The sequence below is a fragment of the Siphateles boraxobius genome, unplaced genomic scaffold, assembly GCF_051911475.1.
Source record: "Siphateles boraxobius isolate OS27281-9 unplaced genomic scaffold, OSU_SipBor_1 46, whole genome shotgun sequence".
Lineage (NCBI taxonomy): Eukaryota > Metazoa > Chordata > Actinopteri > Cypriniformes > Leuciscidae > Siphateles > Siphateles boraxobius.
This window is the reverse complement of record NW_027509097.1, coordinates 4,901,207-4,970,000: the sequence shown is the minus strand read 5'-3', so window position 1 is coordinate 4,970,000 and position 68,794 is coordinate 4,901,207. Positions and strand designations below refer to the sequence as shown.

General features: G+C 36.9%; 1 protein-coding gene across 1 annotated transcript; it reads left to right on the top strand.

Moving 5' to 3' along the window:
- Positions 1 to 22,445: 22,445 nt before the first annotated feature.
- cox10 (cytochrome c oxidase assembly factor heme A:farnesyltransferase COX10) lies at positions 22,446 to 68,500 on the top strand. The gene is made up of 7 exons (XM_077200343.1): positions 22,446 to 22,610; positions 23,371 to 23,513; positions 24,859 to 25,147; positions 27,076 to 27,200; positions 58,042 to 58,112; positions 64,221 to 64,453; positions 67,130 to 68,500. The coding sequence occupies exons 1-7, from the start codon at positions 22,556 to 22,558 to the stop codon at positions 67,552 to 67,554; spliced, it is 1,341 nt and encodes a 446-aa protein (XP_077056458.1). The 5' UTR covers positions 22,446 to 22,555; the 3' UTR covers positions 67,555 to 68,500.
- The last annotated feature ends 294 nt before the right edge of the window (positions 68,501 to 68,794 follow it).

Below are 68,794 nucleotides of genomic sequence, written 5' to 3'. Positions count from 1 at the left end.
TCATCTACTCTGATGTTGTGCTCCTCACATGCAGCGAATGAAGATTAATGTGTTTGCTTTAATTAATATGCGCTATCTGATTAGGAACAGGGAGGTACAGTCTTGTTCTTCAGCTGGGGGTTTGCGGGAAGGCGAGCGTGTGTGTGTGTGTGTGTGCGTGCGTGCGTGTGCGTGTGTGTGTGTTAGAGGCAGACAGGTGGTGTTGATGGGGTTGCCTGATTCAGTGTGCACCTTATTTGCATACACTTGCAGACAACCATCTGTGCTAATAGCCTCTGAGATGTCTCTATTAGGCTCTGAGCCACGTGTCAGTGCCAGGAGAACCGCACCCATGTTGTGCCAATGTTGAACCGGAGTCGCTGTAGGTACCATCTGATGCCATCTAGTGATTGGTGGAGCTATGAGTAAAAGAATCATGTAATGTTTCAATTAGAAAGGGTAGTGGAACTTTAAATCGATTCTCAAATCTATATCTGTACAGTTCTGTTTAACTTACAAAAAAACATTCGAAATATACAATTTGTTACAAACTGTTTTCTAATTTAATATATATATACATATGCAGACAAGGGACGTGCCGTAGGGGAGTCATTTCCATATCGTAAATTAGATGGTTATTATGCAAATTGGGATTCAGTCTATTTCTTTTGGTCTATTTAGAAATACTTTTTGTAGTTAAATTGGACTGGACAGGAAGGCTCTTCCAGACCTCAAATAGGGCCTTCTATCCTTTGCTTCTGGGCAAACATGGGAAAATACCAGTTTCGCCACAAAGTTCTTTGTTTCATTTCATCAAACAGTAATTAAATAACGTTCATCTCTAGAGCTCATAGTATGCATGTCCGTTTTGGTCACACACATTTCACAACAACGCAGTCAGGCCAAGTGAAAAATCTCCAAGCCACACCAATCTCAAGCAAATTATTCTTATATTTTACACAAATTCCTGAAGTTTCACAAGCAATTTCTCTGTCATAAACAGTGACATGCTGACAGCTTATGTGAAACCGTTCAAAGGTTGATTCTGAGTGTTTGCGTTCCCAGCTGTGCACTGGCAGGCGTCCTTCACCTTAGCAAAATCATAGAAATTGTCCAATTAGGTCCAATTATAAACCTGTAAAAATAAAGTAAGCCATGCATAAACATCCAAATAAATAATGAATCCTGCTCAGGAAATGAAGGTTATTAGCTGTAATGATGATCTGAACGCACCAGGAGTCCATCCTTGAATGACGGTGAGAAGTGTTGTTTGAAATAAGCCAGTATTAGTCAGATGTTGTTGGATGGAGATTAAACTCTTGAAGGACGTTCAAAGACATTTGCGCTTTATAAAAACTTTTTGGACATACAACAGCCTCTTAAAGGGATAGTTCATTCAAATCTTTCCGTCATCATTTTGATCCAAACCTGACTTTTTCTTCTATGGAATGCGAAAGTAGATATTTTACACAGATTGTCTATTTACTCCAAGTGCAAAAAGCCTGCCTTGTTGGAAGATGCTATTTAACTCCACCTACCAATAGTATGATTGTGCCTGACAAAATTAAAAAAGAAATCCCATTGATAACAGGATCAGTGGCATGGAGTGTAATGCATGGTAGCCTTTTTCAAACTCATCCCTCTCCCTTTTCCTATTGCATATCAGCTCAGAGAGGATTTAATTTAAAATAAAAATTATGGAAATATTTGAAAAGTGAAAATAAAGTGCATAACGGGTATAGAATAGTGGGAATTCCGGGTAAGGTTAGGAGTATGTAGGGGTGGATTTAGGGACAGAGACAAGTAAGGTCCCAATGAGACTGTATCCATTTATGATTTTAATAAATATAATCATACACACTGAATATGTTGTTATTATTGCACTATTTTATAATATACTGCAATACACTGGTGGAAATAGTATCTGCATAACAACTCTTTGCACTTAGTTCAAATAAAAACATTGCTATTTTTTCTAGCGTAAATAGCATCTATTTCATATATTTTCTAATTATGCCTTAATGTTCTATTGTTAATTTTGTTTTGGACTCCATTGATTTGTATTGTATGAACAGAAAAATTCTGCAAAATATCTTCCTTTGTGTACCACAGATGAAAAAAGTTATACTGGTTTTGTAATGACAGTTTTGCCAATTCTTACAAAACCTCTACAATATCTCTGTATTCTAACTGTATGCTAACTTTTATTTGTTTGTGTTTTTGTTTCTACTATAGAATTTCACGAGAAACATCTTTGAGCCAAAATGTATACATTAAAGAAACATAAATTTAGTCTCCTGTGCGATGTAAGAGCAACCTCTGAGAAATTGTATTTTTCAGCAAAGATATTTCAGATTCTTTATTGCTTCTTGCAACACCAGTACTTCTCATTTCATCTTAGAGACAAATGATGTACAACCTTCAGGCATCTCTCAGTGACTCTAGCTTTGTCAAAACTACACTCACATTGTTTGACATTTCTCATTCACAGTAACTTTCATGCTTTTATTCCACAAGATTACATCAGGCTTCCTGCATTTGGACTCTACTACGCCCATATCAGAGTAGAAACATAACTGAACAGTGCACAATGAATGATTCATAGGGCGGTGGACAGAAATGGGTGAAGCAATTATATAAAGAGAGGGCAAAATAGAGATGGGTAGAGAAATGTACTGTACTTGGGAAGTCTGCCAATATCAGCTAAATGGAGTCTTTGCACTTACTCTCAAACTTACACCAGCTTTGTGAAAATCTATTTTTCAGCTGGAGCAACTTTAGAGTTTCAATACGCCAGTCCATATCCTTCTGAGATCACTGATACGAGGTGATATCAGTGATATCTGTGACCATTTCCACCAATCTGATGGGTTTTGTTGGAGAACATTTTGCACATTTTTAAAGGACGAGAAAGTGTTGCAGGATGACTGACTCATTGTTTTGATTGGGTTTCTGGGGAGAATCCCGCTAATTAAGGGATCCAAAAAGAATTTGACTTTGAACTTTGTCTGTCCTGTGATTCGTGAGAGTCTATGTCCAAAGAGAATATCAGAGTCAGTATTTGTTATGCTGAATGTGAATCTTATCAGATCATAATATGAAATTCGTTGTACAAATATTTCTCTTCTGGATCATTTTCATTTCTCACACAGATTGACTATAACATTGAGGAAACTGGGGATTTATTTGTGTTTGTGTTATGAGTGATTCATACCTGCCTCATCCATGCGGACCACCAAACAATAATCACGAGAGCTGTGTTATTTTAGTATGATTTACATACTATTATAGTTTTTATTAATATTTTACATTGGCTATTTTAATATTATATTTTAATAGTTTCATTTTTTAGTAATCTTGTTTTTTTCTTTTGTAAAATATATAAAAAAATAAACAGGTTTAGTTCAGTTTGTTTTTATTTATTTCCAGTTAGTAATTTCAATGCAATCACAAGGCAAAATTACTAATTTTCATTTAATTTGTTTTTCATCTAATATCTCTGTTTTATTTCAGCTTTATTTCAATATCAATATTTATTTCAATGTTTAGTTTTAGTTAACTATAATAACTACACCTTTTATTTACTACTAAATATAATTAATAACTACTACAAAAATTTATTTTGATGATCCACTTTAGACATTCTGATACAAGTCAATTTGCAACTACATGTCAACTAATTTAGTGGACTGTTATTAGACTGTTAGGTTTGGGTTTGGTGTTAAGTTAGTAGACATGTTGACATGTCGTTGCAAATATACTTATATTGCAAATTCCGAGTATGGGACACCATACTTGGCTACACATCATTTCACATAGACTCAGTAGTAAATTTGTTGGGGGAGAATCAAAATAAAATGTCAGCAGATATTAAAGGATTAGTTCACTTCAGAATTAAAATTTCCTGATAAACTCACCACCATATCATCCAAGATGTTTCTGTCTTTATTTCTTGGGTCGAAAATAAATTAAGTTTTTTGAGGAAAACATTCCAGGTTTTTCTCCATATAGTGGACTTCAACGGGACACAATGGGTTAAAGGTCCAAACTGCAGTTTCAATGTAGCTTCAAATGGCTCTACACGATCCCAGCCGAGGAATGAGGGTCTTATCTAGCAAAACAATTGGCCGTTTTCTAAAAAAAAAGTTTAAGCACTAGCTCTGCGATGCACCACGCATTACGTAATCATGTCGAAAAGGTCACACAGAAGTTCCGAGGCAGTGTTTACAAAGCAAGCGTTCAAAGATGTCAAACGCCCTTTACAAAAAAAGGTAAAACAATGACGTCGGATGATTTTGACGTTTAATAGAGTAAAACAAACATCAGTCAGTGATAATTAAGATGCAAAACTAAATCTCAATAAGAGGGTTGTTTACATTAAAGGTCTTTAGCAGAAACCTTTCTTAATGATTTCTCTCCTGCTACCTCCACTGGAGCTCATATCTATCATTCATTCCATAATTTTCTGAAGTATTTCCCGTTTTTTCTGCTCTCTTTGTCTTCCACTTTCATTTGCGGAGGGGACAGAATGAAAAATGATGGTCAGACACAGAGAGGACACAGGACAGACAGTCAGCTAAAAGCAATTTCCTGTCAAAATCTGTCTGTCAGTTACAGTCAGCTGAAGGGCAAGTCGACAATAAATCATTAACATTAAACAGACAAGTGGCACTCTGATTAATCCTTTCATCCTCTTCACAGGCAGAACGAAAAGCCCAGACAAAGCCGTGGAGTTTCAGTCTTCTTCAAAATGCAAAGAGGGTTTTTCAAGGTTTAGCAATATACTGAAAATGAAGGTATGTTGTATAACAGCCAGACAACTTGTATTATGAGCAATGAAAGTGAAAGAGAATGTTGAATTCACATTATCATATTTCTGTACATAATGTTGCACAACATGCTGGGATTTATAGAATAAAGGCACAAATCCTATGTTCCTAAGATATGTTAGACATTTACTGAACATAAAATTAACCTAGAATGAAAAGTACCTAGGTTTTAAACTCAAGTAATGTTGTTGTCGCCCTTAAAGTGGGGATTTTAGCTTGTCCCACATTAGAGGTCTTGGCTTTCTCAACTGTATAACAGTTACAAAGATACAGCAATATAATTTTGACAAGAGAAAAAAAATGTTATATAATAATATAATAATATAATATGTTTAATTATTATATTATTTACATTATCAAAAACCAACACAATCCAATCTGGACCAGCAAATTTTTAATTTTTAAACTCAACATCAAAAGGCATTTGCAATGCATTTTCATTCTGAAATATTTCTGGGTAAAAAAAGCATATTAAATAGGGAAAAAAATAAATATGCAGGATGAAAATTGATTGACTTGTGTAAAAATGGCCATTTCACAAAACCAAAAAAAAAAAAAAAACGTATTTAAAAACTCTGTTCTGTTGACGAAACAATACAGAATAACAATTCATCTCTAAAAACCAACACTCTTACTATAAAATGCAACATGTTCAGGTTTCTACTTTAGAAGAACATCTCTTGTATTGTTGAGAGATTTGAGGCTCGTTATTCTTCTTTGTTTGTGTTAATAATTGTTGCTGGATGGTCAGAGTTTAGGTTGGATTGAAAGATGTGACTAATGTGCAGATATCGTTCTGCGTGGGTGGGCTTGAACCTCAAGGTAATCTCTGCCTCACATCTGCTATAAACAACAACAGGGAATAAAATGAAATGTGGTTAAACTTTCGTTAAACGTCACCATGGAGGACTACTCATACAGCACAGGTGTCATGTTTAATACCTGTCATATATCAAGAAGTGAATGGGCAAATAAAATAGGAGCACCATATGGGTGGGCGTGGAGAGGGGGATTTCAGTTTTTAAAAGCCTCTGTTTCTCCTCTATGGGTTTTGACGCCATAAAATGGATACGATTACTATGGTGCCATACGGTTCTTTGGACACATCAGAAGGTCAGTCAACATTTTTTTTATTTTTTTTTATTACAATCTGACCTTTGACCAGAGAAAAAAGCCAGCACATGGGTAAAGGAATGGAGAAGGAATTTTCTTTTTTAACCGATTTCTCTCATCTCGCTCGCTGTAATTATTCAGTCATGCTTAATTGTTTTCAGGATTAGGTGAGGGATTTTTTTTAGGCCAAATTGCATATTCTTCTCTGGTAAACAGAGCGAGCTATAGAGATACAAGATGTCCTCTTGGAGGACATCGGAAAAACACAATGTCTAATTAATCTCAACTCTTGGTAAGCCTGTTCTCCTTGGGTTTGCATGCAAACAATCACAATACACACATATATATGCATGCACACACACAGGCTAACATAATGATTCACAAAAACAATAAAGAGATGGCCATCATAAAAGACGCTTTCTGAAACAAATGACGATTGAATAGTGCAGGAAATGTGGTGTAGTTCATTAAAAGATGATTGATGATTAGCGGACTGCGTGACATATGCTAAATTGGTGGATGATTATAAGCTGAAAAATTAAACACCTCTTGTCCTTGAAACCGTTAAGCTCTCCTCCTGTGCTTGTCTGCTTAAATCCTCCCTGGCGATGAAGCCGTGTTTATTCTCTCTCATTATAGACCTCAGAGGCTGGGGAACAGACAAAGGGATTCAAGTGCCTATGAAGTTTCTCATTTAAGCACACACACACACACACACACACACACATTAAATAAAACAATAGCTACAGATACAGCTAAAAGTTACATTTGGGGCTGAGCTTGTTGACTAAAACTCTTTCTAGTGAAGCTGATTTCACCATGATAGTGATTTTGGTAAAGATCTTGTGTTTAACAAAAATGTGTTCGATCAACAATACAACAAAAAAAAACAGTAAGGCTACATAATAGCGTAATAGCGTTTTCAAATTCATCCACTTGGAAACGCGTTTTCAAAAAGCTCAGTTTTCGCAAGACAAAAATGCCATCTGAGGATACGTTTACACATATAGCCGGGTATTTAGAGAAACGAATACCCCCCCCCCCCCCCCCTCCATTTTCAATAATAACATTGTGCACACAACCCGCATAAATACGCCGCGAGCGCCATCATAACTAAGCCAAAGCAATGCAAGGCAATCAGAATCCTCAGAATCGACAAGCGAGAACCTAAAACCCCGTTTCTCCCAGTTGACACGACAACACATAACCAGCGTTTTCAGAAATCTCCACTTTGGCCGGAGTTTTTAGAAATAATCGTTTTCTGTGATAAAAACTGGGTTTTCGTGTAAATGAGAGGCCAAACCGCAGGGAAATATCTGCGTTTTACCTTCGTGTAAACGGGTCCTCAGTGTGGGTAAAAGTCCAAAACGGGGAGAAAAAGAGGCGTTTTCATAAAACATATTAGTTTCAGAAAATGTATTAGTGTGGACAACGCAATATTGTGAAATATTATTATAATTTAAAATAGCTGTTGTCTATTTTAATATATTTTAAAATGTTATTACTGTTTTGGGATAGCGTTGTCATCAGTGTCACATGATCCTTCAGGAATCATTCTAATATGATGATTTGGTGCTCAAGAAACACTGCTTACCCCAATTATACTCTACAAAGTACAGTATGTTAGTCTTCAAAAAGGTTACATCACATGTAGCAGAGATGGTAATGATTCTGAAAGTTCTTGAGGCGCTCTCTTTGAACAGGAGACTGATGTAAGAAGCAGTGAATGTCCTGTGGAGAACCTGACACAGGTCCTCCCTGAGGCCTCTCTTGGATTTCCATGGGAACTCTTGCTGTCAGAACCCTAAATATGAAGTGTCTCGGAGCCACAGATGAGATTCTCACATGGTGCTGTCAACAGAAATCCACCCTTACTTTTCACAATATCTCCCCCATAGTCCTACCGAACTAGGGCTTCCTCTGATATCGGCTGAATACCTTGAAAATAAAATCCACTCGTGTCACACAGGTAAGGAACGACACAGAACTCTCATGCACTCTTTTTTGAACACCCAAAGCTCTCTGCCAGATGCTTGTGGTCTCCTGTTTCATTGCAGAGAGTTTGAACATGAGGAGGGAATCACCTCTCTATCCACCTTCAGCCATGGCAATACGACTGGGAATGAAAGCTCTTCAACAATGAGTTTGATAATACTCAAAGAAAGCTATTGTTTTCTAGACTTCAGACAAGGCATTCTGTTACATGATGCATTGTGTCAGGATGCGTTGAAATAGGGCACACCGCTTTAGGGTTTGCTTAGGCACCGTGCCACGTTCTCAGTCTGATTCTTAAAAAGCAGTGCACGCTATCAATGTTATTCATTCATTCTCCCATCCTCTTGAAAAGCTTTTAAGAAGGAAGCCAGTTTGGAAGACAGCCTGCCCACACAATACTTGGAAGATTCCAGCTCATCTTTGGAGGAAGGGTTCAGGGGCCAGAGTGGAGGGCTTCCGCTTTTCAACCACAGAAATGTAAGGTTCCCTGTTTCCTTTTCACTAACACCATGTTAACCTTTTAATTAGCTCTATGATTGGACTGTAGTAAACTTGCTTGGATCAATGCATTGAAGTCAGCAGGATTTCTTAAGGGGGCCTATTGTGGTTACATAGGCTAAAAAGGTTTTGGTAATTAGAAGAGTAGTCGAATAAGGTATTTGTCAATACTTGGACAAGTACAAGAGAATTTAATCATTATGATTTCTAACTGCATACAGTGTCAAAAATACATACAGTACACTCTTTAAAATAAAGGTTCTTTTTTGGCATTAATGGTTCCGTGAAAAACTAACAGCCATGGAACCTTACACAAAAGTTTCTTTATTGTTAAAAAACCTTCTTTAGATTACTATAATATTCGTCACAATAATACAATTGTTCTTTTAAGAACGGTTCACTGAAAGGTTCTTTGGGGAACCAAAAAAGTTCTCCAATGGCACCACTGTGAAAACCTTCCTTTTGGAGCCTTTATTTTTTAGAGTTAATGTTTAGGTTTCGATCAGCAGTTAGAGGAACTGGAAAATGCAACCCCTGTGAAGAGGGGCTTTTCCAGGCACTGTAAACTGGTGAGTACGTCTTTGGGATTGATTGATACCATCACTCAGGGCAAAAGTAAAAAAATACAAACTTTAGTAGAATGAGAACAGCATTCCTGGAGCTGGATAAATCACACAGAGACATGCAGCTGACAGACAGACCTTGTCCAGCAGGCAGAAGCTGAATCAGAGCATGAAAAATGCATAACACTCTTCTGACTCCATCTTGTGTGGAGCTCTGTCCCCTGGGACAAGAGAGACAGAGTAGACACGGCCCTTGGAGAGTGATTTCCCATACACACCAGTGATGTGTGTCCATGTGGACCACACGGACAGCTAAAAGGCTTTGTCGATGAAACAGGGCCTGTTTAATTGTAGATCACTCACTTCTTAGCATAGATGTAGATTTGGGGGGGTAGGTTCACAGGAAATATCAGTATTAATGCTTTTAACATTTTGAGTTTTTACACACAAAATCCAGCATTAACATGTTCTAGCAACATGTTCAGATACCCTTGCACATCATCCGCATGCAGAATGAGTGGACTTTGCAAATGTAAATTAAACTTAAAATAAGCATTAAAACAAACAGTATTGCATATGATAAATAGCATATACTGTTCCACGATTCTTGAAAATGTTATGGCAAAAACTTGAAAACTGTCATTTATTCCTGTGATGGCAAAGCTGAATTTTCAGCAGCCATTGCTCCAGTCTTCAGTGTCACATAATCAGAAATCAGTCTTTTCCCCCCAGGATTCTTTGATGAATAAAGTTAAAAAGAACAGAATTTATTTGAAATAGAAATCTTGTTAACACTTTAGTTTATGGTTCAATTATACAGCCTCAGCCTCACTAGATGCTTAGAATACACATTACTATTGGTTGTTTATTTGTTTATAAAGCACATATTAATGTCTTGTTCTGCATGACCATATTCTACATCCCATACATCCTATCAAATACCTAAACTTAACAACTACCTTACTAACTATTAATAAGCAGTAATTAGGAGTTAATTGAGGCAGAAGTCATAGTTAAAAGTGAGAATAGGAGCCTAATCTAAAGTGTGACCAAAATCTTTTGTAACATTATAAATGTCCCTTTTGATCAATTTCATGCATCCTCGCTATAAATATTCATTTCTTTAAAAGTTTTTTGTACACTGGGGTGAAACGAAGTGAAACCTCCTCTACTGCTTTAGAGCATATGTCACAATTTACCCTTACAGAGAATGATTGCATTACAATATTCAGACAATTAAAATATAATGTAGGACATATAAGCATCAGATGCTCACAGGTGTTTAACAGGCCTGGCTTGCAGCCGTTTGTAATTTAAAGGGTCACAGCATGTTTCCATTTCTGTATAAATCAAATTAACCTAACATCTATTTATAGCCGCCTCCCTTTATGAACATGCTGGTGGGTCCAAGAACCTCGTTGGTAGAAAGAGAAAAGGTCAAAAGAACATGAAATCTCCTCAACATCGCAATTATAATTCCAGCAATGAAATTAAATTTGATGATGATTTTTTTGGCATGTCTCGTTTATTTCTAGTTGCACCTCTCCTTAGGAATTTTAAGTGAAGCATCAGAAATTAAGTCGATGCTGAAATTAAACATAATTGGGAACTCCATTTATGTCTCCTGAGCAATGAAAGACCAGCCTTTGAGGATAAAATGTTAAGAGGGAAAATGAGAAGTATGATTGTAGATGGCATGCAGATTAAGACAGAAACAAAGAAAGAATGAAAGATGCTAATGTTGACCTCAATCCTCAAAACTACTACTGATGCCAGAATGTGCTTTATCACTTCAAAGACTTGTGCAGAAGTGCTTTCTCCAGCAATTATCCCTCTCGCTCAACGTCTATCTTTTGGTGTCATCATTCTTATTCAAGCGCAGTCTTGAAATGCAATGGTTTTTGTGGATGAACAATTTTACTACTGATCAAAGTCTGCCAGAAACATCTGGGCCAACATAGCAAAGCTGCTTTAATGGAAAACTGCTTTTGAGGACATGAAACAATATTTTGACTTTTCACATCATACCGTTTTATTTGACTCTAAACTACTCTTTAGTTTGAACATTTTAAAATGGCATCAAATTGTTCGTCCTTCTTCCTTAACAGGAGATAATGGTTATTCCAACCAGTACAAGCTAGTAAGTATTAAGTAAGGGCACCTATTCATTCAAATATCGAAGCTCTTACACCTTCTGTGTTCACATATTATACTTAGGCTTGTTTAAAATTCTTAAGTTGTAGATAAACACTTGGCATAAGGAAGCTTTTCACTTTGCTTGAGAAAGTAGCACCTAATTCCGAACAAACAGACAGGCATGTGCTCCCAGGTTGTTCCAAATGCTGACCTTTGACCTCTCACTCTCTCTAACGCACAAGCAGACTGAGCCGTGTTGCCACACATGGGCTGTTCGAACTCCTCTGAAAGGCTAGTTTTCTTACAGCTCGTGTTTATTTTAACAAGTTCTGGAATTCAGTCTAATGAAGGTTTTTATTATCTATAATAAGGTGAACTGGAGCCAAAGCGAAATGAGTGGAGCGTTTAAGAGAAGGGACAACCAGCAGAAGATTGACAAGAGCTGCTGGCACCTCTGACTGTTGTTCTAACGTCTCAAAGTGATGGTAAGATGACAGTGTTCTCTCACAGTTTACTTTTTGCTTATCATAGAGTGCGATTGTGAATAGATTTTTGACAATTAACTTGATTCATCAACTGTTAGTCAAGTCAAATCACCTTTATTTATATAGCGCTTTTACAATACAGATTGTTTCAAAGCAGCTTAACAGTGATAACAGGAAAATAATGCAACAAAGTTTGGAAATTAGTGTCATAGTTCAGTGATGGTTCATTTTTGTTGTAAAAAAAGTAATTATACTGTATATATAGCCACTCTGTAGAAAACAGGGATGTCATCATCCAGCTCAGTTCAGTTCTTTATAATGGTGTCAATGCAGGAAGATCAATACTATTGTAGGATATTAACTGTTAACTGTCCATAATGTTTGCATGACACATTGTTTGGAAGTTCATATCCCCAATGGTGCTTTAAACATTAAGTCACAGAAATCAAATGCCAAATACCAAATACAGAGACATGTTTACAGTGTTACTTTTTTCTATAGAAAAGTCTGAAAATCTGGCTTTCGAAGTCTAAGGGAAAATAAACAGTTTTAGGATTTTGACAATTTTATAATAAAGGGTAAGACAAAATCTACTAGAAATATTTGAAATTCTATACACGTATGTTCACATATATCCAGGGTATATAGTATTAATGTAAAGTATATGTTTAGGTTTAGATTTTTTATATGCATAGTTAGATTAAGTATACGTATAGTTAGTATTTTTATATGTAAAGTTGGATTATATATATTATGTGTATAGTTAGATTACTTCTTTCAGTATGTTAGCTTTGTGTAGGTTTATACTTGTTTATATGTTTACTATGTTTACACTTTTACTTTTTATGTTTCTATTTATTTTATATTTAAATAAGTAGCACTGTTATACTGCGAGGCACGACATTTCGTCCCACTGTATATATACTGTATATATATATATATATATATATATATATATATATATATATATATATATATATATATTTATATATTTATATAATTTTAAAATTGAAAATAAAGTTAATATTTTTTTTTTACATCAGAGATGTTTAACTTTTCACTCAAATTAAGATTTTAACGAAATTTAATTGGAATGATAGTATACATTTGGATGGAAGGAAACAAATTTATTAGATTAAATAATTTTTTTTAGACAACCTTTAACAATCCCTACGTAATTTAATGTGACTTTGATTGATTCACATAATTTCCTATGTGTGTTTAAAAGGTCTGTTTATTTAGTGATCCGAATCTCGAAACAACATGTCCACCGTGTCATGCCAACATATGGGCGACAGGCGTACATCACATTAGAGCTTATAATGGGTAGCTGTCGCCAAGTCTGTATAGAAGCATTGACTCAAGGGTCTATTCTAGATGGATGAAATCTGGCCCACAGCATTTTTCATTCTTCAAAGAGACTGCAGCAACACCAGCTTTAGTCCTGTAGTCATGATCACCGGGGAGATGCTGCCACACTGATATCCATTATAGTTAAAGAGAGAGACGGTTAGCACATGGGAGAAACGGAAAGGGAGAGTGAGCCATAAAGTCTGATTTCAGCCACCTGTGCTCCTGTGCTCAGCTCATTCTTTGTGTGACACGCTGTGTGCTGATAATTTTGCTTATGCAAATGTTTTTTTGTTAAAAGGAAATTATTTTGCATGCTTCAGAGAAATGAGCTGAAGAATATAGAAAAAATTTAAATTAGAAAAAGGTGGATGAATTATGAAAGACTCTTGTCATATCCACCTTTCCCCCATTATGCCAAACCAGTGGCCTGGTAATTAAAGTCATGCACTGATGGGATTGGTGCGTTCTGTGCCACCATGCTCCTTTGTCATTTTTGGCACATTTGAGACAGGAAGGGGTTGTGGAAGGAGACTGAAAAAATGAGCATAGGTCTATTGAAATAGAGGGCAGTAAATAATGTAGACCAACGCTGGTGAGTTTCTTGATACATGGGGATTGATCTACTCTTGGTTCAGGTAGAACTTTGTCTGTGATTTTGGATCTTTGGAATATTTGGATATTATAGAGGTATATTTGTTTTCTGGTTTGTTTTGTGTGTATTACATAGTGTCCGAACAAGGCCATACAACATGAACCAGTTATGAATGTTAAAATGTTTTCCATGTTTTTTGTCCAAACTGGCCCGACTGCAGTTACTAGGCTGCTTGTTTTCTATTTCTGCAGCGTTATTCTTGGCAGTCCCAGCCCTACTGAAATTCCATTGGTCTAAAATCTCTCTCCATTCTACATAAAACATAAAATATGTTCTGATATGTGATTTTTTTTGGCATGATGCAGAACTTTCGCTTTCTGTGTTAAAAGACAAGTATTGAATCTTGTCACATCACGCCTGACATGATTTGCTCCTGGATTAACATCCTTTGTTGTTCCTATAGTCTTAATAATAACCTAAGCTTAAAATCTGAAATATATATATATATATATATATATTTTTTTTTTTTTTTTTTTTAACACCTTCAACCCTAATTGATTATTGATAACTGACTTTTATTCTATAGGTTGAACATGTACTGCAAAGTTAAATCATGTTATTTCAAGCTAGTGTCATCATAAAAGTTACAGTTAAGTTACAGTTAAACATGTTGGTCATAACAAGAGATGTTAGCTTGAAAGGTCTATTTAATATGCCTGCAAACTATCAGTGTAAGACACTACCTCTTTAATGTATCACAGCTGCTGGGAATCACTCCTCACACACGACAGACAGTGACCTTGGTGTCTCATTAGTACGTTCGTTCAGTGTTCTTGTTCAGTGTGTGTGATGATTAACAGTCCTGCTGGGGCCCTCCTATCCATTGTGTCCAGCAGCCAAACTGCATGAAGGATCTCAAAAACACCAGGGACAGTGAGATAAACCATCCCAATGTGACACTAACACACGGTCCATTCAATAAGTAATTTACCCAAAATAAAAATTCTGCAATTATTTACTACTATTTGGACTATATAGAGCACAAGTCCTTTGAGCAACTTTCATAATACTTTTATGGTGCTTTTTTTTTTTTTGGAACTTGGCAACCTTAGTCCTTTTTCACTTTCATCATATTGAAAAGAGTGGCAAGGATGTTATCTAAACATCTCTCCTTTTGTGTTCCACAGAATAAATGTCATGCAGGTTTGGAACGACATGAGGGTGAGTAAATGTTAACAGAATTTTCATTTTTGGTGAACTGTATCTTTAATTAATCACCCAAACCCGTGTCCACGGGGCAAATTGGCTTGTGAAGACCTTAGGCTACGTTCACACTGCGCGCCTTAGTGCTCAATTCTGATTTATTGCTCAGATTCTGTTTTTTTGTATAGGTGTTCACATTGTTGTTTTAATGTGGCCAATATCAGATTCCATTGTGAACAGATCATGGTCCTGAACTGACCCGCATGCACAAAAGAAAGATTAAAAGACGTCATGCAGCACCCTGTCATATGGAAGTAAACACGGATGACATTAAAGTAAGGGGTTACAGTAAGCGGTTTTTATAGTGTGATCTGCTGTTGAAGCCAGGAAATTTATGCGTAGGCAATATAAAAAACAAAACAAAGATGAGGATGCGAAAGAAGAGAGCAGAGATTTTATGATACTAGCCCTTATTTTTTGCTTGTATGTGCTGTCACTGTAATGCTTCTGAGCTCTTGACACATCACTGTCCTTCACTGACTACCTTTCTTGATAACTTTGGATAAGTAAAATCTTTGAAGTGACTCCCATGAGCGCAGAATTGTGACGAATGTTGCTGTAGAGTGACGTAAAAGTCGTATGAATTCCGATAGACTGTTCAGACTGAGGTCGCATTGCAAAACATCTGACCTGTATCGAATTTAGGACCACATACGGAAGTGGCCCAAGTCAGAAATGAAAAGATCTGGTAATGGGAAAGATTCTGGTAATGGGAAATTTGTCTTAGAATAGAGTTAATTTGTTTTAAAAAAAAATATTTTAATATAGTTGGATAAAGTAGAATGCATAATTTTACTTTTGGCCCACAGTTCTCAATAAAGTGTGATTTTTGGCCCTTAGTAAAAAAAATGGGCACCTCTGCTCTATAGCATTGGTGGGATGTTTTATTTTTAATTTTTTTCATAGATGTCAAGTTAGTGGCTTTGGAAAGACGATATTATTTACCACATGACTTGTCCTGTTTAATCTGGCACACAGACTTGAAACATCTGCTTGTTTTTTGATATGGAAATTCTTAAGCAAAAAAAGGCTGCACAACGTCTACACAATCGAGTTGAGTTTTAATCCCGAATCAATGCCTGTCCGTGGAATATATACAGTTACGGAGATGAAAACAAATGTCGCCGTCAGCCAGACTAAGATAAGAATTTGTTTCTTGTCTGTTTTTATTGATAGGAAATTTGAAAATCGCCTTACATTTTTAAAACAGCAATAAATGTCATAGAGGTTTGGAGTTGTGTTTGATTGTTTTTCAATGTGCTTTCATGACTAGCAGCATACTTTTTTCTGCCTATATATCTGTATTGTACTTTTTCGGTTTTCATTCATTTATTACTATGTCTGTCATTCTGTGCGTGCGTCCTAGGCTCAACAACAGGTCATTTCCCAGGACGAGGCACAGAAGGAAGCCACTTTGCTATAACATAAACAGGATTATTTTAAATCAAATTTCACAGCATTCTGTAGCAGAGCTGCAAGAAAGCGTGCTCAGTGCTTTGAAAGGGAGGGAGAGCGAAAGAGATATTGAAAGAATAAGAGGGAGAAATGTACTTTTATCTCTGCACAGGAATAAAGATGCGGTCCACTTTGCAAATTGACTTCGAAGGCCAGAGTTCTGCAGTATTTCTGCACCCCTCACTTTGAGGAATATACAGCTGAAGTCTGATTCTGCAAGGATGCTTTATGATTTATGACGTGGAGGGATGTGTTCCCATCTGGGACTCCAGCCACTGCCGGACAGGAGATTTACTGGTGCAATGACACCACTGATTACTTTCGGACACTGAGGAGAAATGGACACAGTTTGTTTTTCACCCCTTTCCAACTTTAAGACCTGGGCTGAGCATGGTTGAGTCCCTGGGCCTAGATTTGGGTCTTTGTCCCGTAGCAGAGGCAGGGTTCGCTAATGGACTAACACAGGCTAACTTGGACGAGCTCAAGTCGATAAATAACATACGCAGACTGATGGGAAACCCATACTGTATCTCCGTCAACGAGAAATGCAGAGACATTGTCATGACCCCAGAAACCACACTTGCGCTAGGAGCCGCTTGACTCCATCCCTCTCGTTTTGACAAATTTGTGAGTCTTCCTGTGCGTTCCGAGGAGGCCAAACCGTGGACATCGAAAGTTCAGCCAAACCCAATACAGTCTGAAAGCAAATGCTAGGGTTCAACTGACCTCACACTGGACTAAATGGCTTGATAGCTTTGTATTATATGACTTCTGACAAATGAAATGCCTTCTTTTTCATTTACCAACAACAATAACCTCAAATCCATTAAGCAAGAAAAATGCAAAATGAAAGACAATGCTGCCTAACACTCTAACTCAGTCAATAAATCAGGCAGAAACAATAAGCGGAAACCATAAATACAGACTGGATTGAAGTCATTTTTCTTCACATGGAAATTCTCAAGACATTTTCAATTTCATGCACAGCACAGAAACCATACTAAAGACATTTGTATAATATAAGCAGGGAGAAACTCTTTTGATGATTGCGACAGGTCTGCGTTCCACCCAGCCGTACGCAAACAATGTGCCTGCCTGTCTGTCTGCCTGCCATGCATCCTCAAAGGGACATGAAGTGTCTCATATACATTTGACACAAAGAACGGGTTATGTGACATAAACCAGATGGACTCTTCAGTAGGACCCGACATTGTGGTTTCTCAAAGACCACAGGCGTACTTGATCGCTCCACCCAGGGCCTGCTCCCTGGCAACTGGCAGGCGACTCACTTTCATTCGTCTTCTCACAACTTTGGGTGAAAAGCTTTTGGGAAGGTTTGTAAGATTGATGATCCATGGCCAATTACTGCCTTAGACCCTCAGTCTCACAAAGAAAGCATGAGCTCGGACATAAACGCATAGGACAAAGACGCAGGGGCTGGGAATACCTGTGTCTCGACAATATGTAAGCGTTCTTATTAAACAGATCTGTCTGGACTGGAGAATCATCACTCTGACATAAAATCTAAACATTCTTCAAAACACACATACAAGGCTACTTCATATATGGTGATAGAAACCAGTTTGTGATGCCATATTCGCTGTAGCCTGTGCATGCGTGCGTTGATTAGTATTTTGATTTGATTTGAGAGTGAATAAGGGCTTACATTTCTGTCTTTACCAGTCAAGTCATATGGATTATTTTCATGCAACCTTTACAGTACTTTTAAAACGTTTGGGGTCAATAAGATTTTTTTCTCAAGAAATTAATAATTTTATTCAGAAAGGATGCATTAAATTGATCAGTAGTGACAGTAAAGCCATTTATAATGTTGCAAAAGATTTTGAATTTGTATTCATCAAAGACTCTTGAAATATTTGCATGGTTTCAACAAAAAATATTAAGCAGCACAACTTTTGAACTGTTGAATGATTTCTGAAAGATCATGCGACTCTCAATACTGGAGTATTGCTCCATTTATAATCACATCTTAAAAATGTTGGGCCTCGTTTTTGGGTGAATTATCCCTTTAACACTCCTTCATTTTATCTATAGATGAGACTTCAAGAGTATCTCTTAAAATAATCGTATTCCACAGCCTAATCCAGGGATTTCTGGATGGTGCCATCCTGAGTGAAGAAATAAGAGGGGCCAGTGCATCTGACGCCCCGTGGTTGACGAGCACCAGGGCGCCAGGCAAAAGCTTGTTAGACAAACTCTGACAACACGACGCTGCCCTTGAAAATCAATTATAAACACAGGAGCTTCCCTGCATCTGTTTCTGCTCGCAGTTTTGTGGGGCTGTCTGTCTTGGATTTTGGTTGTATCCTCCCTCTCTTTGGGCAGCTTCCACTGTGGTTCAAACGACCATCCCTGAAGGATTACTGCGAGTTTTTAAACCCACAGGGACAGGGGGTGTAAATCATGAACGGGTGAGCTAGAGTGATGACAGGTCATGGCATCCACTGCTTATTGGGATGAGCAGTTTATGGGAGCAGTTGGGGTGTTTTTCACTGCATCTGCTTTGCCTGGCCTCCTGTTCCCAACAAGTAAACAATCATAAAAAATGACTTTGGCTGGTTAAAAGGGGGTGCAGACAAGTTTGCGCAGAGGACTTATGGGTTCCCACTCTTTAAGGTCCTCTAATGGCCCTTTAGGGCTCGGCTTACACAACCTGGGGCCCGTGGTTACTCTCAATTGTTTCAGCATGTCAACATTCCATTGCTCTAACCTATCAAGTTCTGTGCTGATATTTACAAAAAAGAGTGAGTTTGATTCAAAGCTTCACAATTTAAATTTTAAAGCAACTCAGAGATTTAATCCTGCATCAGTCTACCTAATATATTTCTACAGTAATTGTTCAGAAATTGATTAAAAAAGAATCTGCCATCTGTCTTCCAAACTATTTTTAGGTCTAACAAAACAAACAAAATAATATAAGTTGTGTTAATTCAGATATGGCACTTTAAGATGTAACATGGACAATCTGAAGTCAATGACATCAAATGTTTTCTTGTGCCTTGTCATGGAGGTCAAATCTGGTGTGACCAATCTTGACGTACTAGCCTATATTTGTGTCTATATGTGATAACTTTTGTATGTTTTATGATGGCTTTATTGTTATTAACTAAATCTTAAACTTATTAAAAACGTTTTTGTTAATCGAAATAAAGCTGAAATAAGATAAAGATATGAAATAAAAAAAATATAAATGTAGAAAACTGTGAAATAAAACAATACTGATTTATATATTAAAAAAATATATAAATTACAAAAGCACATAACAAAATGACTAAAATTTAAATTTAAATTTAAACGAAAACCAAAAACATACAATAAAGGTTAATTAAAAATATAAACTAAAATATAATGAAATATATATGAGATATATATGAAATTACAAAAGCACATAACAAAATGACTAAAATTTAAATTAAAATATAAATGAAAACTAAAAATATGAAGAAATACATGCTAATTCAAAATATTAATAAGTATGTAACTATAATATATAAAATACTGCAATACTAAAATAACACTGCATTATGATGGATTCATGTCCACATGTATTTCAATTGTATGGGAAGAACTGAACAAAATGTCTCAACAAAATGTCTCACAAAAGCATGTGTTGAGTTTGAAACAAAATAATTAAAAAGTTAAAAATTATATAAAATAGTTTTTTTTTGTACAGGGACAATACAACTATTTGTCTACAAACCTTATGTTGTACATACAGAATAATCTCAGGTTCCTATAAAGCTTTTTTTTTAATGTTTTTTTAGTAATTGTTACTGCTTTTAATTTCCAAGTTATGTTGTGAAATAGATAGAAATAGCCATATTCATCAGTTCCAAAATGAACACGTCATTTTTTAGCAGTGTTTTACATCATATTGTATATCTATTCCATCAATGCATGAACCCGACTGAAACCTGTCCATACATTTCAGTCACAGTCCCTTTGTTCATCTCATCTGTCTTCTTTTCTTTATCTTTGCCTTAAAAGAAAACATTCTACCTCAAGATGCTACATTCTGCCATGATAAAAGACCACCACGGTGGATGAGATCTCTGTTTGTGTGTCCTGAAAAGCGCCGTTTGTTAAGCAGATCCATCCAATCAGGCTGCATTGTTCTGAAGCCCTTCAGGCCATCTGCTCTCAGGTTGGTCAATGCTGAAAACCTTGTGGTGAGCAGGATGTGCAGGCATGTCTAGCTTTATGACCTCTCCATATCTTAGTCTTTACCCCGTGGAGCATCTAATCTAATTATCACACACCTCTATATGACAATAGTCATTGTATAGGTGTCTATTCTGAAGGCTGAAGGAAGCACTTAGAAGAAGTCTAAAAGAACAAAGGGTGAAAGCATACTTGATTAGCATCCTTGGTTACAAATGGCACTTGAGGACACAGTGAGAATCATTACCACATGTTTACCATACTTGTGCTGTGTCCTTGTGAAGCCAATTCACAGTCAGCTATGGTTTAACGCATAAGCGAATAACACATTGACATAAATTCCAGTCTCTTTTTATAAATGATGAATATTTCTTGCTGATAATATGCAAGTGTCCAATCAGATTTGTCACTATGGACATCTATTATAATAAACAAACAATTTCCTGATCTTATTTTCTCATCCTCATTTTTCCATTCAATGCATTGTCAACAAGCACACAAATTATGTTATTCTTGGGGAATCAGATTACATGAATTGCTGCAAATCGTGGAGGTTAATAATAATGAACACTGCAGAATTACTTTTTTGTATTATATATATATATATATATATATATATATATATATATATATATATATATATATATATATATATATATATATATATATATATATTGAGGCTGTTAAAACAAAACTTTACATTAAAAAATAAAAATACAGTCGATAACTAATTATAAAATATCAACGTTTTTCTGATTGGCTGTGAAACTTTCTTTCATGACACTGGTTTGATTATTAGTTCAAGATATGCATGTACACACATATACAAGATCTAAATCACATATAAAATAGGCTGTACTATTGAATGCTCCAAGTTTTTACAGTCTTTTCATATACACAAAGCCTACCAACACAAAGCATGCATCTCAAATCAAACCAGTCTCAAAAAGTTCACAGGGTCAAAGCTGCAATCCCGTCTTTTGTTGCACAACTCCTGTCTGTGGGAGCTGAGCTCATGATCTGTGGCTGCTAGAAAATACCGCTAGGCATTGCTGACATTCATCAGAGCTGCATCTGGATAGGGGGTGAGATTAGATCATGTAATCTGGAGAGGATGGGAGGGCTGGCCAGGAAGCGGCCATAATGAATGAGATGAATCAAGGAAATGGCTTTGGATGCAGTGTTTCAACCATCAGGCCTTTAATACAGGAGGAAGATATCCAAGATAATCAAGGGACGTCTGAGTGTATTTACTAATAAAATGGAAATTGATCTTCTTAGTCGATCTTTAACAGACATTATGAACAGTATCGCTGTTGCTTCTAGTTAGGATGCTGAAACAACTCAGATATTGTATTGGTATTGGGAAATTATGAATCAAACATGAGACATACAATAAGATAGAAGCCCATTGCAGTTCTGGCACGAGTGTAATCACAAACATAAATAATCGAGCAGGCGGAGAGGCTATACGGAGGACAGAAAGGAAGAAAGACACCGGCCCTGACTTAGAGGATCATTTATACTAGAGGTAAACAATCCCCATTCGTGCCACAGATTTATTGATGAATTTGATTTAAATGATATACATTTTATTCATATCAGGTGGCAGAGATTTCATATTTGGGCCCTGCAGTGTGCAATAAAAACGAGACCTGATCTCATAACAAGAATATTTTCCAGCCTAAATTTATTTTTTAAAGTTATTTTAAAGGAATATTGTTCAGGCTATATATACTGCAGTTTTTATCTTTCCCTCGTTATTGCACAAAAAATAATAATAGGATAAGTACATTTATAATAATACAGGGCAGAATAATTCCCACACTGTTGTGATTTACGCAGCTAAAACTAAATTTATGCATTCATTTATGTGTTTAACTTCATTGGGTTTATTTTCATTATTAATAACCGTTCAGATAGTTTTGTAGGATCGTCAAAAGGCTGTAACAGTAGCCACAATGTACACTGCTCCGTGTGCGTGCGCGTGCTTTTCTCCAGCAGGACAGGACACACGTCAGAGGAAATGCTTTGCTTCCGTAACGAAGTCAAGATGGCGCGCTGCATCATGTGAAGGGGACTCAGTGGTAGCCGGTCGTTCGCCTGAAGAACATGTACAAAACACCATGTAGTAGACTGACGGGAGTCTGGAAATGCCTTCCATGTGGTATTAATAACTATGCTATATATTAAGGAATCATATGTGATCTTTCGTTTATTCCGGGGGACTTTTTATAAGAATGATAGCCGGATAGCCTAGCAACTGAAGCGCTACGGCAGCAGCATGACCTTAAACTATCAACACAGTTTACATGATATGAAACCGTTTTTTAAGGAATTCCGTTAATTACATGGACTGACATTGATGTGGAAGTGCTTTTCTTCTCTTTGTAGTATATTATGATTGCGGCAAATCATAATTTGACTTACATTGCCCATTATGTGAGATATTTTAATGTTCATACATACACACTAGTGTGTGTCTGTATGTATATATATATACATATATATACATATATATATATATATATATATATATATATATATATATATATATATATATATATATATAGTTATATTTGTGGGTGTTTGTGTGTGTGTTAGTATTTATATGTATATTGTCCATTAATTGTTTATATGAAGACCTGCTGTATTGGGTCCCGAGCGCTGCAGATTTGATGTGATGATGCCATTTGTTGTTTGTCATGACGTCACTGGAAGGCTGTCAGATACATGACCACTGGATTGATCAAGAAAAAGCATATCTTATTTTTAATATTTTAGTTTTAAAAATCTCTTAACTTTATTATGTTTTATTTGTATAAAGGTAAAAATGTATTTAGAGCTTACAACATTATTCATATACATTAGTATAGGCATTAATTCAAATAACGATTAATGTTAAATTGTATCTTCTCTTGTTGAAGGTTTGGTAGGTGTCAATGTGCAGAAGAAGCTCATTTCAAATGCATCTAGGAGTCACATGAGTGCCAGGAGTTTGATTCAGCTCTGCAGGAAGAATCAAGCAGAATGGTTCACATTCCAGCATCTCTGCTTTCTGAAGAGACAGGTAGGCTATGAAGTGCTGCCTTTATGTACGCATAATCATAAATACCCTGATGAAGACAATTCTGATCAAATATTATATATTTATTCATGGTCGACCAATATTGTTTTTTTGATGGCCGATGCCGATATCTTAGAGAGCAGGGTGGCCGATGGCCGATATATATATATATATATATATATATATATATATATATATATATATATATATATATATATATATATTTTTTGTATTTTAATCAATATGAAATAAATTAGAAAACAAATCTGTAAGATAAACATGCTTATACTTTAGATGGCAACTTCTTCAATCTGCAATCCTATAACACTATTTTTCAAAAATAAAGTAGTTGTTTAAAAATATATGAATATGTGAATGAAAAGCAAGTAAACACTGTAACAGGTCACTCAGTAATCTGGTAATTTCTGAGCACTGGTAATCATATTTTTTCAAATAAAGACAAGGTAATAACGCTAATTTTACATACAGGACACATTGAAGACGATATGAATATGACACAGTGGGCAACTGGATATAGCACAGCATATTTTAAAATGAGAGATTTTAAGTTTTTCGATTGCATCTCCTGTGAAGCTGATCTTCTGTTCGCATTCACTCACTGCGCACAGATCGACCGTCACTCGCAGTAACACGTTTATGCTTCAAATGCACACTTCACAAGATATCACAGCTGGATTCGATTAAATCTGCAAGGTTTGTGAAATTAAATGTTTATTAGATATTCAGATATGTTTGAATGATGTAGATGCGTATTTGCTGAATGTTGACGGTAAATGAGAAAGTATTTTAGCCCGATTGTTTGCCTTTTCTGTTACAAATAATATAAAAGCAAACACTTTACTTTTTCGCCTACCATTTACTTTCTTCGTTTACCAGTTCTGTCTAACAAAGTATTAGATATGTCTGACAGAGATCGTAAATGAATGAAGACGGAGAATGTGAGTGAGCACTGTGTGATCAGGCGCTGGTGTTCTCAGCGCCTCCTGTCAAAATAAAAGTCCGGAGCGCTGTCAAAATAAAGTCCCACTTCCAACACATCGGCCAATCAGAAAAACTTATCGGCTAATGCCGATATTTAAAAAATGCCAAGTATCGGCCAATATATCGGCCTTGGCGATATATCGGTCGACCACTAATATTTATAGACATTTAATAATATTATCTCATTCTTTTTTGAGTCTGCTTTTCCATTATATCATTGCAGGACAACTATCATTTCTTTGTAATATTGTTTACTTTCCTTTTAAAATAATGCAAATCAAATTAGAGATATGCAAATGTTTTTATATAATTTGTGTATTTGTATATTTCTTCCCTCTTCCCACAGTATGTGAAGAGCATCGGTGGTGTCTGCCAGAGAGCGAGACCCAAGCAGGAGCCTGTCGCCTCTGCACTGGAGGATCGAGATGATTCGTTGGTCAGACAGGTTCAGCAGATCCCAGACTTAAAGCCTGAGACGGGTACTGTGGTGCCGCCATCTGATTCAAAGAACATCCAGGATGAACCAGAGGCGACCAGAGCAGCCCGCTTGGAGGCTCGGCAGTGGAAGGAGTCGAGGGTTGAATACAGTGATTTACCAGGGATTTACGCACGCCTCTCCAAACTTAAATTAACAGGTATAATATGTTTTTATCTTTTGTATTTATGATATGTGACCCTGGATGACAAAACCAGTCTTAAGGGTCAATTTTTTTTTAAATTGAGATTTATACATCATATGAAAGCTGCTATAAATAAGCTTTCCATTGATGTATGGTTTGTTAGGATAGGATAATATTTGGCTGAGATGCAAATATTTGAAAATCTGGTATCTGAGGGTGCAAAAAAATCGAAACATTGAGAAAATCGCCTTTAAATTTGACCATTTATGTTCGCGATTGTGCTACATTCACTCACAAAAATAAATGTTTTATACATTTACGGTAGGAAATTTACAAAATATCTTCATGGAACATGATCTTTACTTAATATCCTAATGATTTTTGGCATAAAAGAAAAATTGATAATTTTGACCCATACAGTGTATTGTTGGCTATTCCCACAAATATACCCGTGCTACTTAAGACTGGTTTTGTGATCCAGGGTCACATATATTGCATGCCATATTGCAATCTAAGATGCATGCTGTTAGTTGAACATATGACTTTTGCAGTAATCAAAGCTAAAATGCTGATCTTTAATTTCATGGAAAGGTCAACATGTGATAACTAATCTTAAAAAAGAAGTCAGCGCTGACTTGCCTAATGATTATTTTTATTAAGTTTAATTGCTTTCCTATGGTTAATCATATAATCAGTTAAAAAATAGTCTAAGCCCATGAATTACTTTGACAGTTTTCATCCTTTTAAAAGTTCACATTTTTTTAGATGATAATATAATATAAGTGAAGTGATGAGAATTCCACTTTTATGCTCTGAATATATATATACAGGGCTTGACATTAACTTTTTGAGGCACTTGTCCTTCGGACAAGTAAATTTATGTTTCACTTGTCCATGCACAAAAGTCACTTGTCCGGGTAAAGATTTATAATTTTATCTAGGGCTGCACGATTTGGGGACAATGTCATATTCCTATTATTGAGATCAATATTGCGGTTGTGATATGCGATTGCGATATAATAAACAAATGGTTTCATGAGTCAACTTGTTTGGTTCTAAACCAAATGCACACACAGATTAGTGATAATTCTGAAATTAGCAATAACAACTAAATGATTGATAACACCTATAATGATCAATAAGCCATTGATGTTTGGATAAAAATGAACTGTCTAACAGGTAGGACATATTCAGAAATTGAATAAAGTTATCAAACAGTCTGCGCAGCATAAATTATAAATTATATATAGACTACTCCTTATTAAAGCTACACAAGTTCTTTAGTCAAGAGCAGTGAGTAATTTTCTCTGTTCCCTTTGTTCTTTCATTAACTTTACTGACAGAACACTTTATTGGTAGCTGGCCCTTTAAGAGCAGCCGCTGTGGACAGAGACGCGGATCTCACACGCGCCTCATTCTCTCACGAGTCACAACTCTTTATGTCCATCATAAGACTGCTCTTGTGTTATGAAGATACTCGACAAATGACATTTTGGCTTAATTGTGTGTGTTGATGTTCGTTCAAGCGCGAAAGAGAACTGTATTCTGGCGCGCGGTCTGTGCATGCGCATCATACTGGTGCGCGTCTTTCTGCGAGTCACATTCAGGACATTCACAGGCCATTCACATTCAGGACATGTCTTCGTTTCAAATCTGTAAAATTAAATCTGTAAAATAGACGTAACGAGTGGCACATAACGTGAAGTAACATGGCATTTTATTTTGTTTGAAATTTAACTTGTCCGGTCGGACAACTAATTTTCTCTTCTACTTGTCCTACAAAAAATCCACTTGTCCCGGACAAGCGGACAAGCCTTAATGTCGAGCCCTGTATATATATAATGTATAATGTATATATATGTATTTTTTATTATTATTATTATTTTAGAAATTCAAGTAACCATTTCAACCATTCCCCCCCCCCCCCCCCCCCCCCCCCGTAGCTCTTGTGGTTACTACGGCAGCTGCTGGCTTTGCTATGGCTCCAGTACCCTTTGACCCTGTTACTTTTTTGATGGCTTCGGTCGGAACAGGTCTCTCTTCCTGTACAGCCAATTCCATCAATCAGGTCAGTCACCCCATGCAATTTCATGAAATAACTGCACACTCAGCAGATTGTGAATAGACCGAACACAACATAAAGCCAAGCAACCTGACATCCAGCTGGAATATGCTAACAAGTGAAAGACCATTTCATTGTGTGTGTGCATGTTCAGTACGTGTGTATTATAAGGCTTTGAATGTCTGATCTTGTGTACTTTTATATCTGAAATTCATGGTACGTGTGGATACTATGATTAATGAATCAATCCAGAATGATTAATCACCATGTACTTGGAGATTTTTGGATTACTGACACCTGCTAAGGCACATTAACATAGGCCTGAATGTTACCAGGGTCAAACTCACAAAGGGGTTTGATCAGGTTTAGGTCACTCCTAAAATCTGTAGGGCATAAAATAATTATGCTTTGCCTAAATAAAGTATTATCTTCTATTAAGACCCTTTTTTGTGTCATAAAATTAATTTGAGAACAATTAACATATTTTACCAATTTGCATTATTGTAACAGTATTCTCATTATTTTAAAGTAACACTATGTAGTTTTTCAACCTTCATAATATATTTCCAAGACCCTTGTGATGGTACATCGACTTACAATAGGTTAAATGACACGTCTGCCATAGCCTGACGTGGTCTGTATCGCTTTTACTGGCACTATGTAACTTCGGGTTTCGGGTAGTAACCAGAGCACAAAAAGAACTACAAAATTCGACTGCTTTACGGCATACATAGTTTTTCTTTGTTTGTGATGTCTTTCATAAAATCATGCATCATACTCTACCTTGTCTGTGGCCATTGTTGATTGCAAAGCTGGTGCTGGATAAACAGCGAGAGTGCACGCACGACAGTAGGCTGCGGTAGGCTAAATTATTCACGACAGCGGTAATGGACAATTCCGCTTCCAACATGTAGAGCGACCGCAGAGGAAAAGTTCCTTGGTGTTGCTTTAATATATAAGTAATAATTAAAATATATAAAAATTAATTATACATCATACATTATACATCCTGGTAGTGATTGTTGAACTTACGTTTTATTAGTATTATTTAAAATATTAAAATACATTTTACTGTAATAGATTAAAAAATAATGCTACAATGAATCATCAATAAAAATATTGAGAGACACTGTAACATACACATTATAGTAATGAGAATGTGTAGGTAAAATCTGCTTAGCTTTGCTGAAAATAATCTTACAGTGCATTCTTTTGCATTTATAGGTCCTAATAGTTGAATACATACAAAATGTGTTTATTATTATTAATTATTGCTGTTCAGTTTTCATGAGATTCACTCAGTTGCAAAGTGTATTGGCAGCATTGTAAGTAGATCTGTGTTTCTGAAATCAACCTACTGACTTGAATTGGACTGCGTACTGTGAAGAATTGTTTAGATGCAATGCTAGTAGTGGCCTTTACATCCACAGTAACATAAATGTACACGCATTGTGGCTTTTATATTGGTTTATTATCCATGATTGTAAAAGTAGATGTGACATCTAAAAATGTGATGGCCAGAGTTTGGCTAGATGTGATAATTCAGGCCCACGGCAGACCACATAAATCCTGTTGTAGATGGTTAGAAATGTATTACCCGCTAGTTTTGGTACTTAACCTCAACTCTGCACAAGCATTCCAGCCAGAGTAATTGCCTACTTGGCGGTCTGTTGATTTTGCTATTGTTTTGCTTGTGTACAGCTAGATGGATGAAGTCTCATTGCAGCGTTGGCTTGACTTCAGGGAGTCCCGCAATGCCCAGCAGAGTTTCATTGTGTGTTACACAAACACAGGACACAAACAGTCGATATGGGCTCTCACAGTGCACTTTGTCGTTCGTTTAGAGAGAGAGAAAAGAAATCAGTGCTTAAGTGAGCCAATTGTAGAGTCTTTTGCATTCCACTCCTGCTGTGTATCTAAAAAAAATACATTAGGCAATATTAGCTGTGTTGCTCTGATGTTTTTCAGATGAAAGCTTTGCAGAGCTAGAATGAAAAGAAACAGAGAGCGAGAGACGCACGTTGTATGCTCTCTGGTTTGTTCCATTTGTAATCAGCTTTCTGCTCAAAGCAGTGCACGTTCTGTGCAGTAAGGCTCCTCATGACTCAAGAGTAGGGCTGTGTATCGCCAAGAATCTGGCGATATTACATGTATCACGATACAGAGGTTGCAATATGATATATTGTGATTATTACAGTAAGAAAGGTGATATTTTGCAATATTTCTTGTTTTTTTTTTAGGAAGAGGATCTAATTTTAGATGAACTGTCATAAAGAACACACCACCAAATGCATAAAACTGAGCAAAAACTCGATTTAATTAATATCTGGATTTGCATATCAATCACTATTTTGTGATATCTAAGTAAAGGGAAAATAGTTACTTGAATCCTGTTTTAAAGGTTCACAGAATAGCAATTTTTTATTTCTCAAGCATTTAATAACATAAAATGCATAGTTTTATACATTTATTACTGAAAACCTGCTAGCTATAAAGCATATATTGTATAAAGGCAAACATAGTATTGCGATATTCAAGTGTATAGATATTTTCTTACACCTCTACTCAAGTATTAATCAACCTATTTTTAACAGGAAGATCCTAGACTTGGCCTTTTTTACTCTTTAGTGGCAACATCTCTGCAGTGTGTTTACTCATTACCGCATTGTTAGATTAGCTTGACCTCATTGTGAGGTCACATGCTGGTTGCCTGTCATACCTGTGGACTAGATGGTGCAGAAACGAACAAGCAAATATTTGCTCCTCAGGTTGGACATGAATGCCGTCAACCATTGGGTTTCTTCATAGGCCAGTTGTTTAATGACTGATTGCCAACCTTTTTCTTTGATCTGTCTACATCCCATAAGTGTGTGTTTGGTTGACAATGTTTCTGACTAGATTATGCACTTTTACCTGATTAGTCTCAAAAGGGTTGGTAAGATAAAAAAATAAATAGAAAAAAGTTTTCTGAAAGAAGTCTCACCAAGCCTACTTTTTTTTTTGATCAAACAATTGTGAAATATTATTACAGTTTAAAGTAACTATTTTCTGTTTTAAAATATTTTAAAATATATTTTATTCATGTGATGGCAAAGCTCAATATTTAGCAGCAATAACTCCAGTTTTAAGTGTTAAGGCAGGAACACACCAAGCCGACGCCGACGAACTAGCGCCGACTGTCAGCTAGAAGGCGCATTCTACGCCTGCGTGTAAATGAGACAGCTGTCTATTTCTGCAGATATATTAGTCTATATTCGTCATTCAAAAAACGAAACCGACGCTGCCGGCTGCAGATACACATACCGTAAACAAAGCAGTGCGTGCTTACCGTTTTGAATATCAATCCGGCTAAACAGTTTCTTTATTCCATTCCGCTCATGTTAATATTAAAATATTCGCCAAGGAACACTCGGGTAAGATGACGATCATGACGTAACATAAGAACAGCCTTCTATCTGTACCGTTTTGACTTCTTTGCTCGCTGTTTTGCTTTTATTCTCGTGCACTGACTCTTTCACTAAGCTGAACAGCCAATCAGAGTTCTCTCCTTCCCCGACGGCCCGACGCCGATTCAACATGTCGAATCGGCCGAAACAAAGCCGACGAGCTCCAATTTCAGCCGACGGTGCGGAACACACTGAGGAAACTTAGTCGGCCGACGAGCAAAAACTGCCCGACGGCCGACCGTCGGCTTGGTGTGTTCCTGCCTTTACACGATTACATGATTCTTTAGAAATTATTCTGATATGCAGATTTGTAACTCAAGAAACTTTTGTTGTCATTAATGTTGGAAACTTAATATTTTTTGTGGAAAAACATTGTTTTAGGAATATTTAATTTTTTTTGTACAGATTTTTTTGTTATAATGTAAAAGACTTTGCTGTCACTTTTGTTCTAATTAACGTATCTTTGCTGAATGAAATATTCTTTAAAAAAATTACTGACTCCAAACTTTTGACCTGTTGTGTATTTTTATATTTTATGTAAGTTTAAAAAAAAATATATTTCTGCATGAAGAAAATGAAGCCTATTTAAATAAGAACGTTTCTATTTTACAAGGTACATTATTTTTTTATTATTATGCTTGACAGAAATCATTTTTCTTGTTTGTGTAATCTATAAAATTATTTTTTTAAATCCTCATCTAATAATCATGAATTATCAAGTTTTAGGAGTTCATTGATTAAAAGGTGTCAGAACCCTGCTGATTAGCATGCTGAATAACAGATTGCACATTTGAATTGATGCTAAATTAGTAATTCATAGATGAGTTAAAAAAACATGGGGGGAAAACTTGGATAGGCATGAAAGGTTTAAATAAATCTTACAGCGAAGAAGCCAACTCATTCTCCAAGTCATTTTTGATTTTATAAAGATGGGGAAAAGGTTGATTAAGTATAATTGATGTTTTTGCGCAGGGCTCTCCTGGTCTTTAAGCGTGTTTAACAATGAAACTGGTGCAAGGTCCAAGAGGCTGAAGAGGCTGAGGTAACGGGTGAATAAGGCACGAGTGAAGGCGGACAGATGGGCGCTCTGTAAATTTGTTGCGTTTGATGTGCTGTCTTTGAAGTTCTAATTGCACAGGAACAGTGAGGAGGTATGGAGTACTTAGAACAGGTCCATCAATCATGTGTGCTTTTATATGCCAAAAAGCATGTTGGAACACAGGTATCAGATGTTAGTTTTATAATTTAAGTGTAACGTGGGTATTTCTGATGCATACGTTGGTTTGCTGGGATCTCTGATGGCCTTGTGATTTCCGCAAGTGTTTCTGAAGGTTCAGTCTGAGACTAATAGGCTTTCTGGGGCTTCAGAGGACATTTAATCCATAGGCTGTGGAGCCAGGCTTTCTTGTGGTAAGCGGTTGGCATCTGCACGGAGTCTTCACTCCACACGTTACAGTATGGAAAGAGACCGTTTGGCCCCTCTGTCTCACCTCCTACTCAAAGCTGTTGTTTGGATTCGCATCCACTGGTGTGTACACATGCATAGAAGTTGAATTGCCATCATAGTAGGCTGTAAAGGTAGGCGGTCTGACCAAAATCATATATCACTTCATCACGTTAATATTATAATATACTGTAATTATATTATAATAACACAGAACAAAGTTAAAAATGAAAGATTCAAAACCGTAATTCTAAAATTTACACTGAATTCTGATTGGATGACTGGCTTTTTTTTTTATTTCAAAAAGGGCACTAAAATAGATACTAAGTCATTTGAATTCTGTGTTGATGCAATGTTGCAGGTTTTGTTTGCCAACTGTACAAAACAAGCTCCACTTTTTATTGTACATAATAATTCATAATAACGTTCTTGTCTTTTACTTTGATGCATCTCGCTTTGAATTTTCACAATACTCCACGTTTCATTGTTACCTTTAGTACCTTTTGTTAGTCTAGTTTAGCAACACCTTTACTAGCTGACACATTCATTGGGTTATACCACTCAAAATGCTGTAAATCAGACCCTGCTGAAAATGGCACCAGTGACACCAAGGTCCTAGGTTGTAATCCCAGAGAAAACACTGGTAAAATGTCATGTTGGAGTTGCATTGGATACAATCATCTCCCACTAGAAATAAACATAATGCAGAGTGTATTGTTTTATTTGTAAGTGTGGATTAAATAGCAAGTTTTGAATGTAAATTACACTAGGTACCTGATGGCAGATTTGTTTACGCTGTTCAAACACAGTGCAACAGAATAAGTGATATAGTATACAGTCTGTCTCTTTGTTCCTGAAGCCTCAAGCAGTTTTTAAAGTCTTACAGCTCTGTGTGCATGCAGAAACTGTGACGTGATTGTCATCATATCTACTAAAAGCTTGTACAAAGACGAATTCCTGGTGTGTATACACTATACAGTTTTGCATTACACTTGGCTAATGAAAGTCATTCTGATTTTATTGCATTTATTTAGGGGGCTGTCTATGCGATGAACGCTGTTCTTTCTCGTTGGCTTTTTTGAAGATGAGCTTTTTTTTGTTGTTTCATAGTGAAACAAAGCAACTGTTGGAATGCCACAAATCATGTGCCATGTGGTCATTGTAGTAACTCTCTGATCTTATTCTCCTAGTCCTGACTAATCTTGTGTAATGTGACAAGTCTTGGGCACACCCATACCTGGCGGTAACTGATCCCCGCTCTTAACTCATCCTTTTGGTATTTTATAACTCCAGAGAGGAAAATAAAAGAAGAATGACGTCTTTAGATGTGGTGCCAGTTTTTTTCCCCCCATTATAAAACATCCCTGCCACCCCCGTGCGGTTTGCTGTGATCAAAGATGATCCTTTTCAAGCTTGTAGAGTCCACTAAACATACGACAAACAAATCAAAGTTAAGGTGTATCCCGTTAAGCTCTGTGTCTGTGGATTGAACATCAAACACCATGCAGCTGATTTTTAGCATCTCAGGAGCCAGTCGAGTTCGTCTCTGTTTGTGTTTACTTGTGGCCATGATGAGATTTACTTTGAGATGAGAAAGACAGGCCTGGGAATCAGTGGATGTAGCCTTTAACCTTTGGTTTCCTTGAGTATTTCCTGAAGTTAAATTGCAATTTTGTGGTTTCTTATTTCAATGTAACCTTGTTTGGAAACTGTCAGGAATGCTGTAAATCCCCTAACAATGGCCATCCAAAGTTGATACTGCATTCTGCCAAGGGACACAATGTTCAGTTGTATCTTTATATTTCACATACAGTTACGTCTTTTGTGATTTTGGATTTAGACCTTTCAATAATAAAGAGGAAAATGTGTTTTTTAATATTTTTCTGAGATGCATCCCATGTCCTTCAATGGATGGACAAACAGGTTGTCATTTCAACAAGTATAATAACAGAACAAAATAATATTAAACAAGAGCCAGAGCAAATACTTTTTGTAAGAAACAAACTATCTGTGAAATTAGATACTAGGGACACTTGCGTGGATATTCCGGATCATTGCAAGCAAAGGGTCTCACCTGAAAAAAACGCTGCGCTGCCAAAACGCTCTCAAGCGCCCACAACTAGACGTTTTCAGCAGAGCACCTAGCGTTTTCACCTGGCTAAAAAGGCTTTGGTGGACTCGCAACCGGATGACTGAAATCTAATTCCTGCTCCACTGTGCTGTGACTGTGCAGCTTGTGCTGTATGGAGAAGAGCAGGCACTTTCAGTTTATAATTGTAGCGTCCATTGTTTAACTGAACTAAATGGTTATTTCAAAAAACAAAACAAAAAAAAAAAACGACAGTGGGGACAGTGCTGTGGTGCCAGGAGGCCAAGTAATGTAATCAGTGTACAGCTGAACAGTGTGTTCATTAATCTTTCTAAAATTCTGATTTCCTACTCATGAATTATTTTTTTAATTATTCTAATTTAATTACTATCAAACGTGTTAAGTGCTGCTTAATATTTTTTGTGAAAACCACGATACATTTTACTTTCGTTAACCCAGGACACTTTGCACAATCTGCTATTGTGATGATGAAGCTTTGGGGTTAGCCTAAATAGAGCTTCATGGGTGTTCTGTTGATTGCTATGAAAACTTTACCCTGAATTCCACTTAATTTGATAATTGAGTTAAACAAGGGTTTTTCCCCCAAGCTAAAGATTAAAAATTGGCAGTCGGGGGAAGGGGCCACAGCAAAGAAAATACTTTTTGTGCAACCTCTGACCAACGAGGACACAGTAAAATTTTTCCCACCACCTTTTTTTGTGAGGTGTCAACTCAGTGTTGTTTTTGTAAATCCTGTCCTGGTGTTTGAGGGGTGGTTTCGTGTCATATCCCCTGTTGAGATAGACGGGTGTGAGTGTGCGGTGGGTCGTCAGAGGATGGCATGCACTCTAGAGCATCAACAGCTTCTGACAAGGCGAAGAAAAACACATCTAATTCCCTGACCCCCTTCTCTATGCCTCACCTCGCTTTTGTTGCCTGTCTTCTTTAAGGTATGTGCAAAACTACCTATTATCGTCAACTAGTGGGTGGGTTGTTTGAAAGACTAAACAACTAGACAGTCTTAAGAAACCCTCTGTAATTGCAAGACTTAGGTTCAGGTCCACACGTTTCTTAAAGTAATAATATTAATAATACTGTTATAAATTACACAGAATTATTGTTATTATTAATTATTATAAGTTTTATGATACATTATGTATGAATTATGAAATTACCTTGTAATGATCATATTTTTTTCTTATATTTTTAATTTATATTTTATAAATTATTAGAGCCCGACCGATATATCGGCGGGCCGATATTATCGGCCGATTTTAGGCATTTTCCTAACTATCGGTATCGGCATTTATAATGGCCGATAAATGAATATTTTAAAAAATGCGGGTACGGTGATTCATGTAAGGGTGGCGCTGCCAATAAAGCACCTAAAAGCTGTCACAAGAACTGGCAAAAATAATGATTATGAATACAACAAATATAGCAAGGAGACATTTTAATTGTTTATTAATAAACAAGTGTTTTCAGTCAGTGTCAGCCAAAGATGAAGTTGACGATGCTGACTCGCGATCTTCAGTGAGCGCGCGCCAGAGAGAAATGCACATTTCATACGATTACATGAGTCTGTCTGTCTTTCGTTTTGAATTGTTCTGTTTAAAAGTAGACATTTCAATATAGATATATTTCAATTCTCAGGTCTATACGCTGAGTTTCGGTTCATGAGACGAGCTCCAGTTCACCCGCAGGCGCCTCCATGTCGAGATTATCTATCGTCTGCTAAATTTACTTCTTATAAATTAAATCCAGGCAAATGGCTGATGAAACATTGATTAAAATTAAGATACAATTAATACAAAACGAAATTCACTTTGAAACGAAAGGTTTTGTGCTTTCTGTTTGATGTCTATGTGAAAGTTTCAAAGCATTAGTGCCGCTTTCAGAGCGCTCACGTCCGTAGTGCTGAACTGTCGCGTCTGTAACATTGTTTTTTCCTCATAAATGCAAACACGAAAAATAAAATAAAATAAAATAAAATGAATATTTTATGTAGCCTGTGGAGACTGAGAGCCAACCCTTCTTCATCCGGTGGGTAGTAGCCTACTTGTGATTTGCGCAGTGTAATTCACAGAATTGATTTCTCTGCTACAAGCCTCTGTCACGTATTGTGTGAGCTTGTGACTATTGCAAGCGCGCAGCTGAGAAGTCCTGATTATATTGTCTGCTATATTTAGGCCTTCTTCTTATTTATTAAGGCAATTGGTTGATGAAACATTGATTAAAATGCGTGGCGCGAGCGATCTCCGACAGTAAACTGATTCTGCTTTGTCTAGGGTGAACAGCTGTTGCGACGCGAGCAGTAACAGCCGCGTCCGGTGTAGACACAGTGTTAAAGCTCATTCTGCCTGATAACGCTACGTTACAACATCAAGCAATATTCCAAAAATGTATATAATTATAACACTTTATATAGGGCCATTTTGCATTAAGAGTAGCCTAGTTTCACGTTTAGTACATTTTGCTTACTAATTATTTAAAATAGTATAAAAGTACTGTACGTATGTAATTAAAAACGTTTACATTATGATATTATTCATTTTACTTTAGTAAAAAGATCTGAGTTCTTCCTCCACTGGTAGAGATTAGAGGAATTAAGAGTAAAAATAGAAGATAATAAGGTTTTGTCAGTGACACTTTTTATATATTTATTGATACAAGTTATGACTAAATTAAAAGACAAAGTCGTCGTTAGTGAAGATTATGCAACAGTATTTAGAATATAATATAATATAATATAACATGCAATGCAAACTAGTTTGGTTACAGCTCAGCTGTATAATTCTCATTCTATCATTCCCCCTGCCTCCATTACATATCTGTGTCACACAAGTGTTTGATTACCACATTTGAGTGATCATTGCAAAACATGTTTATAAAATATATTTATTCTGTTTATAGCTACTGTGTAAAGTACCCATCAAAAGTTTGTACACACCAATAGGAAAGTGTCCAAACTTTTGACTGGTATAATGTACTATAATACACATAAATAATATTGCTACTGTATTATAATATACACATAAATAATATCGGCCGAAATATCGGTATCGGGCTTTTTTTACTCCCTAATATCGGTATCGGCATCGGCCCCCAAAAATCCATATCGGTCGGGCTCTATAAATTATGTGTATTTGAATTGATGTACCCCTAACATGTAATGTTTGTCAGACTCCTCTTTCTATAAAACATATTTTGTTGGAATTTACTGCTTTTAATGCCACTATGCAAAGTTTTTATCAAGAAAGTTCTCTAATGGATGTTTTCAAAAATGTTCACCTGGATCAATTCTAAATTATTCATCAAATATTGAACTGAAAATTCTTATATAACGTCTGTTACAATGATGTTATAATGAGTTGTATGTCAGTTGTTTTTTTTCAAAACTAATGTATGTTACCACTATTTGTTTCTTTTAAACCAAATCAATCTTGCCATGACAATAGCCATATATGTTGTTATGGCAATAAAAAAAATGTATTTGAATTACTTTTTATGGCTTGCAAATAGTTTTGATATAACAATTTAATTGTCTGGGTTTTTTTCAACTATTATAGGGTATGGTGATTAATTTGTACCCAAAAGTAGCGTAGTTTGTACTTATACTAACAACAGAAACATGAAACTCGTCAGGAGGGTCAAGAGTTATTCTGACAATGATCGTTCATGATCTCATCTCTTTGTTGAAGTTGAAGATGTGAGCAGAATGAAACCTGAGTGTAATTATACTTGATTATTTAATCATCTTAATAGCCCCATCCCATCACAATAGCTTAAATTTTGGACCTTTTTGCAATGATGTTAATCATCTCAAAAACATTTAAACATGCATTCTTAGTTAATTCTGGGGTATGTTGAAATGATCTTGGAAATTCCCGCTGATATTAAATTATCTAAACCTTCAGGAGGTTCTGCACCTTCTACTTCAATTGACGAGCTCTCGGGAGATATTCAGATGCAAATTTAAATGCGTGGCTCCGAGAAGCAGCATATCAAATCACCCTTTGAAGTAATTTATGGCTCTGTAAAACATTAATTCCTGTTGTGTCCTTCGTTTGATCAGGGTTGTACAAGTGCTTATGCTTAACATCCCTGTTTCTGCTTCCCTTAATAATGTTAATTGTAATAGTTCTCACAGAATTGCTGATTTTGAAAAGAAAGCAATACACTCAAAAATGATTTATATCGACTTTTCATTGTTATGTTTTTGCATCTATTCAGACTGATTGTGTCTTCTCTAAGGATTCCATTATGAATTTTTAATGCCTAATCTATAAAGAAAAATGTCCTGGATAAGGGTCGACCTAACTTCATCGGCTCAACTAGAACAGTACGCATTGCAAGAAAACCAAGCAATCACATCTCCATATCTGACAGCATAGACGTTTTTTTGTTTTTTGGCATAGGGGTTCCTGTAGATAGGGGAACCACTATCCCATGAGGCTTCTTGTTCTGACTGCAGGCATCTCACCCTTCATCTTGTGTGACATAGACAGTAGAGTGATTGTCACCTGCTTGTAGTTTCCATGCATTTTTAAAATTCATATTTGCATGCGTAGGGTGGGTGCTTCAAAAGCAATGTACTGTAACCGAGTGAGAGCGAGAGAGAAAATTGGAAGAAAATACTGGAACATAAAACATGATCATTAAAAGGAATGAACAGTTTTGTTTGTTTTGATGACTATCATTAAAATCTAACATTGATTTAGTCTCAAAATTGTTTTGCATTTTGAAATTACCCTTTCAGAAACATATCTTGTATATCTGTATGCATTTTGGTTGCCAGCGAACACTTGCTGAGCAAGGCTGAATTTACAGCATCATTACTCCAGTCCTCAGTGTCACATGATCCTTCAGAAATCATTCTAATATGCTGATTTGCTGCTCAAGTAACATTTGTTAGTTTCAGTGTTGATGTATATATTTAACCCACTACTATTTGAAGTCTATCTCATGTCAGGTGACAGCGACTTTCAAATATTAATTTGTGCCACATGTCTAAAGTTTTGGGACATCTGTGAGTTGTAACCCCTCCCTCTCTGGACCCAGCTGTTAAAGCTCTGGCATTATTGACAGCTCTTTCTGTCCCTCAGGACCTGCGTTACCATCGTTCTTCACATTAGGGGTCTTGCGCTGCTTTTCAGAACCTCTGGAGGAACCATAAGTTGTAACCAGATGCCCCCTAAGACATCACACCAGCCCGTCTCAGTTTGAACTGAAGCACCCCATCCTGCAGTTTTATCTGTTGCCCCATGAGATGCAGTGACAGATGATACATTTTCAAACGGGTTGCAAATTCCACCGGCATGACGACATTGTGGTCTGTAGTTTTACTGCCACTGCATCCTCAAAGCAAGAGGCTGGCATTAGAGCGGCTCTTTAAAGACGTCCTGTTCTATCCTTTTTAATGTTATAGCTTTTTTCTTGCATGGTAAGACTCCAAAACCTCAATGACAACTCTATTAAGATTGACCAAAATGTGCCAATGGTGCTTGCTTAGGGGCTCATGCTGTACTATATCAATTATTTATGAATCTTTTATTTCTGTCGGTAATCACATTAGTTCCACCGTACAATGTGACCAGCTCCTTGAAAGTGCATTTTTGCCATCCTGGTGAATGAACGCTTAAAGCGAGACCACCTTTTTTTCAGAGGTGAAAACGTGTCTGAGGAAGGAATTAACACCAAGGTGATCCCTCCATTTAATAGATCTTTCAATTAAGAGCCTGTTTTAACACTTCTTCTTTAACAATAGGGATGAGTGACCTCAGCTTTCATTTCTGCCTTAAGCTTTGAATCCATTGGGGAGGGTGGCGTGAAAAGACAGACTCTTAATCAGTGGGTGATCTCTGATCAGATGGCACGGTGGCACACAGGCTGTTCAATGGCCTATTTCACGGTGTTCAGGATAAGAATGAATATTTAAACAGAGGCAGTCATTTAATAGTTAATTTCCCCAGTCTCTGTGATCCGTAGGGTGTCAATCTATGTCAAACTGTACACTATGGGATATTATGCCACAGGCTCCATATGGACACAAGTGCTTGAGCTGTGGCATTGTTCTAGTAAATGTCAGCTACAAAACTACGTATTGTCATATGGAATTTGATACCTTAATTTGTTCTCCAGTTAGGTTGGGTTTCATTTTCTTATGCGTATTGAAATAAGAAAAGCATATGAAGGATATTACATACATTTTTGACGTTAGCGGCAACCAGGCTGTTTACCAAAGAGTCTACGAGATTATATTTTTACCTTTGCATCTTTTTTTTTCTTTGAACATACACACATTAATAGGGATGCACCGATAATTTTTTTCACCGATATTATTTTCACCAATGTAACAGTATTCATCACTATACATTACTGTCAGGCACTAAATAACCCTTGATAACCCTCCAGAAACCCCTGCAGTTTTCCAAGAATAACTTTTCTCGAAAAGCACATGAATAAAATATCATGTAATGGTACAGATCACACCTTGGCAATATCAACATTTGCATGTAATGAGCACTGCAGCCAGTTTATTGTGGCTTGAAGAAAGTTCTTTGTGGGTTAGGGGTTGCTTAAAGGTCTTGCAGATGCCAAATTAATGTCATTTCATGACGATACAAATTTGTTTACGTCTTCAGAATCACAGTTTTTCTTTTGGAAAGGATAATCTGCTCTACTGCTGTCAGTTTTGATATCCCTTGACCTTATTTGAAGTCTAAAGTCATGGTCAGGCCTAACATTTATACTTTTTTTCCGTTGGCTTGTGTTGTGCAATAGCTATTGCCTTTCACCTTCAGGCATGTTACATTTATACAGGGTTTATCTTGCATTCTGATGAACTGCTAGTCATAGTGGGTTTTGTTGTCTTGAGCAATGGACAATTTTGTGTGTTTCTTTTGGTCAGCCTTGGGCTACTGTGTATTTATTCAGACTTTCAGACGTTCGCTGGTGCTCTTGTGGTTTGTCTTTTCTCATGGTCCTTGTGTTTGAGGTTTAGGCATTCACCCTGGCAAGACTTGTTTGCATGTCTGAGGCTTCATTGACTTCACATGTCACCAGCCACACAGGTAGTCAAAGACAGACGGGATTTTGACAAAGGAAATGCAACAAACCTTCCCCAGGGGATTCACTCCTTGAGATGAAGCTGTGCATCGTCGGCGCGTTTGATCAAAGGGGTTTTCACACAGCACCGGCACCCTCGCACGCGAGATGTCTCACCCCGCTCTCATCGCTTTATCATCCTTTTATATACCTCAATCCTCACAGATAAGTACACGTCAACACAGAGGAGAGCTTGGCATGCGGTTCATGTACATATTAGCAGAGGTTACAGGTCTAGACATGGTTCTGCTATTGCACTGTCTTTGTTGACCAATTAATCAACATTTACTGGATCTCAGTACATTCAGGGGAAACACCCTTGTAAGGCAGTTTCTGGTGATTAGGAATACCATAAATGCGGAGATAGATGTGGAGGCAGTTCCTTGGGCAAATTTGTCCATTATGTAATTCTTGATGCCTCACTCATACAAATTGTGTTTTACATAGAAATGCCATAGAAGAACCATGTTTGGTTCTCCAAAGAACATTTCAGTGAACAGCTCCATGGATGTTAAAGGTTATTCATAGATGCCTATAAAGAACGTTTATTTTCAGGAGTGTAAGGAGAGATTTGGCCATCCTTGATCAACCAGAATATTGTGTTATAGCATTTATGAACTTCAGCCTCAAAAGTGCATGTGTTATAATGACATTTCAGTTTAGTTCCCTCTTAGACTCTCTCTTTCCATGTTTCCTAGCACATTCATTAACATTTTTCAGGTGAATAATTCAGTCAAAAACTCAATGTTAATAGCACACACTCATGTTGGCTAATGAAGGCTATTCATTTCTAATTATATATGATGATCACTCTTTTAAATGATCTTTTTTTCTTAATTGGGTAAGAAGATACAACCATAAATCTTTTGGATGTTGAAAACCCCTCAAAACCCCTATGTGCCTACTGCATCTTCCTTGTGTACTAGTAGAAAAACAGATAGTGGATATGTCTAAATTAGCAACTGCTATTTTTGTGATTTCCATTTGGTTCCAATGTTCTTGCTTAGAAGAAAATGATTAACACAAATTTGGTGTTTCATTTGTAGCCTGTATGCCGGTCCGAGCTTCTAAACAACATTGTAATTTAATGTAATAGTGGGCAGCAAAAACATTGGAGGAAATTGCAATTAAGAGTATTAACATCTGTCATTTGAAGAAAGAATAATGTAATCTTAGCAATCATTTTCTTGTTTACATCAGTGGAGCGCTTATACATAACTAGTACACATAACTGGTGTGCATGTGTGGTATAAACAAATGTTGCACAGCAGACAACATGGAGGGAAGCTCTTTTGAGTACCAACATTTTTGGGAACAGGGACACATTTACTTATAGGGAGTAGGAGTTTTCTCCGTCTTTGGTAAGATAGCAATCATGATGAAAAGTGTGTTCATTAATTATTAGGTACAACAGATCACAGTTGATCCGTGATCCGTACGGACCAGGCCCCACGGTTCGGCATGCATGTGATTCGGGAAGTTTAACCATCATAGATTTGTTTCAAGACAGCATTTGAATTGATTCCTCTTTCAAGTTTACTCACGCTTGAACGGACACATACACACAAAATGATTTCAAAATACCCTTCTCGCCAAGTATTCTCTCGGTTATGTCACGAACACTTTAAAAGCCTACATCTATTCTGGGCACATTTCGGCTCTAATGAACAACCTGGTAAGCACGACCTGGAGAAGACACGCGCTGTGCGCGCTCATGTCATGCACACATAGAGCTGATTTAAGTATCCGAACCTGATGGTCAAATTACAATTATTCTGTGTTGTTACGCGTGATTATAAATGGATGATCGCTACCTTCAACAGCGGGCTCGGCAACGATTGATGCGCGCATCTCTATGGTAACATTATACACTGATGAATGAGCGCTGCTTTTAAATGAACATTTCTTTACAACAAAATTGATTTGACACAATTTCATTTACTAAATGGCATAGACAGGCTTTACTCCCTTGAAACTTAAACTGGAATGTCACTGTTTCTGTCAGTGCGACTTCCCGAACAGGCGAACGCGCGCACGCACGCACGCACATCACTTTTAGAGTAAACATTTAAATTGAAGATGCAGTGCACCGTGATTCATCGCGATATCGAATTGAACTGAATCGATGACATGATAATCGTAATCGAACCGTGAGACCAGTGTAGGTTCACACCCCTAGTAGGCAGTAGGATAAGTGCCGCTTAAAGCGCGTGTACCAAGCATCATCTCCAGGTGCTCCCTTGAGAACCAGACCAAAAAAGTTATGTGCACCCCTGTTCATATGATTTGAGAATGTTAGTGTTATTGCTGTGAGAGGTTTATTAATGAAATTGTTACCTGAGGCGAAGCAGGCAATGTAGACTTTTTAGGGTGTAAATATAATGCATGCATTTGGTGCTTCAGTATTTGGCTTCTATGAAATTACAACTGTTTTTCTTTGTTTCAACTGGGATATAAGGTTGTTCACATTTATTTTGTCCTCATGTATTGTAATGTTCCTAAGTTTCATGTTCCATGTTCCTAAGTACTTATTGGCAGTATCGTTTTTACCCTTTTCAAAGGAGTTAGGTGGTTAAACTAGATGTTTACTAAGTCTACTTTTATTTAAACCCAGATGGGTGTAGCAGGCAACAGCAATAGGAATACTAGTACTGGGATGCATAACTAATTAACAAAAGCTGCCCTGTTAGCACCATGCTCACAAGCTATTTTTTTAATGCTAATTATAACTTGAAAGAGTTGGTTGCATGCAGAGAACTGCCAATGCTACACAATTGCAATGTAATGACGACTAGGCATCTCTAAAGTGTTGCGTTGCCATTGAGATTGGACCTTGCCCCAGTAGCAAAACCTAGGATTGATAAAACCACTGAATTATCCTTCTTCAAATAACACTTGACTCATTTTAAAGGTGGTGCATCCCTTTAAACCCTTTTAAAGAGTTTGCAAATGTACACACTTAGGGTTTAAATTGATCAAAAGCCACCTGTATGAGATTCAGTCTCTCTCATCAGCTTGACATCCGTTGTTAAAGCTCACTTTGCTTTTTTCGCAGGTGATTTGTTGACATGCAATGTTTTGTCATGAAACTGTGTCTCTCTTGACTGACTTGAGTGGCATAATTGTTGGTTACTGTCTGTGTATGTGGCTTAAAAGGTGTGGTAGTGATTTTTCAACGGAGAGGCCATTGCATGACTCACCTGCTGGCCTATCTTTGTGGTATGTCTGTCAATGTCTGTTTCTCACATGCCACTATGAACTATTATTAGCCAAGGAAAAAAAAGCTTTTATTAGAAACATTGTCCCATTCAATGTACACACAGATAGCTAGGTATTTACTACTCAACATTCCTTCTTGACAATCTTATTAGACTCCATAGTTTTAAAGTCTGAAGTCTTGAATATGTTTCAATATTTACAATGTCCAATTGTCAGTGATGCTATAAATTGTATATATTTTCAGGCTGGTTCATCTGATGCGTAGTATGTGCAATAGATGTTGCTATCAAAAAGATGGTTTTAACTAAAAGGGGGCATTTTATTCCTACAGCTGCCATATTGAGTGTTACAATTCTTCAATAAATCTTTCTGCAATTAACCGTCTCTTTCTCTTTTTCTAATTGTTATAGCACAGAAATAAGTTCTTATTTAAAAATCATCTTTTTTATTTTATTTTATTCAGATTCATATTCTTTGTGGACTGTATTTGCAACGAGACTGTTCTCTTATCTAGAGATGTGAAAGGAATTCCCCTCAAGAAAATTCTCATCACTTGCTCTCTTTTTTCAGCTCTTCGCTAACTTGTGCATGTGCCAATTTGTTCCTGTGATGTTTGCAGATGTGACTTCATGAAGCTTCTTTGGGATTGAAGCATAACAGTGAGCAGGATTGGCTTCATCTCACTGTGTTTGCAGGACTTTTTTTTTTCCCCAACTACATGTCAAATGCAGATGTATTCGCCCTATTTAGTGTAATGCATTGGCTGTTGCAGTTTTGGTTTCTCGTGTCTTTCATTTGAAGTAAAGGCACTGTTGTATCTATCAACTTTCTGCCTCTTATTCATGGATGACACTTAAGAACACTTTTACCGTATTTTCCTTTTCTGTGTATTATATCTAAATATTCATTTGGCAACTGTTTCTTTGAGTTTAATTCTTTGAAATTCTTCCACCACTTTCTTTGTTCCAAAGCCAAAAGGGTTTATAATGCCAATCCATTTATTTTATTTGCTCGTTTTGAAGGGCTTTCTGTCTTTTATCTGCTGTTTCACTTAATCCAGAGAACACAAAAGCACAAAACAGCCAGCTGTCATTGGTTTCAGGACGCTGCTCTCATTACAGGCAGGTGATGATAGCATTTTCTGGTTTCTCCATCCATCGGGGGGGATCGGCTATGCTGTGTTTTTCCTCACATCAGTGGAATCTGCCCACTGGCTCTTCAACACGTTGCTCATTGATTTCATGACAGTGGTGTACTATTTAAAAAAAAGAAAGAAGAAAAAAAGCCTTGTTTGATGAATATTAGATCATTTCATCAGATTACAGGAAATGCAAGGACTACAAGGCTGGAATCAAAGTCCAGGTTTGTAGTTTGCATCAATTGGCTAACCATTTGGTATAAGTCTCTTGGGCATGTTCTGCAATACAAAAAAAAAAAAAAAGAGTCCTTGAGATTATGATGCCTGTTATGCTTGGGGCTGGGTATCGAGTTGGTTTTAGGCACCGACCAAATTTCTTCTATACCATAGAGCAGTGGTTCCCAACCCTGTCCTGCCCCCCCCCCCCCCCCCCCCACCCAACACTGCGCATTTTCTTTGTCTCCCTAATCAAACACACCTGATTCAACTCATTAGCTCATAATCACATAGTTGAAGCAGTTGTGTTTGATTGGGGAGACAAAGAAAACACTCCTTCGGATGAGACGTTAAACCGAGTTCCTGACTCTCTGTGGTCACAAAAAATCCCAGGATGTCCTTCAATATAGAGTAGGGGTGTAACCCTGGCATCCTGGCCAAATTTTCCCTTTGGCCTCTGTCCATCATGGCCTCCTAATCAGCCCCATACATTCTGATTGGCTTCATCACTCTCTCTCCTCTCCACCAGTAAGCTGGTGTGTGGTGGGCTTTCTGGCGCAATATGGCTGCCGTCACATCATCCAGGTGGATGCTGCACATTGGTGGTGGTTGAGGAGATTCCCCCTCCTATGTAAAGCGCTTTGAGGTTCCAGAAAAAGCGCTATATAAATGTAATTTTTTTTATTATTATTAGTGTTGGGGGGGGCGCCAGGACAGGGTTAGGAACCACTGCCATAGAGTATCAAAAAATGTCTTGTCGGTCGGTACCAAAATTTGATACCTAAGGGATTAATCTCGTCAACGTCAGTGAGGCAATAAGCATGCAGCATAATTGGCTGTGGCGAGGAATCAAGGAAAATCACTGTTTTACGAGTGTCACTAGTTTTACAGAGTATTTGTTTTTATCAAAAACAAATACTCTGATTATGTAATCCAAATGAAAGGTACATTTCTCTCTATACTGTGGAGATGACGAGTCAGCAACATCAACTTTGTCTTTGCACTTCACACTGACTCAGAAAACACTAGTTTATTAAAAAACAATTAGAATGTCTCCTTGCTATTTTTTCCCCGACATATTCATAATTATTAGGCTGGTTTTGCCAGTGCTTTGCGGCAAACGGTGCACTTGAGCGTGAGGTGCATATTCTGCCCCCAGTGGCCTAAATGAGTCATTGAGTCTGTAAAAAAAAAAAAGTCAACAAACTAAATTTTTTTTTTTTTTTCCGTAATATGTAATGTAATCTTGTTAAAACAAATTTCATAAAATTGGTATCGAAAAAAGTATCGTTCAGGAACCGGTATTGAAGTCAAGGTATTAGTATTGTCACCCAGCCCTAGTTCTGCTTATGATTTGCAGATTTACCATATTCTGTGTGTGGCTGAGCTTTTGAGGTTTATGGAGGATAAATGAACCACCAGACCTATTAATTGAGTCCCAAAATAAGCCCAACGGTGGCTAACCTCAGAACGTGTGGGTGATACGCAATGCCACCTAGCATCCTGGCAGCTGATTTCATTCATATGCCATATTGACAATTTTTCAAATCTTTCTTTCATTCTTACTGTCCACTGTCCTATGGCGGGTCCCGTTTCCCTCCATCGTTCCATAGCGAAACGTCATTCTGTCATCCCTGCTAATTTGTTTTCTCTCTTGACAGGAACCATTTTGCTTCTTTTAATGGCGACAGATGGTTGACGACTTACTCAGAGGACTTGACAGCAGAGCTAACAGCCTGACATTACTTTCGACAAGCTTGACTAGGGGATGAGAAGAAGAGCGGAAAGGGTCTCGAGGGCCGAAAGCATGAAGCGAGAGCAGACAGAGGTTGACAGGAACTTTGCACGTAGTCAAGCTCTTCAAAACCATCCTGCTTCCATCTGTTAGTATAGCAGGCACCATTCTTCAGGCATGAATAATTCAAATGCTTCTCCAATGGTGCCTTGATGGTTTCCGAATGGGTCCGAATAGATGAGCAGCCTTTTTCTTTTTTTCTTCTTTTTTATATATACAGAGGTTAATCTGAGGCCCCCATTAAAACAAGACTTGCATCTTTAACTCAATCCATGCCCCATCTGTCAGAAGCCTTCGGGGTAATAACAGGGTTGGTTTCTATGGATGCTGCTGCTCAGCACCCTGTCATATGGGTTTGAAAAACCACAATTAGTGTCTGCTTTGTAATTACCAACTTTAATGCTGGAGAGGATGGTGATCAAATCCAAGTTTGTTGGAGCTAGAGCCCTTCAGACAATCCTCCATGTCTAGACCTCCAGTTTCTTGGATATTTACTTGGTACAGACCAGTTTTGACAGAATACATATGTTCTTCTCTCATTATTTGGTCTTCAACATGTTCTTGTCTACTTGCAGTGTCTACATGCATTAAATCAGATTGGAATGACCGTCTTGAGCAGCTCAGCTGTCATCCTATCCCAGCAAATTTATAGTGTAACTAGTAAATTCAGTGTGCTGGATATCTTGGATACTAGTGATTCACAATGTATTGGTCAGATATATTGATAAATCAAAGTTATTTAATAATTTAACTTTTTGTATTTCTTAATTGAACCTAAAATCACTTTCCGCATTTAAAGTGATTAAGTTTCGTTTTTTGTATCAATTTTTATTGTGTTATTTTACAGTTATATAAAGTTATTATTTAGACAAAATAGGATCGATTTTTGAACAGAATTTTAATATCGGTGAATCCACATTAGATTTCTTCGCAAGGGATTATTTTAGAAGTTTAAAACTCTAAATCAACTCTAATCAATCGCTGTTTTTGCCTGCAATCAACTCAGTCCTTCATCTTCCCTTCTTGATGTCCTTTCTAAGTTGTACAGACAGAAGAGTTGGGATGTGAAAAGGAGTCCTAATTATGGAATGCAAACACTGTTTTGGGGTCTAGGTGTTAACGGCAGACTGTGGTTTTACAGAAAGATAGATGCAGTTGCTGTAGAGAAAACAAATCTTATGACCCATGTCCAGACATGTCTAAGCACTTACCGCAAACTGCTGATAAAGAAAAGAGAATGAAACTTCAGATTAGACATTGAAAAGAGTTTCTATAGGTGAAATACCACTAGGAATGTGTGTATGCTTTGCGTGTTAAGCTAGAATATTTGTCTCGCACATAATCTCTTCTGCTCAAAATCTAACATCCCTGCCTCACGGATCATGTAGATGGGAGAGGGTGCTGACATGAACATTTTGATAAGAAAACCAATTCTTTCAGATGTCCATTGCTGAGATGGCTTAATGAAGAATGTTTAGTCTGTCACATCATTGTCAACTTATGTTGAGGTGGAATGTTGAAAGTTCAAACAAACCGTGTCCATCTGAAGTGAGCCAGCCTCTTGAGAAGTAAACTTAGATGTCTGTTGGCAAGAATGTTTAGAGGAAAAGTGCATTTTCGCCACAGGTTGTTGATGGCAACAAATTCAACACAATGGAATTGGGGCGGTAGGAAATGGAGTTCAACCTCTATAAAGACATAAACTGTAGGTCTGTATGTAAACACTTAGTAAGCGTGCATTTGCAAAATCCGTTTTTCTCATGTGCCTTCTGCTGTCACACAGCTGGAAGCACCAGATATAATCTAAACACGCACTCATGCGTTCTTGTATAAACATGCTTGTTTGACGTCCTCACAGATGCTGATATTAAAAGACTCAGTTGCACAAACAGTTCATGGTCTTAATGGTAATCTGGGAATGTCAACATTTAATCTTAACCAATATATCACAGGTAAATCACGCGTATGGCTAGCCGGTCATATCAAAACGAAACGTGGCCTTTTGGCACATTGTGTATGTTTACGTCTTCAGCTAAAATAATTGTATGACTCAAATGTGTCTCTGTTTAGTTTGCCAGAGACTTAAATTGAGCTTTGATTATCAGGGTCATGATAAATGAGGGTTCTTAGTAGAAGGCTCTGTTCATAAACATTCTTACGCAAGGCTGTTACTTCAGAGAAGTTCTTCATTTAACATCATGAACAAGGAACTTGGCGTAACTCTCAAAAATTGCTCAAATCGCCAAATTTTAAAAAGCTGCCTAAACTTTTTAGGCCAGTTATTATTTTGATTGTTCCTTATGTGCCAGATCTTTTGAAGAAAGGCTTGTTTTGGCTTGGTTTTAAATGACTTGATTAACTTATAATTGCCTCATTTTTTTCTTCAGGGAGGACTCGTTGTTTTTGTTGTAGCACAAAATACATGACCAATAATGAAGTTGTTTAAATTTCAATCCATCACAGTTGTCTTATTTCACCGCAACCAGTATCATCAGCCATTTTTGCTCTTTCTCTTTAACTTGAAGCCCCATCGCAGTGGGAGGTGCTGTGGTGTGGGATCATGACGGAGAACTTCGGGCTCACCTTAGTGATGGTCTGGGTTGTGTGAACTGACACTGGGCCAAAGATGATGAACTAGCTTGTCATTCCCACAGGAGGTTCTCGGCTTTTAGAACCACTGGCTTAGCCTCCGTCTCAAACTCTCAACTGACCTCGACAGCACTCATCCATCTTATGTCATTGCCATGAAATACCTTTTAATGTTGTTGTAATAATTGGAAGAAACGTTGCAAAAACATCTGCGAATGGTAGTGCTGGAACCAAACAAGATACTTTGGAAAACACCTTTTCCTGGGTGTGAGAGGCTAAAACACAAGTCTTTGATTAAACTAATGATGCATAGATTTCTGTATGCTATTTTATCCTTTCTTCTTCAGGACTGCATCCCTAAGCATTCCCAGCCTCCCTATCCTATTTTGCCCACTGGCAAAATAACTAAATACATTGATTTGCACTGAGGCAGCACTAGTGTAGAGCAGAACATTCATAATTGGCTGATTAGCATGTGGACAGTTTAGCACTCAACTCTGCTTTGCACGGGCCATTAATCAAGCCTGTCGCCGTGCCAGCTGACTTCCTGCCAGGTTCCTTGCAGTGCTCCAAGCTGAAAAGGCCAAATGATCACAGCTCGGATACCAGGCTGGAAGAGAAGGACCTGCATCCTTGCTCTTGTGTGGAGATAGCAGGGAGTAGGGATATAAAATAGGCCTCAGGATGAGCCTAGACTCAATGGACTCCAAAGTTGCATTGCTAGATATCTGAATCTAGATGATTGTCAACTTTGTTACTTGTTTGTTACTTTTCTGTTCAGACTTTAAGTCATTTTAAAATTACAATTGGTCGTATTTACTGAATGTTTATTGTCTTTTATGCATGCTATCCCAAAATGAGAATTAGGAATATACCAGCACCATATCCGCCAATGTTAGTTTTTTTTTTATTGTTAGGATCAGTTGGTATTGGATATTAACATGTACATGCTCATTTCCACTTTTTTTTACGTTTATATTGTCATGAACATCATCTAGCACTCTTTAAAAAAAAAAAAACACTAATGATTTAATAACACTGTTACATGCCATTTTTCACAGATCTCAAAATGAAAATCTGTTTTTCATGTAACTAGTAACTATGTAATGAGTATTTTATTTATATATTTTTACACAAAATTCTTTAATTTTATCTGAAAATATTAGTAATTGCAAAATAAAATAATTATCTTACTGGAATATGCCAAATATTTTAAATATGAATATCGTAACTCAATTACGCAAAAACCCGCTGTTACTCGATTTTAACTGTGAATGTTACAGTAATGGTTGACCTTGTCCTGATTTGGATATAAACACAATTTAAGATTGTTAAAATGTGTTTCCATTAGCTTTGTACTCATATTGAGATCCTCTTAAATATATGTTTTCGATCCTCATAAGTTCATGAGTTGTGAAACCATTGTTCAGAGGTTTGAAGTGAAGGCATCTTGACGATTAAAAAAATATATTGTCCAAAGCATCATAAACATCCCTGTCTGTAGGATTCATTCATTAACATTAGGTCTTCAGATGTCTCCGGTAAGGTAAGATTCAGTCCATGCATGCAGTTGACTTGTCGAATAATTGTAATCATAAATGACAAATTCAGAGTTCCTTTCTGTTGGTTCTGTTCTCCTTTGTTGTCCAAAATATAGGAAATACAGTTCATAATTGTAATTCAGCTGTGATCCAGTCATGCACCTTTTAAAGCATAATCATACTGCAGGCACACTGTATAAATACTACATGGCTGAGCATAGTGGTCTGTCGAACAGTTTCTGCAGGGTCCTGGCAAAACTCACATAGCTCATGTTGAACTTGAACCACAATGATTCAATGGTCGGTGTAACTAAAGAGGAATTTCTCTTTCAAAAGGACTTGAGATGATTTGCAGCTGAAGTTTTCTGCTGCTGTTCTTTAGAAATTTGTCAGGTAATTTTGTTAAATCGATAGAGTATTACCTCATCAACTCCTGAACTCTGGTTCTGCACCTGGACTTTGACAGCATGAGGAATTATCTTTGAATGCATGTACTTACAATGTACACAGCGTTGATTGAGAATTGGGATTGTACTTTTTGTTTGCAAAGGTGGAGGAAAAAAGTTGAGATTGCCGAGTAGGTGTTTGAGCAGGTGGTGTTTACTTTGACCAATTTCTACTGATCAACGCCGACGTCTTTCACATATACAACAGCTGCGTTGTAAGTGTGTATTTACTCGGGCTCCATGCACGTGTGTTTCTCTCCGTGAGAATATTTAGGCTGAATTTTGTGTGTTTGTTTGCATGCTTATGTAAGGGTGTTTGCCCTATGATGCACTTCCCTTCAGTAAACACTTGTCACTGTTACAGTAAGTTTCTCATCAGCATTAGTTAGTATGGTCTCATAGTCCAGGCAGCGTTTGTTTGCTGTGCGTGTCACTTTGTCCTGCCACGCTGCTGCAGTCACAGTGCTTTTCACTGTGAGTGAACCCAGAACCCTGTCACTGCGAGTACAGTGAACTCTGCAGTATCGCTCTTGTGCTGATGTAGCAATTTTATAAATATACTGAGACTCTGTGGTGTCCATAAGGACAACAGAATGAGGATTAAATGCAACGGTTCCTTTATACATTGAAATTTTGCGGTAACAAATCGTTTTGCAATAAAGACTAATTATTTGGCCTATATATCCCTAGTGAAAAGTTTGAATTTTAATTTCTGTACATTAATGTCCTTTCGCTAAATTTATGCCATTTTTAGATTTTAGAAGCAGAATTTGGGAGCCACTGCCACAGGGCTCCAGACTAACTTTTTTCACCTCCGTCCTGGAACCGTCCTGAAAAACAATTTGAACCGTCCTAAAGTGAATGTCAACCGTCCCAAAATAAAAATGTTGATCTACTGTATATTTAGTCGGCTAAAATCTTATTGTATTTCATCGACTAAAACTAGACTAAAACTAAAACAATTCAGATGACTAAAATATAATGGGTTTAGTTCAATTGTAATGCATTAATTTAGAATGTCTCTAAAATTCTGGAGAAAACATCTATTAACCTGTTAATTTGAATGATTTTAAAGTTTGAACATGCAAGATACAGATTTACCTACTGTGACTTAAAAAAAAAATCTTAAAATTAAATAAAACCACTTTTCCTAAAGTAGAACAGTCTTCTTTTCAATGAATGATTTATGCATTCTTTATAACTACTTGCATACATCATTCTTTATTATATCAAGCAGCAGACATATTTATTTGTATGAATTAAATATAGTGAATCCTTATTAAAGCTAACAAGCAGTCAATGCACATCCGATAGACCCACAATTGTTTAAGACATAACCAACATAGTTTACGCGAATACTCTCCAAAACGGACATTTCGACATAATGTTGTGTATTTGTCCATTCAGACACGAAAGAGAGCTCAATTCAGTACTCGCGCGCTGTATAATTGTCTATGTATGGCTGCACGCTTCGGGTCGGCTGTGTGCGAACAGAAAACCGTACCGAATAGAGCTCTTTATTAGCGTCGTCACACTTATTCAGATCTATACGTCTGCTCTACTCATTCTCCCAGACGTTTACATTTTTTAACGTTTCATGAGACATGCAGCGCATGTACAAATGTGCGCATCTACCACACACGCAGGACATCAGTTCTGACTGGATCGCTTCCCAAATCGTCACTATCTAACATTTTTGTCTAGTTTTTATTCGTTGACGAAAATGTCAATAGAATTTTGTCATAGTTTTTTGTCATTCAAAACTAGTTTTTATTTAGTTACCGTCTCGTTTTCGTCTGTGAAAAAATGTCGTTGATGAAAATAATGAAAATAAACGAAATTAACACTGCACCAATAACAGGGACTGTCCCCAGAAAACGTGAAAGTCTGGTCACCCTAAATTAGACTGACTAGGAAAAAAGACCACAAATATATTGAAATCTAAATTATGCTTTAGCTAATATACACACACATAGCCGGGGTAGCGCCCGTTAGCTATCTAACGTTAGTAAGTTAGTAGCAAGCAGTTAGCAGCAAGCAGTTAGCAGACTGTTTTTCAATCCAATGATGGAGGAGATGCAGGGCCGTCTTGGTGCTCGATCTGTTTTACCTTACCGTTGTTTAACCAGCGCAACATATTTGCGATATCATTAAGCCATTTGATAGATGTACCGCGGAACAAATCTCCGGGTGAGTAGCCGGCCAGTGATAGTAACTAACAGCATGAAGACGCGCTCCTTTGTAGTCAGCACTTGATCAGTTTATTTTGGCATTTTCTAAGTAAGTTTGCCTAATAGGCTAGTAATAAATGAACACGCATACAAAAATGTCTTTCGTCCTGTAGGCGTCCTGGAGAATATTTCTGTTCCTTCTAAACACATCGTCCCCAGGACGATAGGACGCCGTTAGTCTCGAGCCCTGCACTGCCATGAATCAGGCCTCTGATCACATAGTCAGAACAATATTGCCTGTACTTTGACATTAGTTCTCTGCCCCTCTGCCTTTCTCCTCTTATGTCCACTTCTTTGACCTCTCAGATGGCCTTCTTTGTCCAAATAATCATTGATTGGAGCTCTCCCTGGCAGTCTATCTGCTCTAATTTGCGTTTTTTTTATATGAATCCCAAATGTACACTACCCTTCAAAAGTTTAAATTGCACATTAAATCGATCAAAAGTGACAGTACAGTTATTTAAAATGTTTCAAACGATTTCTATTTCAAAGAAATGCTGTTCTTTTGAGCTTTCTATTCATCAAAGAGTCCTGAAAACAAACAAACACGGTTTTCAACTTTGATAATAAGAAATATTTCTTGAGCACCAAAGCAAAATATTAGTATGATTTCTGACGGATAATGTGACACTAAAGACTGGAGTAATGATGCTGAAATTAGAGAACAGTTATTTTACATTTTAGTTTAGTTATTTTATTTTAGACTGTAATAATATATCACACTATTACTGTTTCTTTTCTGTATTTCTCGATCAGATAAAGGCAACCTCGGTGAGCGTAAAAACATCTTACCGACCACAAAGTTTTGAACAGTGTGTATATTTATTGTCCTTCTGAAACTGAAATCAGATTTCAGAAATCTTTTATCGATTTAATAACACAACAATATGAATCCTTAGTCATTGTTTAAGTTATGGTAACATTCGGATATGCACAGATCCACAGAAGAAACAATAAAATAATCCTATTATACGGGACTTTTGTTATGTAGACAGCCCGTAATCTCATCCACTACATATTCATTAACACTTGTACTCACTTTTCTTTTTTAAAAAGCATGATCTTCACCAGCAATAAGCGTACTGAAGGGGTGTTGATGTGAACCAGATGATGTACCAGTTTGAGACGGGGAAAAATGTATAAAGATAGACTGAAATAAGACAATGCCTGAGAACTAAGTGTTTCTTACAGGCACCAAAAACATCTTGAACACTGAAAACCCTGGTTGCTTTTCAGTATCGCAGAATGCATTTAGTCAGTTTGCTTACTCTTGTGATTGCTCCAAAGCTAGTGTTAAGTCCCAGACTGCATTTATACTGACTATTGGGAGTCTTTTAATGTAAACGTTGTCCTCTTGCAGGTTAACAAGACTTTTGAAATCTCACAGGTCTAAAATGTACAGTCGTAGCCAAGATACACTCCGCAACAATCATGTTAGCATCCGGCTAATGTTTCAGAGAGTGTTTCAGCACTAGAATTTCGCTCCAGTTCTCTCTGTGGCGACCATCTGACGTACTTCCTGACCCAGGAAATAGAATTAACACCTCGGCCCTAAAACTGCAGGGACCTCAGCTACGGCCACATCTGTGCCCTGCCCTGTCCGGGATCTCGAGTGCAATAACACTAACGGCCGAGAGAATAAATTTGAGACTCAGCAGACCCTCCACTCAACTTTATACAACACACTTTGGGCTTCAACTTCCTCTGCACTGTATCAGGCTACTTTATCACTTTGGATGACATTGGTCCGAGTTTGAAAACGCTGCCAAAAATAGCTGAAACATAATGAAAAAGCATCAATCTTCTGTGACGGCTTTTAGACACGTTTGTCACAGAGTCCGTTTTTTTACCTCCTTGAGATGTTTTATTGACCTGTCCGTTTGTCCTACATTAGTCTAAATATGAAGTTTTTTTGTTTTGTTTTTGTCCTTATCCTTATGTAAAAATGCATGCTGGGAAGTCTCATGTAATTGATGGATGTTATTATTTGTTTCAAATAGCGCTAGCAGGGTTCCTCTTTAAACTCGAGGGGACGCTTAGAAAGGCCAAACAGACACGCACCGTCACAGATAATTTTGTATTTCCTCCGCAGTGGTACGGTCCTGTTCTCTGAGGTATCTAACAAAATATAAATGTAATCTGTGTGAAATGTATTACCTACCACAAGAACATTTTTAAGCGTGGACTCTTTTACGATGTCAAATGGACAGTAAATTAAGAGAGGAAAAGAAAAATGGATTATCTGTTTATTAGTTATTTTATGGGGGCCATATTTTAGGAGAAACGGATCCTGAAATTCTTCAGTTGAAAAGTGAGCTATCTGTTTTCTTCATTAGGTGCATGTGCTGTCTCTCACAGACTGAATAACCGGTTCCTGGGTTTAAACACCCCATGTGTTTGTGTTTTAGTCTCACATTGTAGATTCCCCGAGGTGAATTTTGTGCAGACTCCCCAGCAGGAGCCATAAATTACAAAAACACAACTTTTTTTTTTTTTACCTTAATCGTCCCCGTTGCTCCTAAGCAACTTCTGTCGTTCTGTCTCAACACATGCATTCATATCGATCCGTTTAAGGGTTTGAATTTCATGCATTTGTTGGATATCTTGAGCAGATGTTTCAGAGAAAATCCTTCACAAAGTGTTTGAGTTTTTTGTATGCTGCAAAGAGAAAAGTGCAACCAATTATTAGCTGTGCTCTTGCTACAGCAGCGTGAATTTGATTAAATTTATTTTAGAATACTTCAATAACTAATTTTATATAGCCTATTCCATTTCAAAAGTTAGGGGTCAGTAAGATTTTTTTAAAGATATTTAATACTTAAATTGGTCAGCAACTAAAGACTTTTACATTACCAAATATATATATATATATATATATATATATATATATATATATATATATATATATAAAATAACATTTTTAGATAAATGCTATTCTTTTGCATTACATCAAAGATTTATCAAAAAAGTATCACAGTTTCAACAAAAAATATTAAGCAGCACAACTTTTTTCAACATTGATAATGATGGTGATCATAAGAAATGTTTCTTGAGCATCAAATCAGCATATTAGAATTATTTCTGAAGGATCATATGTGACTGAAGACTGGAGTAATGGTGCTGAAAATTCAATATTACCTGTTTACTTTGATTGTAATCACATAAATGCAGCCTGTGTGAGCATAAGTTCTTTCAAAAACATTTTAAAAAAAATCATACCAAATTTTTCATACTGTCACTATGTAATATTTGATATCTAGGTCACTGTAATATTTGATATCTGGGTCACAATACAATATTGCGATCTATTCTTTAGTGTAATGTGATTGTGGAATTGTGATGTTGCCACAGTACATTTCACAATAAACAAAAATATTGTTGTAAAAAATAATTACATTTAAATATTGTTTCTTCTGTCTAAGGTATGTTAGAATGACAATGTTATATTTAGACTGGAAAAGATCTGGATTGGAAAAGAGAGGGATATGCACACTTACATTTTAAGATTGTTCATTTGTGTGTTAAAGAGACTTTTTGTGCTGTTAATGTACCGTGTGTTGATTTTCATAATTTTTTCCCCCAACAGTACTTCGAGGTGCCCTTTGACTCAAACATGAATCGTACCAAAAACAGACCTCTGGTCAGAGGACAGATCAGGTAAGACCCTTCAAAACCTGCATCTCACTCTTGGGCAATTTTAAAAATTAGTGAGCATCCTATCTAGACTGCATTTTTGGGCATTGTATGTAGATTCAAACATGATTGTGTTGTCCAGAAATGTTGTTAAGGTAGGCAGATCACTCGGTTTTTGAAACACATTTTTGATATGTGTAAAGAGCCACTACAGAATAAAATGGCTTCCTTACTCTCATTATGTACATCATTTACTCTCGACATTGTTCTCATAGCCCAGTGTTTGTGTATAGCTGAGCCTGCCATATCAGAAACACCATTGTCTAATATCTGTAGCGCTGGCCAGCCGCTCGCGCACCTGTCCTGTGTAACCTGATCCAAGTGTGTGTAGGTGTGCCTCTCTCTGTTCTTCCCGTCTCACTCCACTGCTGACAAAGTACGGTCCAGTGTGGTCATCCATCCACCATCAGACTAGACGATTAGCAGTGAGGTTACCCAATTTATGTTAGTTTTAGCTTTGGGTGCTTTAAAGTGGAGGCATTTACAGTTGCAACTTTTTCATGCTGTTAGACTAGCATGATAACTGTTTTAGATACGTTTTTTTTTTTGATCGTTGTGAGTGTCATGATATTATTAGGCTAAAAGACAAGGAATAGAGTGCTGCAGTGATGACATTTTGTAGGCCAATCCAGAGATTAGCATCACCCTGGTTCTTTCAACAAAAAAACAAAAAAATACTATTTTTTTCATTGGATTTTGGATTATTGCAGAAAATAAGCTCCGTGACTAACAAAAGTTCATCATGATAATATTGAACACATTTAATGAATTTTGAAACCTAAGTGCAATCAGCAGAAGTCAAAAAGCTAAATGTAGGCTATAAACGACCTACACCATGCTTACATGACTCCATTACCACCATTAAGTTTCCGACAACTATTTTAGTCTTGATTTAAAACCATTTTTCCTCAAAGTTTAAGTTAGAATTGGTTGCTAGAGTGTGATTATGAATGAGGAAGTGAAAGCGGACTCGTAAGTAGAAGAGTTTACCTTTCTGGTGACATTTAATAACCTCTATAGTCCCATTTTGCCACTTGTTAGCAACCACCTTTATAAAGACAAGTAAAAGCTTTATAAAATCACTAGAGGGTATCACTGATGCATTTTTCTGTTGTAGAATAAAAAGTGAAATATCTTGAGCTTGTATTCACCTCAGACCATTTTTTCAGGCATTTAACCAAAAACCGATTTAAAAAACATATTGACTATTTGAAAATGGAACCGGAAGTGGTAAAATGCGATCTCGTTTCCAGTGTTTGACCTACAAAAATATGTAATCTCTGCAGGATTCACTCTATGGGGCATGTTGGACACGGACATGCAAAGCACCATAGCGCAACATCTGGAACAGCTACACTATAACTCTGATTAAAAAAAGTCAATTTAAACAGTCAGGAAGCTTTCTATGTCCATCTCAGGCATCTTTACACACGATTTTGAGCGTGATAACACACATTTGACAGTCATTACTTCTTACTAATTGGGTGTGTTAGTGGAATTTAACTGAACAGGACCCCTGCCCTCTCTCAGTCCCTCGAGGGTCACTTTCCAACAACAAAAGGGGCAGATCTGTTGACTTGAGGGTATAATGAATGACTCGAGCAGTCAAACTAATCCAAACAGCCCAAACCAAACACCTCGGCTTATCCCGTTGTGGTGTGTGCATCTCAAACACACACTCTCAAACGAAGACGCTGCCCAGCTCCAGGATACATAAGAGGTTTCATAATGTCGCTATCAACTATGTCAACCCATTCTGGCTCATTCTACACCCTAGTGTGCTTTTATTTTAGATTGCGAAAAGTAATGTTATGGTATAGTGATGGTCAAGGCAAACAGTTTTTTTTTTTTCAAACATGTACAGTCATGCTCAAAAGTTTACATACACATTACAGAATCTGCTAAATGTTAAATATTTAAACAAAATAAGAGGGATCATACAAAATGCATAATTTTTTAGTAGCCTACTGTCCTGAATAAGATATTTTACATAAAATATGTTTACATATAGCTAGTCCCAAAGAGGGGGGTGAAAACTTTTAAACGGGATTAAGTACTGTCCTTCGGAAGGAACAGAATATACTTACATGTTTGCCCGGAAGTGAAATAAAGTACAATTTACCTTTATCTTCAAATTCAAAAAATGGCTCTTAAATGCACTACATTTCCTTCTGGAGCATCAGTGGATGTTTGAACTTTTTTAATAGTTGTGTTTGAGTCCCTCAATTGTCCAAAAAACAGTCCTGGATCATCCAGGTAACGACATATTATTGAGAATCAAGGGTATGTAAACTTTTGAACGGCGTAATTCTTTGAAATTCAGCTTTTTTTTTTCTTGTTGTTGATTATATGTAAACATATTTTATGTAAAATATCTTATTCAGGTCAGTACTAAATAAAAAAATAACATGCATTTTGTATGATCCCTCTTATTTTGTTAAAATAATTAACATATTGCATATTCTGCAATGTGAATGTAAACTTTTGAGCACAACTGTATATGCATGGTAAATATTTAATGCAAAGTAATTGTAAAATTTTTTCACATTTTATTTTAAATACTATAACATGACATTTTTTAATAAAAGAGTAAGTTCAATGTGAAGAAAAAAGTGCGGAATTGGACATTTCTATCTATCAAGTAGACTTTTTATCTATAGAGATATGATTGGATCATAAACAACTTTTTTGTCAGCTTGACCGCTAAAAAGAAAAGTTGTGTCTGAGGCGGAGCAGATAAATAAACAAAATAGATTTGTATAAGTAGTGTATATATTTATTTATTAATCTAAAAATATTTTAAATATTTAATAAATTGATTAATGTGCACCAATATACCACAGTAAGCACAATAAGACCATGAACGATTAAAACATTTCAAAAATTAAAATCAAATTTGAAATTATTTTAAATGTAAATGTTTATTGCCAATAATTGCTTATTTGTAGTCTAGAAAGAATAGGTAGTCGAGAAGAATAGTGTGCACACTAATCGCCAGGCCACGTCTCCAAATGATGTTTTTTAAGCTTGTGTTTGCAGGCCATTGTTATGTCATGCATTATCTTGGTTTGGAAAATGTATAGCTGTGCAATTGACTCCCTTTCAAACACAACATTCCTCACTGCCTAAATCCAGGCTCGTTTTCTAAAACCGTTTTGGAGCAGAAGATAAAGAGGTGAGCTGATAAATGGTGCTCTATTTCAAACTTCTGGAAACATCCCTGCAGAGCTGCTTAATTACTGTAGGGTTTAACCTCTCAGGAGCACGACAGTAATTCAGCCGCACTGCAGGAGGTCTACGCTGGTGGATTAAAGAGAAGCATTTATATCAAAGCAGATGGATGTGATTTGACAGCCATCATATGCACTCTATTTCTGTCACTCCAACAATGAACACAGATCCAGTCTGACTGTCAGTGACAGGAGGAATGCATCGTAACTACTTATCTTCACCTGACACCCTTGTAGACACTCTAGGCCTGTAAACAAATGCACAGAATGCTAACAGTAGTCACCTTCCAAAACGTGTCATTACACGCATTAGATGTGTCCTAGTCGCACAAGCACTCGTACGCCTCTCAGTGTGTTATTACCCAGACTTTAGATGGCACTGTCCACTTTGATGTTTGTGTGCGTGTGACTGTCACATTCCTATGATGTAAGTCTGAAGGCAGAGATGTGCATTTGACAAAAAAAATAAAAATATCAGAGCTGGGAAATCCTTTCTTTTGCAAGATCGCTGTGTGGAGTTTTTGTATGTTCTTTTTTTTAATTATTTTTTATCAGAAGGCTTTTTACTTGAATTTTTTTTGCGTATATATAGTTTTTTTTAGATGTATAGAATTTTATTTCATTTTCTTTTTTAATATATTTTAAAATTTATTTATTCATGTGATGGCAAAACTGAATTTTCAGCATCATTACTCCAGTCTAGTGTCACATGATCCTTCAGAAATCATTGTAATATGCTGATTTCTCTTATTATCAAAAGAACAAAAAAATAAAAATAAAACAGTTGGGTCGTTTAAATATTTTTGTGAAAACTGTGATATATATTTTTCAGGATTATTTGATGAATCGAAAGTTCAAAAGAACAGCATTAATTTGAAATATATTTTTTTATTTTTATAAGAATGTCTTTACTGTCACTTTTGATCAAATTAAATTATTCCTTTTGAATTTGTGTGTATGCATATATGTATGTATATATCTATATATATATATATATATATATATATATATATACATACACACACGTATGTATGTATGTGTGTGTGTTTGTATGTGTATATATATACATATATATATATATATATATATATATATATATATATATATATATATATACACACAAATACAATTTCAAAAGGAATAATTTAAAGAGAAGTCATGCCATAAATGGTTTTCAGAAATTACATTTTGAGTGAAATATATACATTTCACTCAAAATGTCATTTCTGAAAACCATTTACTCACCCTCATGACGATTCAAACCTGCATGACTTTTCTTCTTTTGACACAAGCAGTTATGCTGAATGCTTGCACAAATTATTTCCACAAAATGAAAATGGAAAATGATTCGCACTGTGCAGCAAAAATGTGCTACATTCCAAGTTTTCTGAAGCCATACAATAGCTTGCTTGATGAACAGACCATAATGGACTTATTGACTTCAAATTTTCCCCTCTGTCATAACACAATTCAGTCAATAATGATTCAGTCACACTTTTGTGGACTTTTTAATGGTGTGCTTTGAGCAAAGCACTACCTGTTTTTTACTGAAATGCTTGTTACACATAATAAAGGAGAAGATGCATTTGGGAACATCATGAGGGTGAGTAAATTACCATAGTTTATGCTTAGGTAAACAATTCTGTGTAAACTATTTTTTTTTCTACTGAGAGTTAGCCTATTTTTGACGTCTTGATTTAGGCCTTGCCTGGGTTTCTGCCATATGAGACCATGATGTCAAATACATTGAAAGGCCTGATGGCTATTTCAATAACTCATGTGCTTGTTTTAAATGGCCCATAATATGAACAAAACCTTTGTAACACTAGATAAATTCAATAATGAACAAACTTTAAATATCTACGTTATTATGGTGCATTAGAATAGCACTTTTATTGATGTAGTGTAGGAAATGCCAGTGGCTTTGCTCCTAACGTTAGTCAGCCTTATCCCTCAAACAACTGATCTCAACCGTTAACTTATGGGACTCATATAGACTTTAAAACCCCTTCCACCACATAAAACAGCCATAACAATGATAATAACATTAAAATGGAGTCTCCTGCTGTTGGGCGGAAAATGTGCCCTCTTTTCCTCTCTGCTTTGGTCTCTGTCTCAATACTCCTCTAATTTATGGAGCAGTTAGCTGTGAATTTGAACCAGACGCCTCTGCAGGATTGGAACTGAATGCTTTTAATAAACCTTCGAGGAAGTGGTTGTCCAATGGAGCACAGAGAATAGCGTCTGTGGCCAGGAGAGGTTTAATCTGTAGCAGAGACCCACAAGCCTTTGTTTTGATCTGACTCATAGAACCACACTAAAGCTTATCTCAGAAATGTTATATATGCGCTTTATTCCTGCTGATTTTTCAGTCCACTCTGTCTTATGCATCATCATTTCCTTGGTTTGATTTATCATTTCTTTTCTTTTTGTGGTTGTTTCAGATCTGTAAGATGGTTTTAAGGGTCTTACATGATGAATCAAATCCTCCCTTGATCTTTTGAAATAGTTCAGTGTACTATGAAAACCGAAATTCTATTGAAACTTACTGACATCAGACAATATTACAACAGGGCCTCCTGGTTTTACAGTTGACATGTTTTGCTGTTTACAAGTGCAAGACATAATTTGACCCAGATCGAATTCTGTCTTTCTAACACAATTGCTAAATATTTCCCTATTTTTTGGTTATGAAAAATAAATTGACTGTATTTGACACCACAGCCTTCAGTAAGAGTATAAGTGGACCTCAGGGGAAATAAAAATATGATCTCTTTAAACCCCACATAGGAACTGTGTTTTGGTTGTTCTGAATTTGTCTTCATCTCTCTCTTTCTCTCAGCCCTCTGCATGCCGTGTCATTCGCCCTGGCGTGTGGGATCCCAGGTGTGACCCTGTTGACCCTGGGACTGAATCCCCTGACGGGCTTCCTGGGCGCCCTGAACATCTTCCTGTACACGTGCTGCTACACTCCTCTGAAACGCCTCAGTATCACCAACACCTGGGTGGGGGCCGTGGTGGGCGCCATCCCACCTATAATGGGCTGGACAGCAGCCACCGGCTCTCTCGATCCAGGTACAGAGTCCTTTTGCACACATACAGTAGTGACTACAGTTCCTGTTGGAATGACTTGGATAAAGCTAATATACTTCCTCTTAGGGGCTTTCGCATTGGGCACGTTTGCTGCGGTCTGAGCGCGATTGTTCCCGGTGGACCCCACAGCGTTGTTCTGGTTTTACACTCAAATTGATTCTGTTGAACCCTGGTGCATTTGTGCTCTTCTTGCGTAATTACAAACGCGCACGGCGCATTATAGAAAACTGGACGTGGGTCAATATATTGTTTTTTTATTAATTTGGTGCTTTTATTGAATGCGCGTCACATGAAGGTCACTTTGTGCTGCTTGCAAATGGACTCTGAGACAGCAGATTGCAAGACATTCATTTGCACTCTCTATGTGCGGTTAAGCTGCACGCTCACTCTCGTTTGTATCCAAGGTAAATCATCACCTCTGTCATCCCTTACATGTGTTTCGTTGAACTAATGATGTCATCATCGACTAAAATGCATTTGCAGGTTACTTTACTTCCTGACCAAGTGGCCGAGTTTGAGTTGCTTTCACATTCATGTGAATCATGCCAGTTTCCTGTGCAACCAAACTCCGTTTTGGCTGAACTGTTCATTTAAGGTCAACTCTAACTGATTCTCGTAGACCCTTTTTGACCTCTAGAGCTGTAGAGTTCTCCTCATAGCACCATATATGGCACTGTGGGGATGGACGACATTGTCCCCATCATGTGATATCTTCTCTATTGCCACAGAGCTAAACGTTAGTGTTTCAACAGGAATTTATTATCAGGCTCACATTGAGATATGTTCTTGGTCTTAAAAGCCCTCCTTCTGATAGTTTCTGTGCTGTCATGGTTTATCCCACAGTTCAGGGTTGTGTAGCCATTCCAGAGAAGTGAAACTTCATGTTCCAGATGGCACTTCTGACTTTTACTGACTCCTCTCCCAGACCCGAGGTCCCTGTCCACTTATGAGTGTTGTAGTTACATATACATCCAGCATCCTGTGTTTTTTTTTTTGTTTTTTTCTAAGACATTTCGCGCTTGGATCAAGTGTTTTTGGAAGACAGTAGGGGGTCTTTGGCCTGTTTTGCAAACTATTAAAAGTGTACTGTTGTGGCAACCATGCAATCTGTTTTCTCAGGAGCGAACGACTGAAGTGTTTGTGTGCATATTTTTGTTTTTCACTACAGCTTTGTGAACTCCATGCGTTTCTTGTAGTAGTGTCGTTTCAGTGCCCTTTTCAAGCATGTGTATATTAGGATGTACAAACCTAAATATTGTTCTGACCCCATCTAGGATGAGGCTGCAACATGAAGTGGATCGAAACAACAATTATTTTTTTAATCTAATACTTGAGTTCATTTATTAGAGCTTTCTCTCTGGGAAACTATATCTTTAATATATTTAGTGGTTGTGTTAAAGAGGGGTAAATGTAAAGTTAATAAAGTAAAAAGAAAACCTTGATGACTAGTTGACCTCATTAAACGACTGAAGAAGTTGTCAACCATTCTGAATGTATTAGGTCCCTTTGAAATCCGTTTTATTTTTTCCCAAATTCTGATTTTGTTTTTATACTTTCATTAAATTTGAATAATAAAAAAGAATGTCTAATCAAGTAAAGTTATACAACTTCAATGATCTTGTGTGCTATTCCTTTAAAAAATGTTTTAATTAACTGTATTATTATTGTTATTATTAATTTGGTGAAGTACATTATATTGTAGAATGGTATCATATTTCTGGCCAAACCAAACTTTTATTTCTGCAGGTTGTAGTGAAGACCTTTTATTTTGCTGTTTGTATGTGACTCGTTTTATTAATGATTAATTGTACAACCCTACTTTTGATTTATTCATCCAAATTTGGTCCATTTCTGTGACATTCTGTGTTATACAATAAATTACAATTTGATGACAGGATTTTGCGATTCTATCCCCTTTTTTTTTGCATCACAGAAATGATAGGGACCTACTGTGTAAATGTTAATCTTTTCCCTTTTTAAACTCAAAATTATAGCAAGAATAGCATCATGTTTATTTTATTTATTGTAATTTATTCACCATTAGCGGCTCCAACGTGAATTTGAAAAAGTATTTTAACATTGAAAAAAATTACATTGACAAAAGTACAAAAACTACAAAATAATCCCACACTGAAAACCACAGATCATTCTTATATTTGGAGTCTCTGGTGTCATTTCTGTTTTCTCTAAGCAGTTTATCAGGTTTTAGTGACCAGGTTCTTCCTTAAAATCTCCAGGTTTGAGAGCGTTCAAAAACACACAAAGCTTTAAAAGATGACCTGCGTGTTTGAGGTCTCCGTCATGCTGCCCTGCCCTGTTTCCCAGAGGATTTAGCTACAAGTGTGTTTTCTAAGATCACACACACAAAGGCAGCCCTACGTGTCATGCTCCACTACCTCTGCACGGGCCGCTGTTTGTGCGGTGTCAACTTTCCACTCTGCCAGCTTCTGAATGCAGGAGAACGGTGTTTGTTTCCTCCATAGCAGGATGTGAAGGAACTCGCATGATAGAACGCAGTGTTTTAACACTCTTGTAGTTTTTCCCCGCACTCTCATTTCCTGCTTGCACACATGCACTCCCTCCACCAATGGTGATTAAATGATCTGTGTGATCTTGTTTGATTATTCACTCCTCCTCTTCCTCTCTCTGTCTCTGCAGGAGCACTCTTACTGGGAGGTTTCCTGTTCTCTTGGCAGTTTCCTCATTTTAATGCATTGAGCTGGAACCTGAGAGAGGACTACTCGCGGGGTGGGTACCGAATGATGTCTGTCACCCATCCCGGCCTTTGTAAACGCGTGGCCCTGCGCCACAGCGTAGGCCTGATCGGCCTCTCAGCCTTGGGCCCAGTCCTGGACGTCACCACATGGACGTTCCCCTTAGTCTCCCTGCCAATTAACCTTTACATCAGCTTCCTGGCCTTCAGGTTTTATCGCAGTGGTGACAGGCAGAATGCCCGCAAGCTGTTTTTCTGCAGTCTTTGGCACCTGCCCATGCTGCTGCTGCTGGCCCTCACCTGCAAGAAGAGCCGTGTGTCGCGGGACGAGGCAGCTGTAGCTCCCAGCACGGCGTCTCTGGCTCTGTAGAGCAAGCACAATCCTCTGCCATTTTCATACTGGATAGATAATTGCTGTCAGCCCCAAAATGAGTTATCTTGGAGCTAAAAAGACACCAAATTATGTGTACTTTGGAGTGGGAATACATAGCCACTTTCCATTCTTATAAAAGTATCCTTCAGGGAAAAATAACATTGATGTATATGTAAATGCGCTGCAGTGATTTAAAAATCCCTCTGGTAACTTGGAGGCAAATCATTATTTGAGTGTAAATACATGATATTTATTTGACGCAGCCCCCTGTTGTCTATAAACTCATAGACTGTATGTTTCTGTAGGCTGATAAGTCTATGTGCAAAGTGGATTTAACTGAAATTAAAGACCACAATACATTTTGCCTAGAATTTGCAATTAACATCACCATTACTGTGGACATTTTGGTTCGATGCGGATAATGGAGAACGGTTTGTTTTAATGAACCTAGCAAGTAATTTTCAAGTTTAGCCTCATCTAATTACTTGATAAATTACATTTTCAAAGTTTTCTCTTTCTAAGTCTGTTAATATTTCATTTCAGCAGTACATGATTCAGTAAAGAAACCGCTGAGTCTCACTGCTAGCCCAGAAGTCTTTATTCCACATGAAACTCCGTCCCTCTGAGTCTTGAGTTTAGATGTTAAAAGGCTGAACGTTTTAGAGAGCTCTCGGGTATCAGCTCCATCAAAGATCCTTTATTATTTCAGAACTAGTCAAATAAACTCAAGTCAACTCAGTTGAGCTCCCAGAACTCAATTACTGTTGATTCATTATTGAATGTAACAGTGCAGCATATCATTGAATGCAGCCATGCATTGTAAGATACTACGTTTGCTTATTCAGCGCCTTCAGTTTATTCACATCTGACCTCCCTGTACCAATGACTTGTGTAAGACACAAATAAAATAAAAAATCGTATTAAAAAAGTGTGCTGAGATCAAGATTGTGTTTGAGTTTTTATTTGAAATTGTTGAAATGCAATATAACTTTTACATTATACTGTGTGTGTGTGTGTGTATATATATATATATATATATATATATATATATATATATATATATATATATAATTAGTCAAAATATTATAATTAATTTATTATAAATGTAATTATTTTATATAATATACATGTATTACTATTCAAAAGTTTTTGTAATGTTTCTAATGCTCACCAAAGCTGCATTGCTTTGATCAAAAATACAGTAAAACAATAATGTTGTAAAATATTGCTACAATTT

Excerpts from the sequence above, each read along its gene's own strand:
- cox10 (XM_077200343.1), top strand. The coding sequence starts at position 22,556 with ATGTACAAAACACCATGTAGTAGACTGACGGGAGTCTGGAAATGCCTT. Across the intron at positions 23,514-24,858 it reads TCTGCTTTCTGAAGAGACAG|TATGTGAAGAGCATCGGTGG; the intron begins GTAGGCTATGAA and ends CTCTTCCCACAG. Across the intron at positions 27,201-58,041 it reads CAGCCAATTCCATCAATCAG|TACTTCGAGGTGCCCTTTGA; the intron begins GTCAGTCACCCC and ends TTCCCCCAACAG.